This window comes from Triticum aestivum, chromosome 2B (genome assembly GCF_018294505.1).
Source record: "Triticum aestivum cultivar Chinese Spring chromosome 2B, IWGSC CS RefSeq v2.1, whole genome shotgun sequence".
Lineage (NCBI taxonomy): Eukaryota > Viridiplantae > Streptophyta > Magnoliopsida > Poales > Poaceae > Triticum > Triticum aestivum.
The window spans coordinates 555417203-555489291 of record NC_057798.1 but is presented as its reverse complement, the minus strand read 5'-3'; the positions used below and the strand labels follow the sequence as shown (position 1 = coordinate 555489291).

Here is a 72089-nt window from a genome sequence, read left to right as displayed (position 1 = left end):
TAACCCCAACCGCGTAAGGAACGCAAAATCAAGGAACATAACACCGGTATGACGGAAACTAGGGCGGCAAGAGTGGAACAAAACACCATGCATATGGCTGAACCTTCCATCCTTTACCAAGTAAATATTAAAATAAGAGATATTGTGATATCCCAACATAATCATGTTCCAACATGGAGCAATCTTCAATTTCACCTGCAACTAAGAACGCTATAAGAGGGGCTGAGCAAAAGCGGTATCATAACCAAACAATGGTTTGCTAGGAAGGTGGGTTAGAGGCTTGACATGGCAATATGGGAGGCATGATAAACAAGTGGTAGGTAGCGTGACATAGCGATAGAGCAAATAACTAGCAAGCAAAGATAGAAGTGATATCGAGGGTAATGGTCATCTTGCCTGCAATGTTCTCAGAGTGGTCGAAAGCTTGCTCCTCGTTAGCGTACTCAACAGGTTGCTCATTCATGAACTCGTCTCCCGGCTCTACCCAAGGCAAGAACACAAGCAATGGAACAACAATCAATCGCGGTGCAATGCACAAACAACATGATGCAAAACATGGCATGGAATGCGAGATATGATATGCAATGCATATGGGTACTCCGGAAGGGAAAAGATGATCAAGGCATCAACTTGGCAAACCAAGTATGCCGCTAGAAAGAGTGACTGATTTCAGTCGAAATCAATATAAGGATCACCGGAAACGGATGCACGGTTTGCAAATGACGAGCAAAATAAGGATGATGCAAAACTGCGCTTAAGCATCATAACACTTAAGATGCATCATGAAACTGTGTTACAACACTCCAACATAGCAACAAAGCAAATGGAAGCCAAGTACACACGAAGCTCTACTAATCATGAACACTAAGCTCCTACTAGAACTCTCTAGAACAAGCTCAAAACAGCATGGCAAAGATGCAAATGGTAACAACATCACAGACTTGGTGAAAATACTAAACATGGCATAAACTGCATCATGTAGCAATATTTAGAGCTAGCAAACAACATGCTACAGGAACATATCATGGCATACAAAGACATGGAATGCTGGTAATAAAGGCATAGAACAAAACTCCCTTAATGAACTTTAACCAAAATTGCATGGATAAGATGGTAGCATCAATGCAAACATGACAAATGATATGATCAGTTTCAAACATGCAAACATGCAAAAACAGAGCATGGCAGAAACAGATTCATGATAGCAATTTTGCAAGCTCATGCCACTCACCACAAAGCATTTCATGGCATCACAAGGTAAACAACAATAAGTAGACATATTCATGAAGCTAAGCATGGCAAGATCAAGTCCTTAGGGTAAATGGGTCACTAACAAAACACATGGCAAAACTGAACTTCATGTTAACAATCTGCCCGGAACAACATTTAGCAAAAGTAGAGCATGGAAAAGACATTCTAAACTACTCCATAATTGCAACCAGGGGCATGAATGGATATATCAATACCACATATTCAAAACACACTTACTTAACTACCTCAAAATGTGCAAGGATCTATTGGTAGCAACAAGACAACATAGCCTCATAATGTAACATACTAAGTGTGAAAACAGCAACATCATGTGGCCTACTTTGCATGCTTGTGCTAGTCCCCACATGGCTCGTGAAAATACAAGGCTTACACCACCGTAAAGATGGCATGATGGAGCTCATAAAACATGTAGACAACATGTTCATAGGATGCATACAGAAAATGCAACGAAAATGACAAATAAGCAAGTTATGACAAGTTCTAGCAGATAACATCATATAGCACTTCCGTAACGAGAATAATGGCACCAATATGGAAAGTAAAAATAATGCAAATGACTATAGCTCGAAGAACATAATGAAACGAACATTTCGATATATCATATGCGCGAAACGGAGTTTTGAGCATGGAGATGTGGGATGATGAAAAGGGGCACATGAGATGAAAGTATCAGGACTTCGACAAAAATATCACCTCCGGATCTAGGGTTGACCCTGTGCGGATTTCGAGGCGAGGCGGATCTCGCCAGAGACGAGCGGCGCGGCGGCCGGAGTTGGATGAGGGAGAAGCCGGCGAGGGCCGGGGAATGTTGTCGGCGGGTCGGGGTCGCCAGATCTGGGGCGGCGCCAGCGTGCTCCAGCGACGGGGCGGGGAGGGGACGGTGACGGCGAGGCGCGACGCGGCAGCGGTGAGCTCGAGGCGGCGCGTGCTACCTCTTGCGCATGCGTTGGTTTTTCCTTGAAGAGGAAAGGGTGATGCAGCAAAGTAGCGTAAGTATTTCCCTCAGTTTTTGAGAACCAAGGTATCAATCCACTAGGAGGCTACACGCAAATCCCTCGTACCTGCACAAACAAATAAGAACCTTGCAACCAACGCGATAAAGGGGTTGTCAATCCCTTCATGGCCACTTGCAAAAGTGAGATCTGATAAAGATAATTAGATAAATATTTTTGGTATTTTTGTGTTATAGATTGGAAAGTAAAGGTTGCAAAATAAAATAGATCGGAAACTTATATGATGGAAAATAGACCCGGGGGCCATAGGTTTCATTAGTGGCTTCTCTCAAGATAGCGTAAGTATTATAGTGTGTGAACAAATTACTGTCGAGCAATTGATAGAAAAGTGCATAGTTATGAGAATATCTAGGCATGATCATGTATATAGGCATGACGTCCGCGACAAGTAGATCGAAACGATTCTGCATCTACTACTATTACTCCACACATCGACCGCTATCCAGCATGCATCTAGAGTATTAAGTTCATAAGAACAGAGTAACGCATTAGGCAAGATGACATGATGTAGAGGGATAAACTCAAGCAATATGATATAAACCCCATCTTTTTATCCTCGATGGCAACAATACAATACGTGCCTTGCTGCCCCTGCTGTCACTGGGAAAGGACACTGCAAGATTGAACCCAAAGCTAAGCACTTCTCCCATTGCAAGAAAGATTGATCTAGTAGGCCAAACCAAACTGATAATTCGAAGAGACTTGCAAAGATAACCAATCATACATAAAAGAATTCAGAGGAGCTTCAAATATTGTTCATATATAATCTTGATCGTAAACCCACAATTCATGGGATCTCGACAAACACACAGCAAAAAGATTTACATCGAATAGATCTCCAAGAAGATCGAGGAGAACTTTGTATTGAGATCCAAAGAGAGAGAAGAAGCCATCTAGCTAATAACTATGGACCCGAAGGTCTGTGGTAAACTACTCACACTTCATCGGAGAGGCTATGGTGTTGATGTAGAATCCCTCCATGATCGATTCCCCCTCCGACGGAGCGCCGGAAAAGGCCCCAAGATGGGATCTCACGGGTACAGAAGGTTGTGGCGGTGGAAATAGGGTTTTGTCGTGCTCCTTGATGATTTCAGGGTATATGAGTATATATAGGCGAAGGAAGTCGGTCAGGGGAGCCACGAGGGGCCCACGAGGGTGGGGGGGGGGGCGCGCCTACCCCCCTGGGTGCGCCCTCCTGCCTCGTGGCCGCGTCGTTTCTTTCTTGACGTCCACTCCAAGTCTCCTGGATTGCGTTTGTTCCAAAAATAATTCCCCCGAAGGTTTTATTCCGTTTGGACTCCGTTTGATATTCCTTTTCTGCGAAATACCGAAATAGGCAAAAAAACAGCATTTTGGGTTGGGCCTCCGGTTAATAGGTTAGTCCCAAAAATAATATAAAAGTGTACAGTAAAGCCCATTAAACATCCAAAACAGATAATATAATAGCATGGAATAATAAAAAACTATAGATACGTTGGAGACGTATCAAGCATCCCCAAGCTTAATTCTTGCTCGTCCTCAAGTAAGTAAAAGATAGAAATAGAATTTTTGACGTGGAATGCTACCTAACATATTTCTCAATGTAATTTTCTTTATTGTGGCATGAATGTTCAGATCCAAAAGATTCAAGATAAAAGTTTAATATTGATATAAAAATAGTAATACTTCAAGCCTACTAACAAAGTAATCATGTCTTATCAAAATAATATAGCCAAAGAAAGCTTATCCCTACAAAATCATATAGTTAGGCCATGCTACCTCTTGAGAATGCGTCGGTTTTCCCTTGAAGAGGAAAGGGTGATGCAGCAAAGTAGCATAAGTATTTCCCTTAGTTTTTGAGAACCAAGGTATCACGCAAATCCCTCATACTTGCACAAACAAATAAGAACCTTGCAACCAACGCGATAATGGGGTTGTCAATCCCTTCACAACCACTTGCAAAAGTGAGATCTGATAGAGATAATAAGATAAATATTTTTTGTATTTTTATGATATAGATCGAAAAGTAAAGATTGCAAAATAAAATAGATCGGAAACTTATATGATGGAAAATAGACCAGGGGGCCATAGGTTTCTGTAAGTGCATCGAGTGCCCCTTCGTGGTTTTTGTGTATTGAAGACTTATAGGTTAAGGGACTAATATGTTTGTGAGTGTACGCATGCTCTATAAGTCAATGAGGAGTTTGATATTTACAGTGAAAGTAGACCCCTAAAAATGAGTGTCTTTGACTGAAGACTTTGGTTCTCCTGAAGACTTTGAATGTGAAGAAACTGGTGTGACCTTGAAGACTTGGATATTCATGCGAGGAATCTGAAGCGTGAAGACTTTTGTTTTCGTAGTTTCATTTTCTCTTTCTTGAGTCATAGGAAACACCGTACTGTTAAAGGGGGTCGAGGTAATACTAAGGAAACTGATTTCCAAGTGATGATCATCTCAAAATCCTACACCTACCCAATCCTTCGAGTGAAGCCATTGGAAATCTCATATCAATTCAGTCAATTTCTTCAGTGACAAAGACGAAGATCTTATGGTCTCTGAGGAATTTTTTCTGACTGAGGAGTTAGGAATTCGCCAGTGTGAATTGCCTACACAGTGAGGAACATGATAGCCCCGAGGAATTCGAACCTCAAATACGACCGTTGTTGTGCCGCGCGCCAGCTGTCCCAAAATATCCTACCACCTAACGGTCATATCAGCCAAGGGCATTTATGTCTTATCATGTCGGGCTGCTCCCTAGGATATAAATAGCCACTCCCTACAACCACTAGCTGGTTGGCTGCTCTGTGAGAAACTGACACTTGTCATTTGAGAGCATCCCATCCTCCGAGGACTTTGAGTGAAAATCATGAAGTGAGGAAAACCCAAATCCCAAACCCAAACCTACAAACCCCAAAGTGATTGAGCATCACTGAAAAGATTGTTCCTGTGTGGAACCGACGCTTGTTACCTTTGAGGACTGTGTATCCTCCAGACGGTTAGGTGTCATGGTCTGAGCATCCAAGAGGAATTGTGGATTGCCGAGTGACCAAGTCTGTGAAGGTTTGGAAGTCACCCGTGAAGACTTACCACTACTGTTGGGCGAGGTCTGTGTGATCTTAGCTCAAGGAGAATATGGTGAGGACTGTGTGTCCGGGACTGTGTGTCCTTGAGTTTAAATACTCAGCTGCTCCAACCAGACATACAACTGTCACAGCAGTTGGAACTGGTCTACCAAATCATTGTCTTCACCAAGCCTACTGGTTCTATTTCCTCAACCCTTTCATTTCCTCAGTTATGTGTTGATGAACCTGATCATTACTGTTTGAAGACTTTGACTGAAGACTTTCTCTATTTCCTCAGTCCTATTTCTTCAGTCAACTTGTCTTCATCCTGCTTATCCTGTGTTTACGCTTTCTGTACTCTGTGTTTGTCTTTCATTTCATCATGATGACTATGTTGTTGCTCTGTTATCATTATACCTGAGTACTTATTCCGCTGCAAGTATTTCTTCTGTCTAGGAATTTCCTCCCCTGAAATTCCTCAATGGAGAATTCTTAAAAATCGCCTATTCACCCCCCTCTAGTCGACGTAACGCACTTTTAATTGGTATCAAAGCAAGGTACTCCCTTGTTCTGTGTGATTTTGGTTTAACCGCCTGGAGTTTTAGTTATGTCGACTGCAGGTATGATCAAGGTCTCGGCTGGGTGTCCTACCTTTGATTGGACGGACTACCCCTACTAGAAGAACAAGATGCATATGCATCTTGAGACAATTGATAACAATCTATGGTACGTTATGGAAAATGGCGTTCCCTCAGTCACTCCGTCTGTGAATGCTGCTGATGTGAAGAGATTGAAGCAACTCGATTCTCAAGCGATGAATATCATATGTGGCCACCTGAGCAAAGGACAGTACGACAGAGTGAGTGCCCTGGAAACTGCCAAGCTGATTTGGGACATGCTTTCAAAGGTCAATGAAGGAGTCTCAACTCAACGTGACTCCCGAGTTGATGTTCTTCGCAATCTCTTCAACCGCTTCAAGAGACTCAACAACAAAAATGTTCAGCAAACCTTCGCTCGCCTCACTGACATCTCAAATGAGCTTCAAGCACTTGGTGCCACTGACATCACCGACCATGAGGTGGTGGAGAAATTGCTGAGATCACTTGATTCTTCATTCGACACCCTTGCACTGATGATTCAAGAGTGAGCTGATTATAAGTTACTTGATCCCACTGATATCCTTGAGAGGCTAAATACTCATGAGTTCCAGCTTGCTGAGAAGAGAGATCTCTATGGACCGAGCTATGGAAGATCACGTGCACTGAAGGCCAGTCAGTATCTGAGTCCGAGGCTGAAGATTCTGGTAGCAGCCTTGGTGATCCTGAAGAATTGAGCCAGGAGCTAGCAATGCTCGTGAGGAAATTCCAGAAGTTCTCTTGCAGCGGTCGTTTAGAAAGTCTTCAAGAAATGATGATTCCTCGTCTCATGACTACAAAAAGAGAACTTGCCACAAATGCAAGAAACCTGGTAACTATATGTCTGATTGTCCTCTGTGGGAAAAGGAATCAAAGAAGAAGAAGTACAAAGATGACTATTCTGATGACTCGAAGAAGAAGAAGAAATCTTCAAAGTCTTCATCATCAAAATCTTCAAAGTCTTCATCTCACAAGAAGAGTAGTTCCAAGAAGGCCCGGGCATTCATTAGCAAGGAAATGGACTCTGAAGCGGAATCTGAGGATAATGTGGAAGAGGAGGAATCAGACTCGGGTGTGGCTAGCCTAGCTCTCGCTACTGCTTACTTCAGCAAGTCCATCTTCAACACTGAAGAAAATGACCTCCCCAACTCCGCTGACAAGAGCACCGATGACTATGCTCCCACCTACTTCTTTATGGGAAAAGGTTCCAAGGTACTCAAACATTCCCCCTCTGACTCTAGTGAGGATGAATCTAATGAAAATCTCAAGCCTAGCTACTTGAAACTTGCTAAAATTGTTGTTAAACAACAGAAGGCTTTAGAAAAGATTCAAAATCAACTAGATAGAAGGGGTGACCTGTTGGGTGAGGAATTGAATCGAACCAAGACTCTAACAGATAATCTTCAGAGACTTCAAACAAAGTTTGACGACCTTCAAAATCATCATAACACTCTTTTAACTGATCATGAGAAGCTTTCTTATGAATTTCTTTAGAGAAAGCAATATCTTGAGAAGTTAAAAGCGAGTTATGAAGATCTTCAGAAGGAAAATGATTCATTGCTTGCTCAACAGACCAGTTCCGCTCAGGAAGAATTTATTCCACCATGTCTGAAATGCATTGAGCGTGAATCTGCTAATTCATCACCTGAATGTTCAAATGCTTCTACTGCTGCAAATTCTTCAACTGTCTCTGTGGTCACAAATTCCTCATCTGAGGATACCACATGTATCATTGACGATAATGCAGGGCTGAAGGAATTGTATGTGACAGGCATTTGCAAAAGCCTCAAAGGGCATCAGACTCTATGTGATGTGCTCAAAAAGCAGATCTTGAACAGGAACCCTAGGAAAGAGGGTATTGCCTTTGAGAGGAAACTCAATGCTGATGGGACCTACTGGAAACCTGAGAAGTATCCCAAAACCTCATGGGTTGTTGCGAAAGGACCTCCAGTAGATCCATGCACTTTATCTGGCTTTACCTCTGATTCTTCATATTCCTCTGATGAGTCATTTGGCTCCAACTATAAACTGTTCAAGAATCAAAATGGTGAAGTATTTGCTCGATATGTTGGAACTAACTGCAGGAACGGTCCCCCTATGAAGAAAATCCGGGTTCCTAAAAGGTGCCTTGAAAATCTTCAGGTGAATGTCATCATGACACCACCAGTGAAGAATAGGAACCCCAGATCAAAGTCCTCATATGGACCAAATTCTTCATATGGATCAAATTCCTCACATGGATCAATATCCTCATATGAACATCATCATGCTAACACTTCTGCTTCGCAGGGAAAGTCTAAAGGCTGTGAATATGTGCATTATTCTTCAAACCATTATGTTCATAAGTCCTCGAAGAATTTCTCTGCTTATTCATATGCTTATCCTAACCACTCTTCTGTGAAACGAAGTGCACTGGCTTCTATGCCATCTTTTTCTTATGGAGCTCGCAGAATGATGAACTCTTTGCCACCCCTCCAGATGTGGGTGGTTAAGAAAAAGAACTAATCTCTTATGCAGGGTCAGGTCTCCATACGAACTTGATCGTCTAAAGAATTTGCTGGAGACTTGAATGTGCTTGAAAGGACACAAGCTAATCATGAAGAAATGAATCATTCATTTCTCACGTCCTCATACTACTATATGTGTTACTGTTGATGAAATTTATATCATATTCTTCACTGATGAAGCATATGGGTTCGTAAGTTGCACTAATTCATCGGCAGGATGAACAACCTAAAGCTATTAAGTGGTTCCTCGATAGTGTATGTACAAATCACATGACTGGTGACAGGAACTTGTTGATGGACACAAATTTGTCACCATCTCATCTGAAGCATATCACCTACACTGACAAAGGCAAAAGCAAGATATTGGGTCTAGGTAAGGTTGCAATCTCAAAGGATAGACACATGGACAGAGTCATGCTTGTCGAGTCCTTAGGATTCAACCTCATGTCTGTCTCAATGCTTTGTGATCTTGATATGGTTGTTGTCTTTAGCAAATATCGTTGCCTTGTGCTAATGGAATCTGACAACTCCAAAGTGTTCAAAGGTTTTAGGAAAGGAGACTGGTATATTGTTGATTTCTCTACAGGACCACAACCTGCCACATGTCTACTTGCAAAAGCTTCAGAATGTTGGCTATGGCATCGACGACTTGGTCATGCTGGGATGAGGAACTTGCATACACTCGCGAAGAAGAAACATGTCATTGGCATCGAGGGTGTGAAATTCCTCAAAGATCATCTTTGTGGGGCATGTGAGGCTGGAAAGATCACCAGAGCCAAGCATCCCTCGAAGACTATCATGACCACTTCTCGTCCCTTTGAATTACTTCATATGGATCTCTTTGGCCCTACTCATTATGCCACGTTCTCTAGTTCTGCATCATTATATGGCTTTGTCATAGTTGATGACTATTCTCGTTACACATGGGCGCATATCATCACTTACAAAAATGAAGTGCAGGAAGTCTTCAGACGATTTTCCTCAAGGGCTTCCACTAACTTCGGTGTGAAGATCAAGCATATCAGGAGTGGTAATGGAACCGGGTTCAAGAACATTGGACTTGATGAATATCTTGATATATATGCTTGGTATTACTCACGAATTATCTGCTCCTTATACTTCTCAGTAGAATGGCGGCGTGGAGCGCAAGAACAGAACTCTTGTTGAGATGGCTCGCACCATGCTTGATGAATACAAGAAACCTCAGTGCTTCTGGCCTGAAGCAATTGATACTACATGCCACATCATCAACAGGGTATATCTTCACAAATTCTTCAAAAAGACCTCATATGAACTCCTCACTGACAAGAAACCCAATGTAGCTTATTTCAAAGTCTTCGGTGCTAAATGCTGGATTAGAGATCCTCACCATCACTCTAAATTTGCACCGAAAGCACATGAGAATTCTATGCTTGGTTACGGAAAGGACTCGCACACCTATACAGTCTTCAACATCAATCATCACAAGATTGTTGAAACTTTATATGTGCGGTTCGATGAAACTAATGGCTGGCAAAGAGAGCACCTACCTCCTGTGCTAGATGAAATGTCACCTGAGGAATCCATCAAGTTCAAAGCTACTGAGGACATCATCCCTACCGAAGAATCTGCTGAAGAAGTCATTCCGGATTGTGAAGAAAATCCCACTGGTGCTGCTGAAGAAACTGGTCCTGAAGAAACTGTTGGGCCTAAGCAAAGTCGTCAACCCGCACATCCTCGTTTTGCAAACGAAGTGCAGATCGAGAAGATCATCGATGACATCAACGCACTAGGTCCGCTCACGTGATCAAAAGCTTCACATTTATCTAACTTTTATGGGCATTTTGCATTTGTCTCTATCAGAGAGCCCACTAAAGTTGATGAAGCATTCATGGAATCTGAGTGGGTTCAAGCCATGCAAGATGAATTGCATCAATTCGAGCTCAACAATGTGTGGGAGCTTCTCAAGCGACCAGACCCACGCAAGCACAATATCATCGGTACCAAATGGATCTACCGCAATAAACAAGATGAAAATGGCCTTGTGGTGAGGAATAAGGCTCGTCTTGTAGCTCAAGGCTACACACAGGTTGAAGGAATTGATTTCGATGAAACTTTTGCACCTGTTGCTAGACTTGAGGCTATTCGCATATTGCTTGCTGACGCTAACCATCATAATATCATCTTACATCAAATGGATGTGAAAAGTGCATTCCTCAATGGTAAGCTTGAGGAAGAAGTATATGTTGCTCAACCACCAGGTTTTGAGGATCCAAAATTTCCAGATCACGTCTACAGACTCATCAAGCCCTCTATGGCCTCAAGCAAGCACCTCAGGCATGGTATGACACACTGAAGGAATTCCTCATGAAGAAAGGCTTCAAACCCGATTCACTTGACCCAACTCTTTTCACCAAAACATATGATGATGAATTATTCATGTGCCAAATATATGTTGATGATATTATCTTTGGCTGTACTAACCAACGTTATAGTGATGAATTTGCCTATATGGTGAGTGAAGAATATCAAATGTCTATGATGGGAGAATTGAAATTCTTCTTAGGTCTTCAAATTCGCCAACAATACAATGGCATATTCATATCTCAGGAGAAATACCTCAAGGATGTGCTGAGTAAATTCGGCATGCAAGATTGCAAAGGCGTAAAAATCCCTATGCCCACAAATGTCCATCTATGCACTGATGAAAATGGTAAAGACTTCGATCAAAAGGTATACCACTCCATGATTGGATCTTTATTGTGCCTATGTGCATCTAGGCCGGATATTATTCTTAGTGTCTGCATGTGTGCCCGATTTCAGGCTACACCGAAGGAATCACACCATAAGGCTGTGAAGCATATTCTTCGATATCTAGCTCACACACCAACACTTGGATTATGGTATCCCAAAGGCTCTTCCTTTGATCTCATTGGATATTCAGACTCTGACTATGCTGGTGATCGGGTGGACCACAAGTCAACGTCCGGCACATGTCATTTCCTCACACGATCCTTGGTATGTTGGTCTTCGAAGAAGCAGAACTGCGTATCACTCTCCACTGCAGAAGTTGAGTACATTACTGCTGGATCTTGCTGTGCTCAATTGCTATGGATGAAGCAAACCCTCAAGGACTATGGCATCAATGTGAAGAATGTGCCACTCTACTGCGATAGTGAGAGTGCTATCAAGATTGCTCACAACCCAGTTCAGCACTCGAAGACAAAGCATATCCAGATTCGTCATCATTTTCTTCATGACCATGTGTTGAAGGGCGACAGCTCCACCGACCATGCAAATACTGAAGACCAGTTGGCTGATATCTTCACAAAGCCCTTGGATGAGAAGAGATTTAGCAAGTTGCGGTGTGAGCTAAATATCCTAGAATCTTCGAATGTTCTTTAAACAGGACACACATCCTAACACTTATGCTGACTTGATGACTTAGATGTGCAACACATGAAGTAACGTTTTTCTTCAATCAATGAAGACTAACCCTCTAAGTGTGAAGAAATTAATGAAGAAATTGATTCTTAGAACCCTACGACAGTTGTACGCGGTGTCTGAAATCATCATTCTTATGCGGTGGGTTACGCCACCAACCAAAGTTGAAAATCTTCAATTTGAGTTTTTCTTCATTTTTTTGAAATTCCTCAGTTTTTCAAATTCTTCAACTTTGCATTGTCTTCACTTCCGTCGTTGTTCTTCATTGACTATATATATTCATGAGTTTTTATGTCCTATACAACATTCACTTATTTGCTAATTCTTCAAGTTGACTTTTCTGCTAAGTGAATGTGATCGGACCCTTTCCCCCTCTATGCTAAACTCAACCCAGTCTATTCACAAATTCTTCTTGTGCGTTCTATTTGAAACTCGTTCAAATTCTTCACTGTGTCTTTGTCAGCTGAAGAAATTGCGAAAGAAACTTTAAAATATTCTTATCTGAATTTTCGGCTTTTGCGGCTCAAACCGTTACACGTCCCACGATAAACTTATCTATTCACGCACGATCTCACACGATCGCCACCTCTCAGTACATGGGTGACACATGTCACGTGAATGAGAAGGGTCAGGGGCACGTTCGTCCAATTTCCTCGGACGAGCGGTTTTTCACCTCAGCTATAAGTACCCCCTCCCCTCCTCACTTTGGTTTTACTCCGCTCGAGCTCTCAAAACCTAGCGCCGCCGCTACTTCCATCGTCACCGGTGAGGAGAGCTTCACTGCCTCAACCTCGTCACCGTCGTACTCGCGCCGACCGCGGATATCTTCTCTCCGCCACTGCCGTCGATGTCTTCCGCCGCCAAGTTAGGGCGTGGAAGATCTGAGCTGACGAACTTCTCAATCTACACTTCCAGTTCGTCGTGTTCTTCGTCAAGGGTAATTAAAAGTTACTTTTACTACCTTTATTACTACTGATGATTTTCATCAAATCTTCAAAAGGTGTTTATTTCTCAACTTCCACACTCTAAACACCTAGCACAAATCTTCTCCTCTTGATCTGTTTCTCTAAGTGACGTTTTTCTTCATGATTCCTCAATTGTGTGAATCTCACAATCCACGCAACTCTGGAACCTAAGACAAAGAACGCTCAGTGAAATTCTTCAAGACAAAACTGGTCAATTTCCTCAAACTTGTTATGTTTTGCAAAAACTTCTGAGAACGCATATGACCTCTCCAAATTCTTCGCACCTATACTCTGTTCACAGGTACACATGTTAGCTGCTGAATCACTAGGTTCTCATCAACTAAATTCATTTGCAGCGTTCCTCAAAGAAAAGCTGCATACTTCCTTAGAGAACTCTATTGTTCAAATTCCCCAGCTGAAGAAAATGGCAGATGGTAAAAGGCCTCAGAAAGGAGGAAAGAAATTGGAAGTCAACACTGCGTTTGAGATCCCTGATGACATTTAGTCACGGTACTGCACGCCTGATGAGGCAACCCATGGCAAAGAAACCAAGAATGAGCGCAAAGTGCGCATACAGAGGATTGAACGAAGATGGGCATGGGAATGGAGGGAGTACAGATATGTCACTCCCAAATACATGAAGAAATTCGCTCTTCACCCTCCATGCTCAAGACCTCCTTTGGCACCTGGCCAAAGAGCTGATCCAACAAGCCTTAAAGGTGGTGAGGATTATGCGGATGAATGGGCCAGGCGGCAAGCTAAGTTGGCCAAGCAGGCCAAAGAAGCACTGAAGAAATTCAACGAAGATTCTGCCGCTGCCATTGCTGAGGCCACCACGAGCAAGAAGGCTATGCCCAAAAAGCCTGATCGAAAACCGACTTCCTTAGAAATGCCCTCACGGCCAAGTTCCTCAGCAATGCCCTCACGGCCAGGCTCTTCTGTGCCATCAAGGAAAATTCCTCAGGTTGCACCAGTTCCTCAGGTTCCAAACCCTCAGCTCCTTCGACAAAGTCCTCAGCACCTGTGCAATCTCGCCTCGTGCCAAAGGACCACAAGCATCTCAATTGCCTCAGGAGTTTCAGCAAGTTCTTTAGTTCCTCATCTGTCTTCAGAGAGCCCAACTCTGTTGAAGACTAAGGCCACTGCAGGACGAGGCACTAGACCAAGTCCTCACAAGAAACAAGTTGCTTTTCAAGTGCCTTCTGATGATGATAAGGCTGATGATGATGAATTGGCTGATATCGTCCAAGATAGACTGCAAAGGGCCGCTAGAGCCAAAGGAAGTACTGTGCCTCTTCTATTGGATCCAAAGAAGATCATGGATTTCATTGACCTCTGGCACAAAGATCCAAATACTCCTCTGCCAGAGCTAAACCTCACACCTGGACAAAGTCACATGTTGACGGCGTTCATTACTGAAGAAAAGTGGAAATTTGATCAAGCCAGAGCTGCCAAGAAAGCCCAGTACAAGAAGCAGCGCTATCTGAAGGATAACGGTCTGAGGTTATTGCCTGAGCAACTCATTGCTATGCAATCTGACATCAAAAAGCTCAGTGATGAATTTGATGCCTATAAGGCTGAATGGCTAGGAGCCAAGGTCAGATTCGTCAAAATGGCAAAGAAATTCACTTCAAATGTTGTTGATCCTGCACACATTAAAGTCACTCCGGCTGAAGCATCTGCCCAGCCGACTGAAGGACATGCCAGCACCGCTGATGAAAATCAGGCTGCTGATGAAACTGCTAGCACCAGGGCTGAAGAAATACCAGTCGCTGAAGAAACTGCCAGGGCAACCACTAGTATTGCGCCTGAAGAACAAGTTAGGACAGCTGAAGAATCTGAAGCTATGCCTGAAGAAACTGCACAAGACAGGCCAACTGCATCAGTTGTGCTTGAAGAAATTGATCCAATTCCCTCTGCTCTACCTGCACCAACACCAAGTCCAATTCTTCCTTCTGCTCTGGAAGTGAAGAAAACAAAAGTTGCAGATAGAGCCAATCCAATTTCCTCAGAATCTTCTGCACCCAAGAAGGCGAAGATTTTGATGAGCTCTATTGAGAACCCTATCGATGTTGTTCCTCTCTCAAGCATGCCATCAAAGGAACTTGTTCCTTGTGGTGAAGATTATGAGATTCCTGATGAATCTGCTAAAGAAGATCCCTCTGCTGCTTCCACAGAGCAGATGGATGAAGAAATTGAAGTGGGTGTTATCACTTCAACTCCCCAGGTATCATCGCCAACGCCTTAGTTCACAGCTGAAGAGGCCGGTGTTGAAGAAATGGAATAGGATGAGGATGTGGACATTGGGAGCACCACACCTATGATGAACGATGATTTTTGGGACAGTCAGCACCCCAACTCTCCTTTGTTCACAACACTCCAACAAATTCCTCAGTCCCCAGCACCAACTGAAGTTCTGATGGGCTCTGAAGAAATTCATACTACCCTTCCATTCATGAAGAGATTCCAGCCACTAGTGTTGATGACCAAGCTGATGAAGAAATGGAGGCCCGGGATGCTACTGAAGCAGAAGCTGATATTCCTCAGCCTGCGGCTCCGGAGATTGAGATTCCTGAGGGTATTCTTGAACTGACTGATACTCCTCAGCCAACGTCGAAGAATCCCTTCTCCAAGACTCCAAAATTCAAGGTTGATGCTTTCTTCAATGAGCATGTGTTCTTCACTGACTATAATCCATATGACTCTGCTTGTTTGAGAAGGAAGCGCTTCTGGACTGCCAGCCAAGCCAACTTCTATTCTTTAGTACTCTTCAACAAAGACAAAGTCTTCGACCATGAGCATATTCCTCATCTTGATATGGAATCACTGCCTTGCTTCACACCAGTCCTCACTGCTATTCATGAAGCTGGACTGCTTAACTTCTGCATGGACATCCATGATTGGAATGAAGAACTCATTCTTTAGTTCTATGCGATGCTGCACATCACTGGCAATGCAGAAGATGTGAACTCATGGGTGTTGGACTGGATGACAGAAAATACTCACTATAAGGCACCGGCAACTGAATTGCTTTGTTCCATGCCTGTCAGTCCTCCCCCACAAGGTGCGCGTCTCATCTATTCTGAAACTGAACTGTCTGATCATTTTATGCAAGTTTTGATGAAGCCATTGAAGCCTGATCAAGCCTCAAGGACAAAGTTCCATGTGAAGGAATTGCAATATGTGCCAAGGATAGTATACCGCATTCTAACTAAGACTCTGAGTCCTATCAAAGGCCATGACTCGAATGATGAATAAGTTGTTGGCATCATGAAGAATCTGCTTTTCAATATCATGCACGGTATTCCAGTGAACTACCATGACTTCATGAGGACTTTGGCAAATGTTGCAATGTCTCCATTTCAGTTGAAGCCTTATGATCCTTGGATTATGAGATTCCTCAGATAAAGGTCTTCACTCAACTACAAAGCTGATACACTCAACCATGGCAGTTACTTGCCCCCAATCGAAGTCCTCAAGCGAACTTTTTCCTTAGCTGATGAAAAGGGCAAGGCCACTGCAATTATTGATGAGGACAGTCGACCATTGGATGGACAGTTCCAGAAAGATACCTCATATTCCACCAATGATGACTCTGCTACTCATGACTCTGCCGCCAATGCCTCAAAGCAAAGTCCTCAGGCCACAACTCCAAGGGCGATGACTGATCATGAGCTTCTCCTCAGTCTTCATTAGAAGGTGGATCACAATCATAAATGGGTCAAACATCAATTTGGTTCAATTCTTCACAACATGACTGCCACATATAATTCAGTGAAGAAGAACCACTACTACCTCAATGAAGTTTTTGATCGCACTTGGGTTGTCTTGACTCATCTCTATAGTGATGAAGATCTCAAGCAGATGGGCTTCAAGCAGGAATTCGGCTGGTCTAAGCCTCCTTCGAAGAAATTCAAGAAGGTCGAAGTTCCTCCTTTGGTGCCCAGCTCATATTCCTCATCCCGTGAGACTGATGAAAATGAAGACTTGGACGACACTGCGGCAGGCCCTACTCCAACAACCAATCCCAACAATGCTGGCGCTCCTCCATCAACCTTGTGATGATATTCTTCAGGGGCGTTAGTCCTCACTTTTTATCCCTTTTGGTCATTTGATAACAAAGGGGGAGAAATTTGAGTTAGTCTTTAAGCGGGTCTATCATTATGGGCGTTTTTTTGTTAAGTTGCAACTCTCGCTCTTTTGAAGTGTTTGTTGAATGAGTTGTAAACTTAATTCCGATGGTGACCTGATACTTTTGCTCTGTTTTTTCTACATGCTATTTCCTCATATATGATATGCACGCATGCTGAATTACATCGGTCACCATATTTCATCATGCATTTCAAATTCTTCATTCCATATGTTAAATGCGTGTATGAATTACAAGATATAGGGGGAGTTCTCCATGATTCTACTCTTCAAATGTGCATTGCTTCAAAAGCAAATTCCTCAGTATGCACATCCTCAGGGGGAGTTCTTCTATATCTTGCAATAAAATTCCTCAATATTGAGTACTTTAAATTCATATGTTTATCCCCATTGAAAACTTAACCTATATTATCATCAATCACCAAAAAGGGGGAAATTGTAAGTGCATCTAGTGTCCCTTACTGGTTTTGGTGTATTGAAGACTTATAGGTTAAGGGACTAATGTGTTTGTGAGTGTACACATGCTCTATAAGTCAATGAGGAGTTTGATATTTACAGTGAAAGTCAACCCCTAAAAATGAATGTCTTCGACTGAAGACTTTGGTTCTCCTGAGGACTTTGAAAGTGAAGAAATTGGTGTGACCTTGAAGACTTGGATATTCATGCGAGGAATCAGAAGTGTGAAGACTTTTGTTTTCGTAGTTTCATTTTCTCTTTCTTGAGTCATAGGAAACACTGTACTGTTAAAGGGGGTCGAGGTAATACTAAGGAAACTGATTTCCAAGTGATGCTCATCTCAAAATCCTACACCTACCCAATCCTTCGAGTGAAGCCATTGGAAATATCATATCAGTTCAGTCAATTTCTTCAGTGATAGAGACGAAGATCTTCTGGTTTCTGAGGAATTTGTTTTGACTGAGGAGTTAGGAATTCGCCAATGTGAATTGCCTACACAGTGAGGAACACGATAGCCCTGAGGAATTCGAACCTCAAATACGACCGTTGTTGTGCCGCGCGCCAGCTGTCCCAAAATATCCTACCACCTAACGGTCATATCAGCCAAGGGCATTTATGTCTTATCATGTCGGGCTGCTCCCTAGGCTATAAATAACCGCCCCCGACAACCACTAGCTGGTTGGCTGCTCCGAGAGAAATAGACACTTGTCATTTGAGAGCACCCCATCCTCCGAGGACTTTGAGCGAAAATCATCAAGTGAGGAAAACCCAAATCCCAAACCCAAACCTAAAAACCGCAAAGTGATTGAGCATCACTGAAAAGATTGTTCCTGTGTGGAACCGACTCTTGTTACCTTTGAGGACTGTGTATCCTCCAGACGGTTAGGCGTCATGGTCTGAGCATCCAAGAAGAATTGTGAATTGTTAAGTGACCAAGTCTGTGAAGGTTTGGAAGTCACCTGTGAAGACTTACCACTACTATTTGGCGAGGTTTGTGTGATCTTAGCTCAAGGAGAATATGGTGAGGACTGTGTGTCCGGGACTGTGTGTCCTCGAGTTTAAATACTCAGCTGCTCCAACCAGACGTACAACTGTCACAGCAGTTGGAACTGGTCTACCAAATCATTGTCTTCACCAAGCCTACTGGTTCTATTTCCTCAACCCTTTAATTTCCTCAGTTATGTGTTGATGAACCTGATCATTACTGTTTGAAGACTTTGACTGAAGACTTTCTCTATTTCCTCAGTCCTATTTCTTCAGTCAACTTGTCTTCATCCTGCTTATCCTGTGTTTACGCTTTGTGTACTCTGTGTTTGTCTTTCATTTCATCATGATGACTATGTTGTTGCTCTGTTATCATTATACCTGAGTACTTATTCCGCTGCAAGTAGTTCTTCGCCTAGGAATTTCCTCAACCTGAAATTCCTAAGTGAAGAATTCTTAAAAATCACCTATTTATCCCCCCCCCTAGTCGACGTAACGCACTTTTAGTTTCACTAGTGGCTTCTCTCAAGATAGCATAAGTATCACGGTTGGTGAACAAGTTACTGTCGAGCAATTGATAGAAAAGTGCATAGTAATGAGAATATCTAGGCACGATCATGTATATAGGCATCACGTCCTCGCCAAGTAGATCGAAACGATTCTGCATCTACTACTATTACTCCACACATTGACCGCTATCCAACATGCATCTAGAGTATTAAGTTCATAGGAACCGAGTAACACATTAGGCAAGATGACATGATGTAGAGGGATAAACTTGTCACGCCCAATATGCGATACTATCCTAAAGAGACTCGAAGGTCCCACCAAGGATAGAATAGCATATTGATACGCTTTTGCAAGGTGGATATCATTACATCAACATTACATAATAGATGGGGATACATACAAGAGGCATACAATGCCACACGAATACAACATCATCATACGTAAGAGCACCATCCGACTATGGATGAAACACAAACAGAAACTCGAACGACATCCACCCTCCTAGCCCAGGCTGCCGACCTGGAACCTATCCCCTGATCGAAGAAGAAGCAGAAGAAGAACTCCAAAACAAGCAAACATCGCTCTCGCGTCATGATCATCGCATAAACCTGTACCTACAACTGTTGTTGTAGTAATCTGTGAGCCACGAGGACTCAGCAATCCCTTTACCAAGGGTATCAAGACTAGCAAAGCTTAAAGGGTAAAGAAGGGGTAAAGTGGTGAGGTTACAGCAGCGGCTAAGCATGATATGGTGGCTAACATACGCAAATGAGAGTGAGAAGAGGAGCAAAGGAACGGTCGTCAACTAGTAATGATCAAGAAGTGATCCTGAACTCCTGCTTACGTCAAACATAACCCAAAACCGTGTTCACTTCCCGGACTCCGCCGAAAAGAGACCATCACGACTACACACGTGGTTAATGCGTTTTAATTCGGATCTGGTGTCAAGTTATCTACAACCGGACATTAACAGATTCCCATCTACCACATAACCGCGGGCACGGCTTTCGAAAGATAATACCCTACAAGGGTGTCCCAACTTAGCACATGATAAGCTCTCGCGATCAATGAAGGATATACCTTCTCCCATGAAGACTCGATCAGTCTCGGAATCCCGGTTTACAAGACATTTCGACAATGGTAAAACAAGACCAGCAAAGCCGCCCGAATGTGCCGACAAATCCTGATAGGAGCTGCACATATCTCGTTCTCAGGGCACACCGGATTGTCCAAACTTCCGGTAGGCAATCCCAAAGTTGCCCCTGGTGGCCACCGGCGGCTGACAGGTTGGACCAACACTCACGACGAGCACTGGCCCAGGGGGTAAATAAAGATGACCCTCAGGCTCCGGAAACCCAAGGGAAAAAGGGCTAGGAGAGGCAAATGGTAAAACCAAGGTTGGGCCTTGCTGGAGGAGTTTTATTCAAAACGAACTGTCAAGGGGGTCCCATAAATCACCCAACCGCGTAAGGAACACAAAATCCAGGAACATAACACCGGTATGACGGAAACTAGGGCGGCAAGAGTGGAAAAAAACACCAGGCATAAGGCCGAGCCTTCCACCCTTTACCAAGTATATAGATGCATTAATAATATAAGAGATATTGTGATATCCCAACATAATCCTGTCCACCATGGAGCAATCTTCAACTTCACCTGCAACTAACAACGCTATAAGAGGGGCTGAGCAAAGCGGTAACATAGCCAAGCAATGCTTTCCTAGGAGGGGTGACAAGGTTAGAGGCTGACATGGCAATTTGGGAGGCTTGATAAGCAAGAGATAGGTAGCGCAGCATAGCGATAGAACGAAGCAACTAGCATAAAAATGATAGTAATGAGATCCAAGGTGACGGTCATCTTGCCTGAAATCCCGTTAGGAAGAAGAACGAGTCCATGAAGAAGACGAACGGGTGAAGCCGAACCAAGCGTAGATGAACGAATCCTCACGATCGCAACGAAACGGGAACTATCGAGAAGAAGCACACAACATGGTAAACACACCACACATAGACAAGACATGATGCACAACCAAGCATGATGCATGAAAAAGCTAGATGAGGCTACTCATGGCAAGAGATGATGCAAACAAGAACAACACATCAAGGCAAGTTTAAATGAGGCCGGAAACAACATATAACAATTCCGGTAGGTCCTCATATGCAAGTTTCATAGTTGGTCCAGATCTGAACAAACATTAAGTTGTAGTTGTTCAACAACAAGTTAAAGAGCACCAAGAGGGTCTACACGAAATTCTAGTCAAGTTACATATAAAGTTCATTTAGTTCGGAGCTACGACCTAGAAGATATGAGCAAAACAAGTTAAACATGGCATTGATGCAAAATGCATACAAACATCAAGCAAACACCTCAATTCAAGGATGCAACATGATAATATAGAACTACATGCAAAATCAAGCAAGTTTCATATAGAGCACACTCGAAACGGAGCAACGGTTCAACACATACACTCTATACAAGTTTAAAGGACAAGCTGTCCAAAACAGCAACTAGGCATCTAGCAAGCATCAAAACAGTATGCTACAGCACCTCAACATAAAAATAAAAGGCATGGGCATGAATTACAGGTAAAGCATGACAAAACATGAACACTGAGCTATCTCCAGAAATCACTAGAACATGCTCAAACGGGCATGGCAAGATTGCAAATAATAACAGTTTCAGACTTTGCAGAAATAACATCAGGTTGCAATGTTTAGAGCTATCAAACAACATTTTACAGAAACTTAACATGGCAACCAAAGGCATGGAATGCTAATACTAAAGACAAATAACAAAACTCCCTTACTGAACTAATTCTAAATATCAATAGAAAAGATGGAATCATCCATGCAAACATGGCAAATGATATGACAGATTCATACATGGCAGGAACAACAATGAGAAGGTATGTTGGTGAGCTTGTACCACTCACCACAGAGCAATTAATGGCATGACAAGGCAACCAACATTAAGAATACATGTTCATGAAGCTAAGCATGGCAAGAACAAGTTCATAGGGTACATGGATCACTAGCAACACACATGGCAAAACTGAACTTAATGTTAACAGGCTGACAACAACATTATTTAGCAACTTGAGAGCAAGATTACAAGAAGCTACATCGGGCTATAAATGCTACCAGGGGCATGGATGGATAGAGCATGACATGTGTAACAAATCATCCTTAGTGAACATCTCCATATTATGTATATAATGACTTGTAGCAGCAGTTTTACATAGCAACATGATATAGCAGAAACAGTCTAGCAAAACAGCAATAGCAAGTACCCTACTTCACGAGCTCGATGCTCTCACTACAAGACTCACAAAATACATGGATTGCACCACTTTGAAGATGGCATGATGTAGCACAAAGCACATGTAGATCTCATGCACAAAGGATGCACACGCAAAATGCAACGAAAAAGACAAAACAACAAGTTATAACAGTTTCAGCAGGTTAACATCATATAGCACTGTTGCAATGATGATTGGGCATCAATATGGACTCAAACAAGCATGGTACAATGGAACAAAATGTAGAGCACATCATGATGAACATTTTGATATATTACACGCACAAAACGGAGCAGTGTGCCAAGAGATATGGCATGTCAAACAAGGAATGAAAATGTTACAGATCTAGGGACTTAGTGGATTTTTACCTCCGCGAAAGTCAACACGGGACGGAGGGATCCGGGATGGAGCGGAGGCGCGTTTGGTTGCCGGGTTGGGTGGATCTGGTCCATCTTCTCCGGATCCGACCGGAGAAGAGCTCCGGCGAGCTCTCCAGCGAGGGGGAGGCCGACGAGGGGCACGGGACGGCGGAGGAGGTTGGGGACGGCACGGGGCGGAGGACGCAAGCGGCGGCGGCGGCGGTCGTGGCCGGCGCGGGAGACGCGCGGCGCGGGCTCCGGCATGGACGCCGGCAGCGAGGCGAGGAGACGGCGGCCGGAGCAAGCGGGACACCGGCGGCGGGGCGAAGCCAGGCGGCGGGCGACACCGGGTCGGGCGGCGCCGGATCTGGGGCGGCCGGCGGCGGGGCAGAGGTCGAGGCGGCGGCGAGCGCAAGCGGCGGCGGGCGGAGGCGCACGGGGCGCGGGCGGAGGCGCGCCGGGCGCGGGGCGCGGGAGGCGGCGGACAGCGGCGGGGTCCGGCGAAGGAGGCGGCGGACCGGCGGCGGACGGCGGCGGGGTCTGGCGAAGGACGCGGCGGCGCGGGAGACGCGGGCCCGCACGGGCGGCGGCGGGCGGCGGCTCGGTCCCCGCGGGCCCTAGCGGCGGCGGAGGAGAGAGAGGGCCGGCACGGATAAGGTGGCGCCCTCTGATTCGCCGAGGGACGGCGGCGGACGTGTCCGGCGCCGGGCGGACGTGTCCGGCGCGCGGAGAAAGAAGGAGGCTAGGGTTTCATCCGGAATTATTGGGGGAGAAGGCATATATATAGGTAGAGGGAGCTAGGAGACTCCATCTGAGGTGCGGTTTTCGCCCACACGATCGTGATCGAACGACTGAGAGAATGGAGGGGGTTTGGATGGGTTATTGGGCTGTTTTGGAGGGGTGTTGGGCTGCAACCCAAAAGAGGCCTTGCGGTTATCCAGTTAACCGTTGGAGCATCAAATGACCTCCAAATGGAATGAAACTTGACAGGCGGTCTACCGGTGGTGTACCAAGGCCACTTGGTAAGACTCGGTCCATTCCAAGAACGTTAAACACCCGCTCACAACAAGAGACAAAAGGGGGACGCAGGAGGACACAGGAGTGCCAGATTGCAAAACGGACAACGGGGAAAATGCTCGGATGCAAGAAACGAACACATATGCAAAATGAGATGCACATGATGACATGATAAAATGCAACACGCAAGCAAATGACATGGCAACGACGGCGAATACCTGGCAGACACCTGGCGCATCGAATCCGGGGCGTTACAACACTCCTCCACTAACAAGAGATCTCGTCCCGAGATCTTAGGAACGAGACGGAAGAAAAAGAGGATGAGGTGAAGCAAGTGCTCAGGAGAGAAGATGAACAAGGACGAGAGCACTCGGTAGAAAAGAGGAATGACGAATATGATGAGAATCAAAAGCTCAATGAATAGATAGACTCTAAAACACCTCGGTTAGAATAAGATAGGAAAGGAATAAGAACAAAAGAATTCTGGCAGCACTCCGACTGGGAAATGGTAGGAATAGAACATGAACTTCACCAGATGGTATGACACTTCACGAGATGAACAACGCAATGCCTCTGGTAGAATTGAAATAGAATGAAAAGAATAGACGAGAGAACAACAACTTCCACCACGAATTTGATAGCTTCCTTAGAATGAAGAATTGAATGGAGTTGTTGAGAAAAACAACAACAAAAAAATCATATTGTTGAGGGCTTATGGAAAAACATCTCAAAACTTGAGGTGAAACTGTGCCACAACCAAATACTTGAATATCAGAGAAAAAGAATAAATGCAAGACTCCAATGCGAAAGAATACGTAGAATTATTTGCACTTCGAGATGCAAGAAGAAAAGATAGTTGAACTCTCCACAAGAATCTTGATGAAAACTTGAAAACATGAATTAAATCCTTAACGAACCACCGTGAGGAACTCCGGTAACAAAAGGGTGATGAAATAGAATTGAAGGATGAAAAGAATAAGATTAAAGCCTTGCGATGATTTAGATGGAGGTTCCGACGTGATGGACGAGGAAATTTGAACTCCCGAAAAGAAAAGATGAAAACACTTGGAACTAGAATTTATTCCTCACGAACAAACTCCGAAGAAAAGGGATTACTTGACGATGATGAAATAAGAATAAGAATTACGTTATGCTTATCCTCATAAAATTTAATTGATGACAAACGGATTTTGCATACTACTTATTCTTGTTGAAAAGGATTAAGGGGGGTATAGCACAAACTTGAGAAAGTCTTCATGAACCACCGGTAGGATTCGAAAGAACGAATGAATTGATATGATAACAAAGGAAAAATAATATGAAGGAACCACCGTAAGAATTAGAAAATGACTGATGAAAGAAAATGAATCACCAGGAAGAATTAGAAGAAGCAATATGCTAGAGGGGATTTAGATGCAAAAGAACAAAGAGATCATGAGTTGATTAAAGAACACTTGACCGAAGCACCGGGATAATTGGATAACGGTAGCTGAAATGTGAGGACGAAGATTTCTTCTGGAACGATGGCCTCTAGTGAAGCGAAACAGAAATCAAATCCTGGAATACTCCGGACAGGTGGGAAAAGGAATATCTGACAAATGGAATAAATCGAGAGGATAATATGAAGCTACAACCACGAATCTTTGGGAGAACGGGCAAGATTTAGAGGAAAAACTCTTATTCGATCTTCAAATGACGACGAGAAACACCACAAAAATTACTGAGATACTCTGGGAGAATGAAAAACCAAAAAGGTTGAGCCAACAATGAAAAGAGTTTGAATGAGATCTTGGAGAAGGCATCTGACTGATGAAATCCATTCTTACGTCACACTCCGAAAAGAATTTGAGAATAGCTACGGGAAATTAGAAGAGTCAGGTAAGATCCTGGGAAAAGACCTGTGGGTTAGGGCCCACTGAAGAGAAAAACACCGTCGGAAAGGGATGTTGAACAGATAGATGATACACTGGAACAATTGAAATATTTGAATGAGGTGACAACCTCGAACTAATTGGAACACCGACGAATCTCCTGAGATGTCTTGAGCACTCCGGAAAGATAAACTGGCAAGAGGCGAACGAGTAGGGAAAACACTTGAGATACGGAAAAGAATATGATCAACCCGAAAAAAACTTGAATTGAATCCACCGGGAAGAAAAGAGATGAAAAATGTCAAACAAAAGAGAATTCACCGGTTGAAATGATTGAGGGAAGACTGAAGAGGCTCCGTACGAATGAAATTGCTGCTCGAAAGAGATTCAAGCTCCGGGAAGAAAAAGGGTGGGAGGGAGGGGAAACAAAGGTAACTTGGAAGGGAAACTGACGAATATCTTGAAGAGAAAACACCGGTTGAAATCATTGAGGAAAGAAAGCAAATACTTCACGCGAGTAGGATGGATACTCGATTACGGACTCCGGCTCCGAGAAGAAAAAGGGGTGGGCGGGTGGGAAAGAAAACAACTGAGGATTGAACTTGGCAAAGATGAAGAGGCTCGAGTCAACTTGACGAGAAATGCACCGGATCAAAAGAGCTGAGAAACGACGATCAAAAAACCAACTGCATGATCCTAAAGAAAAAATTGAAGGGGAAGAGGAGTAAGTCAAAACACCTACGTCAAGATTCCTCACCAGAGCGACGAAGAGGCTGAGGAGTAAAAAGAATTCCTACTCTCCGATATAACTAGACTCCAAAAACAGTTTTCTTCTAGACTCGACAACGGCCAAACTACACGATCAAACAAGGGGGCTCCTAGGGTCGGTCGAGGCTCTGATACCAACTTGTCACGCCCAATATGCGATACTATCCTAAAGAGACTCGAAGGTCCCACCAAGGATAGAACCGCATATTGATACGCTTTTGCAAGGTGGATATCATTACATCAACATTACATAATAGATGGGGATACATACAAGAGGCATACAATGCCACACGAATACAACATCATCATACATAAGAGCACCATCCGACTATGGATGAAACACAAACAGAAACTCGAATGACATCCACCCTGCTAGCCCATGCTGCCGACCTGGAACCTATCCCTTGATCAAAGAAGAAGCAGAAGAAGAACTCCAAAACAAGCAAACATCGCTCTCACATCATGATCATCACATAAACCTGTACCTGCAACTGTTGTTGTAGTAATCTGAGAGCCACGAGGACTCAACAATCCCATTACCATGGGTATCAAGACTAGCAAAGCTTAAAGGGTAAGGAAGGGGTAAAGTGGTGAGGTTGCAGAAGCGGCTAAGCATGATATGGTGGCTAACATATGCAAATGAGAGCGAGAAGAGGAGCAAAGGAACAGTCGTCAACTAGTAATGATCAAGAAGTGATCCTGAACTCCTGCTTACGTCAAACATAACCCAAAATCGTGTTCACTTCCCGGACTTCGTCGAAAAGAGACCATCACGGCTACACACGCTGTTAATGCGTTTTCATTCGGATCTGGTGTCAAGTTATCTACAACCGGACATTAACAGATTCCCATCTGCCACATAACCGTGGGCACGGCTTTCGAAAGATAATACCCTGCAGGGGTATCCCAACTTAGCCCATGATAAGCTCTCGCGATCAATGAAGGATATACCTTCTCCCAGGAAGACCCGATCAGTCTCGGAATCCCAGTTTACAAGACATTTCGACAATGGTAAAACAAGACCAGCAAAGCCGCCCGAATGTGCCAACAAATCCTGATAGGAGCTGCACATATCTCGTTCTTAGGGCACACCGGATTGTCCAAACTTCCGGTAGGCCATCCCAGAGTTGCCCCTGGTGGCCACCGGCGGCTGACAGGTTGGACCAACACTCACGACGAGCACTGGCCCGGGGAGGGGTAAATAAAGATGACCCTCGGGCTCCAGAAACCCAAGGGAAAAAGGGCTAGGAGAGGCAAATGGTAAAACCAAGGTTGGGCCTTGTTGGAGGAGTTTTATTCAAAGTGAACTATCAAGGGGGTCCCTTAAATCACCCAACCGCGTAAGGAACACAAAATCCGGTAACATAACACTGGTATGACAGAAACTAGGGCGGCAAGAGTGGAACAAAACACCAGGCATAAGGCCGAGCCTTCCACCCTTTACCAAGTATATAGATGCATTAATAATATAAGAGATATTGTGATATCCCAACATAATCTTGTCCACCATGGAGGAATCTTCTACTTCACCTGCAACTAACAATGCTATAAGAGGGGCTGAGCAAAGCGGTAACATAGCCAAGCAATGGTTTGCTAGGAGGGGTGACAAGGTTAGAGGCTGACATGGCAATTTGGGAGGCTTGATAAGCAAGAGATAGGTAGCGCAGCATAACGATAGAACGAAGCAACTAGCATAGCAATGATAGTAATCCAAGGTGACGGTCATCTTGCCTGAAATCCCGCTAGGAAGAAGAATGAGTCCATGAAGAAGACGAACGGGTGAAGCCGAACCAAGCGTAGACGAACGAATCCTCACGATCGCAACGAAACGGGAACTATCGAAAAAAAGCACACAACATGGTAAACACACCACACATAGACAAGACATGATGCACAACCAAGCATGATGCATGACAAAGCTATATGAGGCTACTCATGGAAAGAGATGATGCAAACAAGAACAACACATCAAGGCAAGTTTAAATGAGGCCGGAAACAACATATAACAATTCCGGTAGGTCCTCATATGCAAGTTTCAAAGTTGGTCCAGATCTGAACAAACATTAAGTTGTAGTTGTTAAACAACAAGTTAAAGAGCACCAAGAGGATATGAGCATATAAAGTTACATATAAAGTTCATTTAGTTCGGAGCTACGGCCTAGAAGATATGAGCAAAACAAGTTAAACATGGCATTAATGCAAAATGCATACAAACATCAAGCAAACACCTCAATTCAAGGATGCAACATGATAATATAAAACTACATGCAAAATCAAGCAAGTTTCATATAGAGCACACTCGAAACGGAGCAACGGTTCAACACATACACTCTATACAAGTTTAAAGGACAAGCTGTCCAAAACAGCAACTAGGCATCTAGCAAGCATCAAAACAGTATGCTACAGCACCTCAACATAAGAATAAAAGGCATGGGTATGAAGTACAGGTAAAGCATGACAAAACATGAACACTGAGCTATCTCCAGAAATCACTAGAACATGCTCAAAAGGGCATGACAAGATTGCAAATAATAATAGTTTCAGACTTAGCAGAAATAACATCAGGTTCCAATGTTTAGAGCTATCAAACAACATGCTACAGGAACTTAACATGGCAACCAAAGGCATGGCATGCTAATACTAAAGACAAATAACAAAACGCCCTTACTGAACTAATTCTAAATATCAACAGAAAAGATGGAATCATCCATGCAAACATGGCAAATGATATGACAGATTCATACATGGCAGGAACAATAATAAGAAGGCATGTTGGTGAGATTGTACCACTCACCGCAGAGCAATTAATGGCATGACAAGGCAACCAACATTAATAATACATGTTCATGAAGCTAAGCATGGCAAGAACAAGTTCATAGGGTACATGGATCACTAGCAACACACATGGCAAAACTGAACTTAATGTTAACAGGCTGACAGCAATATTATTTAGCAAATTGAGAGCAAGATTACAAGAATCTACATCAGGATATAAATGCAACCAGGGGCATGGATGGATATAGCATGACATGTGTGACAAATCATCCTTAGTGATCATCTCCAGATTATGCATAGAATGACTTGTAGTAGCAGGTTTACATAGCAACATGATATAGCAGAAACAGTCTAGCAAAACAGCAACAACAAGTACCCTACTTCACGAGCTCGATGCACTCACTACAAGACTCGCAAAAATACATGGATTGCACCAATATGAATATGGCATGATGTATCACAAAACACATGTAGAGCTCATGCTCAAAGGATGCACACACAAAATGCAACGAAAAAGACAAAACAGCAAGTTATAATAGTTTCAGCAGGTTAACATCATATAGCACTTTTGCAACGATGATTTGGGCATCAAGATGGACTCAAACAAGAATGTCATAATGGAATGAAATGTAGAGCACATCATGATGACCATTTTGATATATTACACGCATAAAACGGAGCAGTATGCAAATAGATATGGCATATCGAACAGGGCATGAAAATGTTACAGATCTGGGGAGTTGGTGGATTTTTACCTCCGCCGAAGTCAACGCGGGACGGAGGGATCCGGGACGGCGGAGGCGCGTTTGGGTGCCGGGTTGGGTGGATCTGGTCCATCTTCTCCGGATCCAACCGGAGAAGAGCTCCGGTGAGCTCTCCAGCGAGGGGGAGGCCGGCGAGGGGCACGGGACGGCGGAGGAGGTCAGGGATGGCGCGGGGCGGAGGACACAGGCGGCGCCGGCGAGGCGCGGCAGCGGCGGTCGTGGCCGGCGCGGGAGACGCGCGGCGCGGGCTCCGGCATGGACGCCGGCGGCGAGGCGAGGAGACGGCAGCCGGCGCGGGCGGGACACCGGCGGCGGGGCGAAGCCAGGCGGCAGGCGACGCGGGCCGGGCGGCACCGGATCCGGGGCGGCCGGCGGCGGGGCAGAGGTCGAGGCGGCGGCGAGTGCAGGCGGCGACGGGAGGAGGCGCACGGGGCGCGGGCAGAGGCGCGCTGGGCGCGGGGCGCGGGAGGCGGTGGACCGGCGGCAGACGGCGGCGGGGTCCAACGAAGGACGCGAAGGCGCGGGAGACGCGGGCCCGCACGAGCGGCGGCGGAGGAGAGAGAGGGCCGGCGCCGATGAGGTGGCGCCCTCTGATTCACCGAGGGATGGCGGCGGACGTGTCCGGCGCCGGGCGGACCTGTCCGGCGCGCGGAGGAAGAAGGATGCTAGGGTTTCATCCGGAATTTTTGGGGGAGAAGGCATATATATAGGTAGAGGGAGCTAGGAGACTCCAAATGAGGTGCGGTTTTCGCCCACTCGATCGTGATCGAACGGCCGAGAGCATGGAGGGGGTTTGGATGGGTTATTGGGCTGTTTTGGAGGGGTGTTGGGCTGCAACCCAAAAGAGGCCTTGCGGTTATCCAGTTAACCGTTGGAGCATCAAACGACCTCCAAATGGAATAAAACTTGACAGGCGGTCTACCGGTGGTGTACCAAGGCCACTTGGCAAGACTCGGTCCATTCCAAGAACGTTAAACACCCGCTCACAACGAGAGACAAAAGGAGGACGCCGGAGGACATAGTAGTGCCGGATTGCAAAACGGACAACGGAGAAAATGCTCGGATGCAAGAGATGAACACGTATGCAAAATGAGATGCAAATGATGACATGATAAAATGCAACACGCAAGAAAATGACATGGCAACGACGGCGAATACCTGGAAGACACTTGGCGCATCGAATCCGGGGCGTTACAAAACTCAAGCAATATGATATAAACCCCATCTTTTTATCCTCGATGGCAACAATACAATACGTGCCTTGCTGCCCCTGCTGTCACTGGGAAAGGACACCGCAAGATTGAACCCAAAGCTAAGCACTTCTCCCAATGCAAGAAATATCAATCTAGTAGGCCAAACCAAACTGATAATTCAAAGAGACTTGCAAAGATAACCAATCATACATAAAAGAATTCAGAGGAGATTCAAATATTGTTCATAGATAATCTTGATCATAAACCCACAATTCATCGGACCTTGACAAACACACAGCAAAAAGAATTACATCGAATAGATCTCCAAGAAGATCGAGGAGAACTTTGTATTGAGATCCAAAGAGAGAGAAGAAGCCATCTAGCTAATAACTATGGACCCGAAGGTTTGTGGTAAACTACTCACACTTCATCGGAGAGGCTATGGTGTTGATGTAGAAGCCCTCCGTGATCGATTCCCCCTCCGACGGAGTGCCGGAAAAGGCCCCAAGATGGGATCTCATGGGTACAGAAAGTTGCGGCGGTGGAAATAGGGTTTCGTCGTGCTCCTTGATGTTTTCAGGGTATATGAGTACATATAGGCGAAGGAAGTCGGTCAGGGGAGCCACGAGGGGCCCATGAGGGTGGGGGCGCACCTACCCCCCTGGGCGCGCCCTCCTGCCTCGTGGCTGCCTCGTTTCTTTCTTGACGTCCACTCCAAGTCACCTGGATTGCGTTAGTTCCAAAAATAACTCTCCCGAAGGTTTCATTCCGTTTGGACTCTGTTTGATATTCCTTTTCTGCGAAACACTGAAATAGGCGAAAAAACAGCAATTTGTGCTGGGCCTCCGGTTAATAGGTAGGTCCCAAAAATAATATAAAGTGTATAGTAAAGCCCATTAAACATACAAAACAAATAATATAATAGCATGGAACAATAAAAAATTATAGATACGTTGGAGATGTATCAGCGTGGCACGAGGTCGGCAGCGAGGCAGGTTGCGGCGGCGCGGGAGGTCCGGCGGTGGCGCGCCAATGCCGGGCGTGCGGGTGGCATCGGGCGGTGATGCGGGTGCGGGGCGGCGGCGTATGGGCATCGGGGGCCCGTCCCAGGCTCGGGCGAGCCGCGATAGCGGTGGTGATGTGGGCGCAGGCGCGGGCTGACATGGCGAGCTGTGAGTGGTCGGGGCGGCGGCGGAGGATTTGTCCGGCGCCGTCCGGATATGTCCGGTGCGCGGAGGAAGAGGGAGGTTAGGGTTTGCCCGGGATTTTTGGAGGGGGGGTGCATATTTATAGGTAGAGGGAGTTAGGAGTGTCCAAATGAGGTGCGGTTTTGCCCACACGATTGTGATCCAACGACGGAGAGCATAGAGGGGGGTTAGATGGGCTAGTGGGCTGTTTTGGAGGGGTGCTGGGCTGCAAAGAGGGAGAGGCTTTTGCGGTTACCCGGTTAACCATTGGGGCATCAAACGACCTCCAAATGGAATGAAATTTTACAGGCGGTCTACCGGTGATGTACCAAAGCCACTTGACAAATCTCGGTCCGTTCTGAGAACATTTTCCTCCCGCTCACGAAACGAGATTAGAGGGGTGCAATAGGTGCATGTGGGAGTGTCGGATTGCAAGACGGACAACGGGGAAATGACCGGATGCATGAGACAAACACGAACGCAAAGGAGATGCACATGATGGCTGGTACGTCTCCAACGTATCTATAATTTATGAAGTATTCATGCTATTATATTATCCATCTAGGATGTTTTATATGCATTTTTATGTCATTTTATATGATTTTTGGGACTAACTTATTAACCTAGAGCCCAGTGCCAGTTTCCGTTTTCTTCTTGTTTTAGTGTTTTACAGAAAAGGGATACCAAACGGAGTCTAATTGACGAGCCAATTTTTGAGGATTTTTTCTAGACCAAAAGAAGGCCACGGAGCATCGGAGTTGGACCAAGGGAGTCCCGGACTGCCCACGAGACAGGGGGGCGTGCCCCCTCGGGGGGGGGGGCGCCCCCTATCTCGTGGACAGCCCGGAGGCCCCCTTGACGTGAAACCAACGCCAAAAATTCCTATAAATACTGAAACTTTCGGGAATTAACCGAGATCAGAAGTTCCGCCGCCGCAAGCCTCTGTAGCCACGAGAAATCAATCTAGGCCCTCTCCGGCACCCTGCCGGAGGGGGCCATCATCACCGGAGGCCATGGAGGAGGATCTTGGAGGGGCCATCATCTCCATGAAGGCCAAGGACCAAAGGGGGAAAGCCATGGAGGAGGAAGCATAAGGGGGAGAACCTCTCCTCCTCTCTCTTGGTGGCACCGGAGTGCCATCGGGAGGGGAATCATCGCCGCGGTGATCGTCTTCATCAACATCACCATCATCATCACCATCCTCACCTCTTTTACGCGGTCCACTCTCCCGCACCCCGTTGTAATCCCTACTTGAACATGGTGCTTTATGCCACATATTATAATCCAATGATGTGTTGCCATCCTATGATGTTTTGAGTAGATATCTTTTGTCCTTGGGTTGATTGATGATCTAGATTGGTATGAGTTGTATGTTTTACTTTGATGCTGTCCTATGGTGCCCTCCGTGTCGCGCAAGCGTGAGGGATTCCCGCTGTAGGGTGTTGCAATACGTTCATGATTCGCTTATAGTGGGTTGGTGAGTGACCGAAACACAAACCCGAGTAAGAGGGATTGTTGCGTATGGGAATAAAGAGGACTTGATGCTTTAATGATATGGTTGGGTTTTACCTTAATGATCTTTAGTATTTGCGGACGCTTGCTAGAGTTCCAATCATAAGTGCATATGATCCAAGTAGAGAAAGTATGTTAGCTTTTGCCTCTCCCTCATATGAAATTGCAATACTGATTACCGGTCTTGTTAACAATTGCCTAGGATAATTCCGCACACCGATCCACCATTATTCCACACTCGCTATTTATATTATTAGTAATATATTCTAACTTTATGATAACAGCACCTACTTTTATATTTTAGCTCTCCGATATCATACAAAGTTATCCTCTTTATACCCACAACACAATTTTATTTCTTATTTCTAGTTGGAAGCAAACGTTCGGTGCACGTAGAGTCGTATCAGTGGCAGATAGGGCTTGAGAGAATATTGATCTTACCCTTAGCTCCTTGTGGGTTCGACACTCCATACTTATCACTTCCACCTTTGGGAATTGCTATGATGATTCCCTACACTTGGGGATTATCAATGGCATGAGATAAAATGCATGACATGAACAAAATGCAAAACGAAAGACAAGACCCAACCACGATGGAAATATCATATCACATAGCCGGAAATGGCAAGAGTTGGAGTTACAAATATGGAAAGTTACATCTAGGGCGTTATAACCAGCAAGCTTGTGCATGTGTGCTCACTTTCTTGGCTGCAACATTTCTCTTTATTTTCTCACATGCGCTCTCCGTCACTTGTGCTTATAGTTTCCCCAAGAGAAAACACCTAAGAAAGAAGGGCATCTCTCTTAAAAAAACTAGAAGAAGCAGATGTTCCTGTCTGGAACTGTCAAAACTAAACTTGGAAGTGATAATACGACTTTACAAAGGACCGATGTCTCACCTTCGTTGAACCGTCAAAACAATACTTGGACCTGGAATAGAATTTGCAAAGGGACGACATCCCACCTTCGTGGAACTGTCAAAATTATACTTGGAACTTGAATACAATTTGTGCAGGGCCGACGTCGCACCTCTACGGAACCGTCAAAATTATACTTGCAACTGGAATAGAATTTGCGAAGGACTGGTGTCTCACCTCCGTCGAACCGTCAAAACTATACTTGGAACTGGAATAGAATTTGCGAAGGGACAACGTCCCACCTCTGCGGAACCGGCAAAATTATACTTGGAACTGGAATGCAATTTGCGAAGGGCCGACATCCCACCTCCGCAAAACCGTCAAAATTATACTTGGAACTGGAATGCAAATTTGCGAAGGGCCGACATCCCACCTCCGCGGAACCGTCAAAATTATACTTGGAACTGGAATAGAATTTGCGAAGGACTGATGTCTCACCTCCGTCGAACCGTCAAACTATATTTGAAACTGGAATAGAATTTGCGAAGGGATGATGTCCCACCTCCACGGAACCGTCAAAACTATACTTGGAACCGGATGTTGAAAACCTGAAGCCCCGATCGATAGGACGACCGAACCGGACGCCCATCATACCACCCTGCGAACCGTTTTTATGTGAAAAGGGGCTGACGCGAAGACCAATAAAAGGTTGAACCGCTTGATCACTACACCTGGCGGACAACATCTCTATACTAGAAGCACATCTGGGAGAACAAAGAAGAATTATGAAGAAGCCATGCAAGTCTAGTAGCTCGGTAAAATATGTGTCTGCTAATACCCTTCGGATTGAATATGAATTAACAAGGAAAAGTACACCGTAGAATGCATTAGTAGCACAATAATGAAGCTAGTACGGAGCTTGAGTGTACTGACTTAGAAAACTCAAGAGTGACATACAACATGTTCAAAAAATATGAGAACCTTAGGAACCACGAGGGTAGTGGTTCATATACATAACAACGCTCTAGACAGTGATATATAGAAAGAAAAATAGAAGGATGGTTGACATGCCACAAACCTTCTGCAACTAAGAAATACACTAAGGCCATGTACAACGGCAGATGCTTAGACAACTGCCTGAGAAAAAAAACCCGTTTTTTTCCTTGAGACTGGATTACACGGGTGCTTACAAAGGAGGCGGAAGCAAACTTTTGCTTCGGTGCCATCCCAGTGCTTTGACAATAACTGCTCCCTTCAAGCCAGTGCATCCATCGACAGAGGAACAAAAAGAGCACACTTAGCACCCCACGCCAAGCACTCTATGTTGCAGAGCAACAGAATTACTGAGAAGCAGCACAACTAGCACCGACGGAGTGGCACCTACGTTGTACAAGGCCTAAGGGTACATAAGGACATCCACAATGTATTCCAAATAGTGTCAAATTGTCTTTTGGCTTTTGGAACCGCTTTACACTATTGTGCAACCTAGTGCCAAATTAAAGATTTTGGGAACCGAAGCTTGTAGGAGCGCGGGTGTCGGCTGAATGTTAGGAGAGAAATCACGCGCAGACGTTGCCGGCTGAATTTTTAATTTCCTTGTTAACAAAAGCAGGGCTACTCTCGAGCGTCGGATTTGAAATAGGTCAGCGACATTCGACTAGCCTGACGCTGGAGTCTTAGCAGACTATAAATACAAAATGTTTCATTTTAACTAGTGTTCATGTACATGGCATTGGCCAAAAGTGGAAGATCATTGATGACCCTAACTAACAAATTCAAAGTTGGTGTCTTCATCAAACTCTTAGCATGTACTCTTACTTTTTAGGTCTTTTAGTGAATCCAAGATTCACACTGGGTACACAAAAAACGTATTATGAAGAGGGATACTACTTCCTAATATTCTCAAAAAATTGTTATGCATGTTCGGTGAATATCACGCTGGGCGCTAAAATGCAAGGGTTTGTAGTACTATGAACTACTCCTTCCATTCTAAATATAAAATATAAGTCTTTTTAGAGATTTCACTATGGCCTACATACAGAGGAAAATGAGTGAATCTACAGCCTAAAGTATGTTAGTCCGTATTAAAGTCTCTAAAAAGACTTATATTTAGGAACGGAGGATGAAATAAGTTTTTCCCGAAATTGAGAACCCACACTAGTAGAAAACGGGCCTTTAGTCCCGGTTCCAGAGGGCCTTTAGTCCCGGTTCTGGCCCGAAACCTTATGAACCGGTACTAAAGGGGTTCCACGTGGCCGCTGTCTAGAGCTCGACCTTTAGTCCCGGTTGGTAACAACACCAACCAGGATTAAAGGAATATTTTTGAATTTTTTTTGATTTTTTCCTGATTTTTTTGGAATTTTTTTCCTGATTTTCAAAATTTTGAATTATTTCAATTTAATCTCTAATCTCTAATCACCCATCATCATTCCAAATCGTCTAACATCCCGGTCAGTCACCCATCCTCTCACTACTCCAGCCTAAGCACGCTTAACTTCCGAGTTCTATTCCCCCTTGTTCCCAAGTCTGCATTTGAGCTGTCAATCCTATTAACCCTTAGGAGTTGAACTTGAGCATGAAGTCACACATTACACCGTTTGAGTTTGAAACTATTATCATAAAACTAATAATTATTTAGTAACACTAATATTTCTTGAATAAGTAGTTTTACCAGATTTGACCAAAATTGAAAAAACCCGAAATGATTATTTAGTAACACTAATATTCTTGAATAATTATTTAGTAACACTAATATTCTTGAATGATTATTTAGTAACACTAATATTTCTTTAATAAGTAGTTTGACCACAGTTTGACCAGATTTAACCAAAATTCAAAAAAATGAAATTTGAGCATAACTTTTTTTCTTTTAGAATTTGAGGATTCTAAAACTTTGCAAAATGGCCTACGGCCATCAAAATCAGATGCGGATTTTCATGCTGAATATTTTGATATATTATACTTTTTTTTGACATCGTATGCAAAAGATATAGTCGATTTACTTTTTCATCACATTTTTTTGCAAAACATGTCCAAATTTATGTTTTTTTTTAATTTTCCTAACTAGTAGATGTAGTAACATAAGTATATCTCAAAGGATTTTAATTTTTGAAGTTTTTACCATTTTCTTTTGTTTTTTCCAAAACTGAAATGGCGATACGGCCGGGGGGGGGGGGGTGTGGTAGTGTTTGAACCCCTTTAGTCCGGGATGGTGTCCATCCAATCCTACTGTCGACTACATCTGCTAGCACCGTCCCAGCAAGAGTCACAACTAAGGTTAACCAATCCAGTGTCACGTTCTATTAAAATGGCAAAAAGAATTACTTTTTAATAGAGCAAAACTAATTCTATCAACTATTATTATAGGCTAAACAACTATTAATACAAAACAGTAGCAAAATTAATATTTATTAACTATAAAAATAACAAAATAAATCTTACTGTGACAACCGACTGACATGTGACTAGGAGCAAAAAGAATTAAATTAAAAAATATTTTTGAACTCAAATTATTCACAATCTAGTGTTTGAAGCAAATTTAAACAAATTCATATAATTTGAAAACTAATGGGACAAACAGAATCTAGACAAAATTTGAATCTAATGCAAAAAGAATCACTCAAAAACATTAAATATCCTAAAAGATATAATCAATTTGAAACAGAAACTAAAAACAAAAAACAAAAAACAAATTTCAGAACCCCACCTTTAGTCCCGGTTCGTGTCTCAAACCGGGACTAAAGGTCTAATCTATATTCCTGGTTTGAGATACGAACCGGGACTAAAGGGCACCGCACCCTTTAGTCCCGGTTTGTGTCTCGAATCGGGACTAAAGGTTCCATTTGAACTGGGACTAATGCCTTCCCGACGTCCTAGGCGCTCGAACTGGGACTAATGTTCAAATTAGTCTCGGTTCATAATGCAATCGGGACTAACGTGTACATTAAGAGTGGACCAAAACCCTGTTGTCTACCAGTGTCATGTATCAATGCATAGAGTTCTTCTATGTTTTTTTTCTCCTACCCTAGTTTTGGATTTGTTTTTTCAAATCAAATAATAACTCACGACGGGGGTTTTGTGCTAGCAATTCTGGAGCCCTCGTCTCCGGCGCTAGCCCAAACCCTCGTCTTCCGGTCGGATCGCGCCGCCGCCCGCCTACCTTCTTCCACCTCTCGTCGCTGCGCTCCACGCCCAAATCGCATCGGCCTTTTCCCCTCCTCAACGCCTCAGCCTCCCCCATCGCGGGCTCCCATATCCTTTCCCCACCCCCACCGAAACTCCCACGATGGCAGCATCACAGAGGCCAACAGAAAGGAGGGCGTCGAGGTGCACCCCAGTGACGGCGCGGGCCACGCTCGTATTCGAGATCGTCGGGTACAGCCTGCATAAGGGCATGGGCGTCGGCAAATTCATCCGGTCCACCACCGTCTCCGTTGGCGGGCACCAATGGTGCATCCGCTACTACCCAGACGGGGCAGACACACACGCCAACAGCCAGGGCCACGTCTCAGTCTACCTGGAGCTCCTGAACAAGGGCGCTAAGGTAAGGGTGCTCTTTGACTTGAAGTTGATCAACCACGTCAGTGGGCTGGCGTCATCGGTTTTCGCAATCTTGAAATCCCCGGAAGTGTTCGATCCCCACAACACCAGTGGGATTGGGACCGGTTATACTTGGGGTACTCCAAGTTTTAAGAAGAAGAGTGAGCTGGAGGAGTTTCCTTATCTGCGGGATGACCGTCTTGTAATTGAGTGCGATCTAACTGTCATCAAGGAGCCACTTGTTGCGACCACCGCAATAACAGCTGAGGTCCAGATTCCACCCTCAGACTTGGCAGAAAATTTCGAAAAATTGCTAGAGGTGGCCGAGGAAGCAGATGTGACATTCGAGGTTGAAGGTGAGATTTTTCCTGCACATAAGATTGTGCTCGCAGCACGGTCTCCAGTCTTCAAGGCAGAGCTGTATGGACCGATGAGAGGCAAGTGTGGACAGAACATAACCATCGAAGACATGCAGCCTACTGTTTTTAAGGCATTACTTCACTTTATCTACACAGATCTATTGCCTTCCACGGGCAAACTTGATGATGAAGAGAAAAAGGAAATGGTCAGGCACTTACTAGTGGCTGCAGATCGGTATGCAATGGAAAGGATGAAGATGATGTGTGAAGACATTCTTTGCAAAACTCTTGATGTTCAGACTGTGGCAACCACGTCTGCTCTAGCTGATCAGCATCACTGTAGCAGGCTAAAAGATGCTTGTGCTGAATTTATCATGTCTTCAAATAGATTGGATGATGTGTTGGCAAGCCAAGGGTATGTGCACCTGAAGAAATCATGCCCTGCTGTCTCAGTAAATATCTTGGAGAGTATTATGAAGCTTCTCAAATTTTAGTGTACCCATCGTCCCATCCTGGGTTAGAATAGTTAGTTTAGTTAACATGTAACCACCTGGGATGAAGTAGTCTTATGCTTCAACTTTCACTTTCCAGAGAGGTAGAGATCATATCGAGGAGACAAACTTAGTAGATATGTTGGAAAAGGCAAGTAAGTCTTGGAAGTTTTGGAAGTTTAGTATACACTTATCTTGGATTCTCGTGTTAGCTTCCGCTAGTTACTGAATACATAGCCACCTGAATTCAGCTTGTCCTGTCCTTTTAGTTTTCAGAGATGTTTGGAGTCTTTGTAAGATATAAATTGTTTTTCATGTCCTTTAGTTTCTAGAGATATTTTGGTGCCTTTTGGAGAAGAATGAGTATATCTCCTGCATGTACTGGTTGGATGCTCATCCTATGTCTGAATTTATGAACCTTCACTAGTTTTTCTGAATGCTCTGTAATCATCTACTTTTCTCTAATTTATCTGCTCTCGTTAATTTCTCCTTTTTAAGGTGCCAAGTTGTTTAATTCCTATCAATTAGTACCTTTGGGAATATATGTGTCACTTTATTGATACAATTGCAGATGAAGGATGAGTATAATTTGACAGGCACTTACGACATGTATACAGCTAAAATCATAATATATGCAGGTTAAAGCAATTCTTAATTTGCTAGATCATATTGCTTGCCTCGAAGTTATTTTCATGATTGGTTTACTGTTTTAATGTGAAGATGGTCTGAATATGTTTAGTAGTAAGAGTCAAATGCGAAATTTGAGGTTGACACATGAGTCCTTACACGTTCGCACAAAATGTTCTAAAGCAAGCATGTTTATTAATTACTTCAAACTGTAATCCTTTGTTCAACGAGTTTTTTTGGTTTTAGCAAGAACATATCCTTGCAGTTTCTGCATTCCAAACATGGCATCGAACCAGAGTACACACAAAACAAGTGACAGTTGCATGGCGCCCAGTTAACTTGCATTCAACGGTTCAGCCTCTGCGTTAAGGATGTTTTTCTTTTTCTGCCTAAGGATGTAAGCCGTGATTTGCTACTATCAAATTATTGCTAATGTAAAATTACAGTGTACAGCCATTATTTTACTTTCAGTATTATTATTATGTTCAGAAAAAAAAACAGGCCTACCTTTCCTGAATTGAAGAATAGCTAATGTGAACAGTCCTCTTGTCTGATATGATGTTGATTTGCAGTGGCCTTACTGCTGCAGAAAGGTTTTTACAAATGTCCTTCTTGTTCAAACCTGTATGAGATTCCTTGGGACCTGCTGATCTTGTTTGCTGGTGTCATTGGCTTTCTTTGCTACTTGAAGATATATCATGTCCAGACCAAACACATCTTCACTTCTCATCCATTCCTTTACAGTGCGCGGCAAATCGGCCATCTTATTTCTTATCCTTGTGGCATCTAATTCGAAACTGCTCTGTGGACGACAGTAGCCGCCCGAACTCCGCATGATGGAGTATTGAACGGCGCTGTTCACTTTTGCTCAACGTCGTGCGACAATCGTCCAGAATCTGTCATGTGTCACTAGTTGGGAGTGCTCATTTGCGAAAACGGCCAAGATATGATGCCATATGACTAGACGATGTGGCATTCTAGGGCGCAACCGCTCTCGAGCTATCGGTGCATACAAAACATGGTCATATGGATGAATACGTGTGGCTAATGCAGGCCAGTGAACCAATGCTACCTCTGCATATTGACTGTACATGCTAGACCATGAAATGGCACTGCATCACGCTTATGGCGAGGGGAGTCGTGTGATGGGGAAGAACATTGAGTGGAATGGGAATCTAGAGATCTGTGGAAATCTTATACTTACCATGTACAAGAGGCTGTAGTTTCCTTTTGAGGTGGTATAGATTGCATTTCCTTCTCTTTGTTGTATGCTTCTATGGCACTGTTACGAGAATTTATTTGGCCGGTTGGCAAATTGACTGGTATTTTGGTTCTACTCGTACTTGTTTCATGGACCATGGTTCAGTTGCAACTTGCAAGCCTCGGTCAGCTTAGTGCATTGTAATTTGAAAAGGAGCTTAGGTTATGAAGTTTTGTGTGTTTGGCTCACCCCCCACCCCCCAAAAATGCTACACCTATGTAGCAGGTTGCGTAAAGCTATGTAACATTCCTTCCTAACTCCAATCATCTCCCCCCTGATTTTGCCGGGTGGGCCTGGGCCTTGTTTTGTTCCAATCAAATCAAACCAGGTGAGCTTGTACGCAAGATTCTACGCAAGATTCGTAAGAGATTTTACGTAGATGTAGCAAAGCTCCCCCCCTCCCCCCCAAGGAACTTGATCAAGCTTCGCCACTGTCTACAACGCTTGCAATTGCAACAGGAGCGTTGAAACTTTTAATGCAGAGACAAAGTGAAGGGTGAAATCACATCGATGCTTTTAATTTGCTGCTTCAACAACTGACACTCGTGATAATATCTCCAGAATAATTCATGCGGTAAATACTTGAAAAAGACTAAGCAGCCTTTTCTCTAATGTGTGCCTGGGATGCACGCACGCTTATCAACTTCTTGCCCATGAGTATTGGGATGCCGACTCACGGGAAGACGAAACCACCATGTTATTAGGCCTATCAGAGCTAGCTAAGGTGGAATCTTTGGATGTTCAAGCTCAAACAAAAAGGAAACTGAAGCCGCCTGATGATGCAAATAATGATTATAAGATATATGCACTAAACTATAAACAATTACTCCCTCCGTCCGAAAATACTTGTCATCAAAATGGACAAAAATGGATGTATCTAGAACTAAAATACATCTAGATACATCCAATTTTATGCATTTTGATGACAAGTATTTACGGGCGGAGGGAGTATTAAATAAATACGTGATGAAGTGTGTGTGTGTGTGTGTCCACCTCATAATAGTGTTGACGTTATGTTCTACAAATCACATTTTTTGAACATTATTTAGATATGGCAAGAAGAAATAATAAAATGCTTACACATAACTTGTTCGTGCCACTCCTTCTCCACCTTGGACCTTGTCACGGGAACATTGATGGCGTTGCTACATGTGTAGCCAGGCACACCGATGCTAAGTCAATCGGCATCTTGGAGGTCGCTATGCTCGTCGAGGGAGAAATTGCTGATATACATCTTGAACTGCAAGGTGGTCGTCCTAATGTTCTGCGTGACGGACGGCCAGTCACGACAGAGATGAACTCATGCCGGGCCCACACCTAGAAGACCGCACAGGTACCCCCCCCCCCCCAGCCCCTGCTGCATATAACTTGGCAGGCCCAGGTACATCATGTCCGACTTTCTAGAACCTTCCCAAACCGAGTTTTCCTTTTCCCTTTTTTTCTCCTTTCTCAGTTTTGTTTTTTTCCTTTTTCATTTCGTTTTTTCGTTTTAGTTTCTTTTCTTTTTGATTTTTGTTTCTTCTTCACTTCCTTTTTTCTTCTTTGTTTTTTTTCTTTTTCTCGTTTTCGTGAACATTTTTTGTTCACTTAATTCAAGAAATGTTCATGAAATTCAAAAAAAATTCACCATAATTTTCAAAATGTTTACCAAATTAAAAAAAAATCATCTGAGTATTAAAAAGTTCATCCGATTTTCAAAACGTGTCTTGAATTGAGAATTTGTTCATCAAGTTTAAAAAATAAAAAAAATCATTTAATTCAAAAATTGTTCATTGTATTCAAAATTTGTTAACCATAATTTTCAAAAAGTTCATCCGGGCAGTGTTCGATCGCCACAACACCAGTGGGATTGGGACCGGTTATTGTTGGGGTGCTCCAAGTTTTAAGAAGAAGAGTGAGCTGGAGGAGTCGGCTTATCTGCAGGATGACCGTCTTGTAATTGAGTGTGATCTAACTGTCATCAAGGAATCATTTATTGTGAACGCCGCATAACAGCTGAGGTCCAGATTCCACCCTTAGACTTGGCAGAAAATTTCAGAAAATTGCTAGAGGCGACCGAGGAAGCAGATGTGACATTCAAGGTTGAAGGTGAGATTTTTCCTGCACATAAGATTGTGCTTGCAACGCGGTCTTCAGTCTTCAAGGCAGAGTTGTATGGACCGATGAGAGGCTAGTGTGGACAGAACATAACAGTCGAAGACATGCAGCCTGCTGTTTTTAAGGCATTACTTCATGTTATCTACACGAATTTATTGCCTTCCATGGACAAACTTTTTTCTCGAATACGCACGAGTGTGCATACTATATATTAAAGAAGAGGATGGAGATTAAAAGACCCCTCCACGTTGGAGCTACATAGCGTTACATAGCCCAACTCCACCCGCATGCCTAGGCTAACTACTCGCATCATGGCCCACCTCAATGACCGCAATGACGCTATCCAAGTTAGATCTAAACAGGCCTGCCACCTTCCATGCCCTACACTCTACGGCTATCTGTTTAATTACAAAAGAGCTCGAAGGAGCATCTCCATAAAAAAAACCTGTTTCTATGCTTCCAAAGCTCCCATATGACCAACAACAACATGGCCCTTGCATCCTTGCCTCCCACAGCCTTGTCTGTGTTGCTCATGCACCATGCTCCCAAGTTCGACATAGAGGTTGGTTCCCAATCTGGTCTATCCCAAGCAGCGCAGACGCGCGCCCACACTTCCCTCGCAAAGACGCATTGGAGTAGGATATGATTTATGCTCTCTTCCTCTTGATCACAGAACGGGCACTTTTCCTGGTGGTCCAACCCTCGTCTTGCCAACCTGTCAGAAGTCCAGCAGCGGTTTTGTAGTGCAAGCCAAGCAAAGAAACGACATCTAAGTGGTGCTTTGGACTTCCATGTGAACTTCGCTGTTGGCATTGTTTCCTTTGCCCAAAACTTCGCCTCATATGCTGATCTTGTGGAGTAGGATCCACTTTCCTCCCAAGTCCACCGAATCGTGTCCACCACCTCTGGGTGTAGTTGCACCCTTGCAAGTCTATCCCAGAGCCGCAAGTATTCATGGAGCATTTGCGTATTAACCTCCGGCCCGACGTTCAGTGCCCAAGCTCCGTTCGCTACCCCTTGGCTGACCGTGCGATTGTCACGAATCCTTTTCCTCACTGAACCGTATATTGATGGCGCCAATCCTCCACCCTGAAGCCGTCCAGCCAACGATCTTCCCAAAATAAGGTACTTTCACCATTTCCTACCATTACACGGGTGACCGCCTGAAACAGTTGCAATGATCTTTTCAGCACTGCTATATCGAACTCCGCCCAGGGCCTAGTCTGGTCCACACATTTGAGCCAAGGCCATCTTGCCTGCATGGCAACGTTAAGCCACTTTAAGTTGGTGATGCCCAAACCTCCCGCCCATCTTGGCGAGCACACGATCTCCCGCGCCACACGGCACTGCCCTCCATTCGCCTGATCTTTGGCGCACCACAGGAAGTCTCTGCAGATTTTATTCATGGCTACGACCGTCTTCTTGGGTATGTCGAGGGCCATCATCGCATGTATAGGTATCACACATAGAACGGACTGCACCAAAACCATTCACCCATCTTCGGCATATTTGCCTCTTTCCACCTTGGGAGACACCGCGCTAGCTGATCAACTAGGCCTGTGAGCTGTGCGGCCGTCGGCTTCCGTAGGGAGTCCCAGGTATTTGCAAGGAAAATAGCCTGCTGGGCATCCTAGGATTTGGGTCACCTCTGCCATCACATCTGAGTTGCACCGCTGCACACTTCCGGAGGTTGGCTTGAGGCCCGAAGCCTCCCCAAAGAGTCTTAGAATTGATGCACATGCATTGAGATCTCTCTCCTCTGGCTCCATGGACAAACTTGATGATGAAGAGAAAAAGGAAATGGTCAGGCACTTACTAGTGGCTGCAGATCGGTATGCAACGGAAAGGATGAAGATGATGTGTGAACACATTCTTTGCAAAACTCTTGATGTTCAGACTGTGGCGACCACGTTAGCTTTAGCTGATCAGCATCACTGCAGCAGGCTAAAAGATGCGTGTGCTGAATTTATCCTGGAGTGTGTGTTTTTTAGGCCGAGCTCCCTGATACCCACTATCGTCACGGTCCAGATTTTGGGTAGATGCATGCGGATATGTGCAGAGCTTTGAAAATGTGCAGCTGGTCAGGGCCATCTTATGCTTAATACACTGACATGAGACCTACAAAAATCTGACATCCATAGCAGGTCATGCTGCAGTGCTACTGTAGCCATGTTCTCTCTTCCTCGTAAACTTTGCTTGTTCTTTCTTATTTCTCTCTCATCAGTCACCATCACATGCGAAGAGAAGAAGAGCAGAGAGAACGGAAAGAACAACGTGTCGTCTCTCTGAATGTGCATGCAGCTTATTTATGAAATAGACTCAGAAAAATATTCCAGAAAACATTTTGCACCTGGCAACTCTCTCTCACTTCAGTTTGACTTTTTGAGCCAATTTCTGAAAACTTCTGGATCTTGCATACTCTCTCTCCTCTTCTGTTGTTCTCTCTAATTGTTGACTGTTGCGCGCTATGGAGGAAGAGAGAGACGAGACTCTGAATATGCATGAGGTGGATGAAAGGTGAACAGTGAACAATGAGCTGCATGTGACAGGATGCATGCAACTTTGCTATGGGCGGCTGAATAGACGTGTGCGTGGACCCCGGGACAACCCACTTTCCAGGCTGAGGCTGTGACATGAGGCGGACAAGAGCGTGGTGGTAGAGCATGCAGGACCTACGATGGAATCTTGTCACTATTCACGTAGCCTGGCATCTCTGACTAATGTCTATGGCATACCCTGCGGATGCTCCTTCCAGCACATATCTCCAGGAATTGCCAATGGTACATATAGAGGGTACCGGGTAGGCCGAGCTAGGAAGGAACTTTCCGTTTATCCTGTCTTCAAATAGATTGGATGATGTGTTGGCAAGCCAAGGGTATGCGCACTTGAAGAAATCATGCCCTGCTGTCTCATTAAATATCTTGGAGAGAGTTATGAAGCTTCTCAAATTTTAGTGTACCAATGCTGGGTTAGAATAGTTAGCTTAGTTAACATGTAACCACCTGCGGGATGAAGTAGTCTTATCCTTCACTTTTCACTTTCTTGAGATCATTTGGAGGAGACAAACTTGGTGGTTATGTTGGAAAATTCAAGTAAGTCTTGGAAGTCTTAGTATACTCATCTTGGTTCTTGTGTTAGCTTCTGCAAGTTACTAAATACCACCTGAATTCAGAGATCTTTGGAGATAAATAGACTTTCATGTCCTTTAATTTGTAGAGATATTTTGGTGTCTTCTGGAGAAGAATGAGTATATCTACTGCGTGTACTGATTGGATGCTCATCCTATGTCTGAATTTATGAACCTTCACTAGTTTTTCTGAATGTTCTGTAATTGTCTACTTTTGTCTAATTTATATGCTCTCTTTAATTTCTCCTTTTTAAGGTGCCAAGATGTTTAATTCCTATCAGTTAGTACCTTTTGGGAATATATGTGCCTCCTTATTGATACAATTGCAGATGTAGGATGAGTATGATTTGACAGGCACTTACGACATATATACAACTAAAATCATAATATATGCAGGTTAAAGCAGTTCTTAGTTTGCTAAATCATATTGCTTGTCTCAAAGTCATGATTGGTTTTTGGCCTGAAAATACTATTTTAATGTGAAGATGATCTCCTCAATATGTTTAGTAGAAATACTATTTTTGGCCTGAAAACACAGCTAGCAAATACGAAATTTGAAGTTGACACATGAGTCCCTGCATGCTCGCACAAAAAATTCTAAAGAAAGCCTGTTTATAAATTACAAACTATAATCCTTTGTTTCAACGAGTTTTTCTTTTAGCAAGAGCATATCCTTGTACTCCCTCCGTCCGAAAAAACTTGTCATCAAAATGGACAAAAAGAGGTGTATCTAGAACTAAAATACATCTAGATACATCTCCTTTTATTCATTTTGATGACAAGTATTTCCGGACGGAGGGAGTAATTTCTTCATTCCAAACATGGCATCGAACAAAAACAAGTGACAGAGCTAGCTAGGTGGAATCTTTGGGTATTCAAGCTCGGATAAAAAGTAAATTGAAGGCGCCTGACAGGGTTAGGTGGTATGTTGACTTGGCGAGCAGACTGCCAATTGGTAATCTGATAGCTGAAAGCAGAAAAGCAGATAGGCTATGAGAGGCAGAGTGATTTAGAGCTGCTCGAGTTCAGTCGGTCTTGTGCTGTTCCTGATCGTTCGTTCCTCAATCAGGTGGGCCACCATTGTAGCCACCTTTCCTGAAGCAAAAGAAAGCATCGGAGTAGTACAATTGATGAAAAAACATTTGCTAAAAAAAACGGATGAAAAAACAGGATAAGAAAAATCCAAAGTACAGGTGAGACATGGTGCAATAATTGGAAAAGAGGAAGTTGCACAAGGGCATGGTGCTGTATATTGTCCAATCTGAAACTACAGGGTACAAACCCGGCAGTACGTGCACAGTAGTAGACAGCTCGATCGGGTGGACCTTTTGCTGCCCATGTATAGTCGTCGTCGGGGCTATATATGGATGGCATGCTGTTGGAGCCACTCTTTGCGCATTCGCTTCAGTCTCGTAGGAGTTCACCATCTCTTGTACCCATGTGGGCTGGCACAAGGAGAGTGCAACGACGTCGAGCAGATTGCCCACGCGGGAGAGCGTATGCACCGTCCGTCCTGGCGCGCAGGAGAGCCGGGCGCGGGCTTCGGTGTCCCAAGCGCGAGACCGCGGGACGTAGGCGGCTCCGGCGGTCCGGCCTGCACGTCCACGGAGGGGAGGCCGAGTGAGGCGCACTCCTCCCTGAGCTTGACGCGAGGTTGCCTCCGGCAGCGTGTATGATACCTGCCGCCGCCTATAACGGATGGAACCATCGTCACTGTTTTAAATAGCCCGCTATAGCTCCGTTATAGCACGCTATAGCGTTTATAAAAGGCCTTGCGCTAAAAGACTTTGGTCCAAACAAATGAACAAACATTTTAAATAGCGCGCTATAGCGAATAGCATTTGAAAGAGGTCCGCCGCTAAGATGCTTAGCGCGCTATTTAAAACGTGCTGTAGGGGGCTGGACGCCGGCGACGGGGAACTCGTCCCAACCGGCGTGCGCGAGAGGATGCTCTACAATATGTTTACCGCGAGGGGAAAGGGGAGTGGAGGTGAGAGGCCGGCGCCGTAGCCGATCTCGTCTCGTCTAGGTGGGAAGGATCGTATCGCCGATCCGCAGATCGTGGATACCTGTGTATTTTTCCGCTCCATGACCTCCGTATGAGATCGATCGGGAGCCACCGGTCGCTAGGACACTTTCCTTGTTCACGTGGGCAACATGAGATCGATCGGGCGGACAGTTTCGTCGAGCCAGCGGAATAGGAGAGATATATACTCGGAAACGGAGGGTTTTTGCTTGAAATTCTGGAGCCCTCGTCCCCGGTTGCTCGCCCAAACCCTCGTCTTCCGGTTCGATCGCGCCGCCCGCCTACCTTCCTCCGTCGTGTCGCTGTCTCCCACGCCCAGGTCGCATCGAGGTTCCCCCCTCCCCCAGCTCTCCCATCGCCACCGCCTTGATCGGTTGATCCCCACCCCACGCCATCGGCCATCCTCAGCCCGCAGGGAAACTCCCACAATGGCGGCATCGAAGAGGCCAACAGAAAGGAGGGCGTCGAGGTGCACCCCTGTGACGGCGCGGGCCACGCTTGTATTCGAGATCGTCGGGTACAGCCTGCATGAGGGCATGGGCATTGGCAAATTCATCCGGTCCACCACCGTCTCTGTTGGCGGGTATGAATGGTGCATCCGCTACTACCCAGACGGAGAGAGCAACGAAAGCCAGGGCCACGTCTCAGTCTACCTGCAGCTCCTGAGCAAGGGTGCAAAGGTAAGGGTGCTCTACGACTTGAGGTTGGTCAATCAGGCCAGCGGGCTATCGTCGCCGGTGATGCCCTGCTCGAAATCACCGACAGTGTTCAATTCTCTCGATGCCAGGGGGACCGATGATTATTATATTTGGGGTGTTATAAGTTTTAAGAAGAGTGAGCTGGAGGAGTCGGCTTATCTGCAGGATGACCGTCTTGTAATTGAGTGCGATCTAACTATCATCAATGAACCACTTGTTGCGGACACCGGGATAACAGTTAAGGTCCAGATGCCACCCTCAGACTTGGCAAAAAATTTCAGAAAATTGCTAGAGGCAGCCGAGGAAGCAGATGTGACATTCGAGGTTGAAGGTGAGATTTTTCCTGCACATGGGATTGTGCTTGCAACGCGGTCCCCAGTCTTCAAGGCAGAGCTGTATGGACCGATGAGAGGCAAGTGTGGACAGAACATCACCGTCAAAGACATGCAGCCTACTGTTTTCAAGGCATTGCTGCACTTTATCTACACGGATGCATTGCCTTCCATCGACAAAATTGATGATGAAGAGAAAAAAAAATGGTCAGGCACTTACTAGTGGCTGCTGATCGATATGCGATGGAAAGGATGAAGATGATATGTGAAGACATTCTTTGCGAAACTCTTGATGTTGAGACTGTGGCGACAACATCAGCTCTAGCTGATCAGCATAACTGCAGCAGGCTAAAAGATGCTTGTGCTCAATTTATCATGTCTTCCAATAGATTGGATGATGTGTTGGCAAGCCAGGGTTATGTGCACCTGAAGAAATCATGCCCTGCTGTCTCAGTAAATATCTTGGAGAGAGTTATGAAGCTTCTCAAATTTTATTGTGTCCATCCTGGGTTAGAAACTTAGAATAGATGGCTTAGTTAACATGTAGCCACCTGAGACGAAGTAGTGTATGCTTCACCTTCCACTTTCTATCTAGAGATAATTTGGGGGAGACTATCGTAGCAGATATGTTGGAGAAGGCATGGAAATTTTAGTAATACTCATCTTGGATTCTTGTGTAAGCTTCCGCAAGTTACTCAATACATAGCCACCTGAACTGGGCTTGTCCTTAGTTTGCAGAGATCATTGGAGTCTTTGGAATATAAATAGCCTTTCATGTCCTATAGTTTTTAGAGATATTTTGGTGTCTTTTGGAGAAGAATGATCATATCTCGTGCATGTATCGATTGGATGCTCATCCGATATCTGAATTTATTTATGAACCTTCACTAGTTTTTCTGGATGTTCTGTGCTCATCTACTTTTTTTCTAATTTATATGCTCTCTTTAATTTCTCTTTTTTCTAAGGTGTCAAGCTGTTTAATCCCCATCAATTAGTACCTTTGAGAATATATGTGCCACAGTATTGATACATTTGCATGTGAAGGTTATGTTTAGAATGGTCTCCATACATATCATAGTTATGTGCAATTTTAAAGGCACTTGTGAGATTTGTACAGCTAAAATCATAACATATGCAATGGTTTCTGTTCATGTTTCGTATTGGGTGTAATGGGCCTTATGGCCTAATGGTAAACTTAAACCTGTTCGTTCAATTTGATAAATCAAATTGCTTGTCTCAAAGTTATTGCAGGGTAGGTTTTTGGCCTCAAAATCTCTACTATTTTAAGGTGAAGTGGTGTGCCTGAATATGTTTTGTTGTGCGAGACAAATGCGAAATTTGAGGTTGACACATGAGTCTCTTCATGAGAGGTTGGTTGGGACCTGCTGATCTTGTTTGTTGGTGGTGCCATTGGGTTTCTTGGCCACTTGAGTCGATGATGTTCCAGACATCTTCACTTATCATCCATTGCTTCACAATACGCGGCAGATCGGCAATCTTATCTTTGAGCAGCAGCAACTAACAAACCAAATACCCTGACATGCTATGTTATCCTTATGGCATCTAATATCTCTCCGTCACTACTCCCTCTGTTCTGAGCTTAGCCGCCTCCTGCATACGAGCGCCTCCCGCGGCGGGAGGGAGCTTCATCGTTCAATTGAGCAAGAATCAAAGATTGAGTTTCGTAATTTGAAAACATTGGGTTTCTATCATGCGAGAGTGTTTATCAAGGTTCTTCACTGCATGACTTAACCCTTCTACCTCTTCAGAAAGGTAGGCTATAACCTTCTCATTATGGTGAATGCATCTTCGGAAGTCTCTATTGAAGTTGTCTTGGTGAAACTTGAATTTATTCATTGTTTCTTGAAGTTTGTCCTCCCGCTGATAGATACTGAATATATCCACTTTTTCATTGATAACTTGTTCAACATGTTTGCTTTTTTCTTGAATAACCTTTTTTAATTCTTCCATGTCTTCAATATGATATTTTTTTTGGTGGGCTTTGGTGGCTCATCAATATTCCACTGCTCTTTAGCAATCATAATCTTTTCTATTAGTGCTCATTCTTTTTTTGCGGGAAACTGTTGATCTATTCATCTTCAATCATGGTAGTACAACGAACACCGGAAATAATCAAAATTGCATCCAGATTCATAGACCACCTAGCGACGACTATAAACACTGAAGCAAGCCGAAGGCGCGCCGCCGTCATTGCCCCTCCCCCACTGGAGCCGGGCACAACTTGTTGTAGTAGACAGTCAGGAAGTCGTCGTGCTAAGGTCCCATAGGACCAACGCCCAAGAACAGCAACAGCCACCGATGAAGAGAATTTTAGATCGGAAGGATCCAACCCGAGGACACATGAACAAACACTAGCAAAGACCGGATCCGAGCAGATCCACCAAGACAACCACCGACCAAATCTCGCGAGATCCGCCGGAGACACACCTCCACACGCCCTCCGACGATGCTAGACACACCATTGGGATGGGGGCTAGGCGGGGAGAACCTTATTCCATCTTCAAGAAGCCGCTGTCATCTCGTCTTCTTGAGCAGGACGCAAACCCTAACAAAACTTGAAGAAGCACCTGAAAACAGAACCCTCCCTCCGGTAAGGGCTGGGATCCACCGCGCACCCATGGCCCTAAGGCCACAGGAGACGTGGGAGATCGGCGGCATCGCCGATGAGAGGCAGAAACCCTAGTCGCCTTTTCTTGGAGGAGGGACAAAGGGAGGAGATGTCGGGTCCTACGCGTTATGAACCTATTAGTGCTTGTCCTTCTTCAAGAGTTAGAGACATGAAACATCCTCCTGCACTTAGATCAAGTATTGATTTGGATTCATCATTAATCCCATGATAAAATATATGAAGTATAACATGTTCAGCATAACCATGGTTAGGGCAAAGGTTCAAAAATTGTTATATCTTTCCCACGCTCCATATAGACTTTCCCCATCTTCTTGAATAGATAAAGTGAGATTTCTACGTAATTTAGTGATCTTTGAGCCTGGAAGGAATTTAGCCATAAATTTATCCGCGCGCATTAGCCAGCTGATTATACCCCAATAAGGTTATTGATTGTACCAATTTTCAGCATCACCCTTAAGAGAAAATCTAAAGAGTCTTGACAAAACAAATTCTCCTGACACATCTTTCAATTTAAAAATACCACATAAAGTATCAAAGAACATAAGATGTGCTTGAGGGTCTTCCTCTTCGATTCCTGCAAAGGCATGCCTTTTAACTTCCATGATAGATCATAATCAATCAAATACTCTTTTGCATAACTTGTAGGATACACTATAGGAGATCTTTGAATCATAACTAGAGTATAATAATCTCTTAAAAATTTCTTTGGTTTCTGAGTAATCGACATCTGTGCAAAGAAAGTGTTAAGTTCAATGGTCTGAGTATTTTTGTATTTTTCTATTAATGAAACTTGTTGCTCCTGAGGAAAACGAGCAATATAATCTGGCAAATACGTTCTTCCAGAACAAGTAGAGCCCCTGTCACTTACAGGAAGCATGTACAGTAACAACACCTACAAAAACAATTACGAAGAAAATACTCTGCACTTAGCTCCCCAACAACGGTGCCAGAAAATGCTTGATGGCCTGCAAGACATACATGGTTATGTAGCACTTCCATGGAAGTATCCCAATTAGTTATCATGATAATGAAGAGCAGATGAGAGTATTTATATTTGCACTTCTGTCACAATTCTTATGTGAAGTAACTGCATGTGGTTCTACAAATACAGTTACTGTCCTCGTGGACGAATTAGCCAGGGTAACAAAGATGAAAATTGTTTATAGTAACAACAGTAAAAACTTTTTAAAGTAAATAACATAAATAAATATGAAATTAGGGTGGTGCTTCTTGTAATGAAGAGATTAGGCACGCGGAGAATGCAGCTCATGGTATACATCAAGTGTGCCTATGCGACGGTAATACTAGTTACCTTGTATCATATTCGTAGTATTTGACATGTTTGTTCCGTAGGCAGATCACCCTAAAGTCATGGAACTCCTCCTCGCGGGATTAAATTCCATTCTATGGTCCTGCTTCACCGTTGCCACAGAGTGGCCGTATCCACAATAAAGGTCCTCAGACCAGAACCAAGCATTAAGTTTCATGGATAACCGTTATCTCATATTGTCTTCGGTCCTCATAGATGTGTCCACCTTTCATGTCAAAGGTTCTAGATTTCCTAAACAATATGTGTTACATGTGTAGTTCTTGAGATCGTGCTTCCCGGGGCCTTAAATTGGACAACACACATAGGTTTCACCACAATATAACAACTTACTAGACGATCATAAGACTACAAACACGAATGCTGACATATTGATCAGGCACAAATGAATCTTACTACTCACTATATCTCCCATGCCTAGGGGGAATTATTCACGCATCATAATAGAGAAACCAATCACACCAGATATTAAACCCATGAAAACCATATTGATAATAATAATACCATGAAGATCCACAATGAGATGAAATGGACAACTCAAATAGTCTTGATCTCCAAATGAGTATGAATAGAGTTAAAACTTTTTTCTCACAACTTGGAATTCCTCTTACAATAGTGAAGGATGGGATGATGATGGAGATGAAAGGAACAAAACTAAGAAGATCTCTGAAGGTTCTTCATCACTTCCTCTTCTATTCTGGATGTGGTGGCGGCAGCTAGGGTTCTCTTCTCCCCTGGGTCCCTTCACGAAAGTGTCTTGTATACATGTGGTGGAGCTATTGGCACCTCATACGACAGCTTATGTGAGCACTGGTGATCACATGGAAGGTTGTCTTTTGCTCCGGTGCACCTGGTGATTTGGCTCTCCACACGAAAGCTGCTCCATTTGACTTGGTTTGTAGCAATCCTCCTCGGTTTCCTTCCGTAAATGATATTTTCTGCCAAACAATGGAAACACGGATTTTCTTCTCTTTTGAAGGATTAGCGTTAGAAATAATTGAGAAGTGGCAAAGATCCGGTGAAAACCAAATAAGGATCACTTGAAAAATATAACACATTCTCAAGCCATCAGCAAGGTACTTCTGAAGGAAATATGCCCTAGAGGCAATATTAAAGTTGTTATTTTATATTTCCTTATTCATGATAAAGTTTTATTATTCATGCTAGAATTATAATTATCGGAAACTTAAATACATGTGTGAATACATAAACAAATACCGTGTCCCTAGTAAGCCTCTACTAGACTAGATCGTGGATCAAAGATGGTTAAGGTTTCCTAACCATGGACATGTGTTGTCATTTCATAACGGGATTACATCATTAGGAGAATGATGTGATGGACAAAGACCTATCGGTTAGCTTAGCATAATGATCGTTGAGTTTATTGCTTTTGCTTTCTTCATGTCAAATACATATTCCTTCGACTATGAGATTATGCAACTCCCGGATACCAAAGGAATACCTTGTGTTCTATCAAACATCACAACATAACTGGGTGATCATAAAGATGCTCTACAGGTATCTCCGGAGGTGTTTATCGAGTTGGCATAGATCAAGATTAGGATTTGTCACTCTGAGTATCAGGGAGGTATCTCTGCGCCCTCTCGGTAATACACATCATAAAGCTTGAAAGCAAATGACTAAGGAGTTATTAGTCATGAGGTGATGTATTATGGACCGAGTAAAGAGACTTGCCGGTAATGAGATTGAACTAGGTATAGAGATACCAATGATCGAATATCGGGCAAGTAACATACCAATGGACAAAGCGAATTACGTATGTTGTCATAACGGTTCGACCGATAAAGATCTTCGTAGAATATGTAGGAGCCAATGTGGGAATCCAAGTTCTTCTATTGGTTATTGAGCAGAGAGGTGTCTCGGTCATGACATAGTTCTCGAATCCGTAGGGTCCGCACGCTTATCGTTCATTGATGATATAATACTATATGAGTTATGTATGTTGGTGACCGAATGTTGTTTGGAGTCCCAGATGTGATCACAGACATGACGAGGAGCTCCGGAGGTAAAGATTGATATATAGGATAATATGGTTCGGCCAAGGGGTAAAGCCCACGGGGCTTTAGGTCAATGCAAAAGGAGTTTTGTGGAGGCCAGGGGGCCAAACGCCGGAGACCTTGGCATCTGGCCCTGGGCCAGACGCTGAGGCCCATAGCTTCTAGGCCATATGCCAAGGATTGTGGTGTTTGGTCCTGGAAGTCCGTGAAGGACTCTTCCTTACGGGCAAAACCGACTTTGAGGAGGCTCTTTCTCGAAGTTACCACCCTAGGTCTCAACATATAAATAGAGGGGCAGGGCTAGCAACTGCAACAACCGTGTTGATAAATGCTTCCGCTTTGCGATTTCCAAGGGTATGAAGATGCTCTCCCCTCTCGTAGCTATGCATCTCCATGGATAGATCTTGCGTGTGCGTAGAATTTTTTTTGTTTTCCATGCAACATTTCCGAATAGTGGCATCTGAGCCAGGTATATGCGTAGATGATATGCATGAGTAGAACACAAAGAGTTGTGGGCAGTGATGGTCATACTGCTTACCACGAACGTCTTATTTTGATTCGACGGTATTGTAAGATGAAGCGGCCTGGACAAACCTTACATGTCCACGTACATGACACCGGTTCTACCAACAGACATGCAACTAGTTTTGCATAAAGGTGGCTAGCGGGTGTCTGTTTCTCCTACTTTAGCTGAATCAAATTTGACTGCAGCCGGTCCTTGAAAAAGGTTAAAACAACAAACTTGATAAATCACCGTTGTTGTTTTTGCCGTAGGTAAGAATGGTTCTTGCTAGAAACCCATAGCAGCCACGTAAAACTTGCAAACAACAAAGTAGAGGACGTCTAACTTGTTTTTGCAGGGTATGTTGTGATGTGATATGGTCAAGACATGATGTGATATACGTTATTGTATGAGATGATCATGTTTTCTAATTTATCGGCAACCGGCAAGAGCCTTATGGTTGTCTCTTTATTGTATGAAATGCAAACGCCATGTAATTGCTTTACTTTATCCCTATGCATTAGCAATAGTTGTAGAATCAATAGTTGGCGAGACGACCACGACACAACGATGGAGATCAAGGTGTCGAGCCAGCGACGATGGAGATCATAACGATGCTTTGGAGACGGAGATCAAAAGCACAAGATGATGATGGCCATATCATGTCACATATTTTGATCGCATGTGATGTTTTCTTTTATGCATCTTATTTTGCTTAGTACAACGGTAGCATTATAAGATGATCCCTTCACTAAATTTCAAGGAAAAAGTGTTCTCCCTGAGTATGCACTGTTGCTACAGTTCGTCATGTTGAGACACCACGTGATGATTGGGTGTGATCGACTCTACGTTCACATACAATGGGTGCAAGACAGTTTTGAACATGCGGAATACTTGGGTTAAATTTGACGAGCCTAGCATGTACAGACATGGCCTCGGAACACCGGAGACTGAAAGGTCGAACATGAATCATATAGTAGATATGATCAACATAGAGATTTTCACCATTGATGACTACCCATCTCACGTGATGATCGGACATGGGTTAGTTGATTTGGATCACGTATAACTTATATGACTTGAGGGATGTCTACTTAAGTGGGAGTTCTTAAGTAATTTGATTAATTGAACTTAATTTATCATGAACTTAGTCTTATAGTTTTGCATATCTATGTTGTAGATCAATGGCCTGTGCTATCATTCCCCTGAATTTTAATGCGTTCCTAGAGAAAGCTAAGTTGAAAGATGATGGTAGCAACTACACGGACTGGGTCTGTAACTTGGGATTATCCTCATTGCTGCACAGAAGAATTATGTCTTTGATGCACCGCTAGGTGAAAGGCCTGCTGCAGGAGCAGAAGCTGATGTTTTGAACGTCTGGCAAGCTCGATCTGATGACTACTTGATAGTTCAGTGTGTCATGCTTTACGGCTTAGAACCGGGACTTAAAAGACGTTTTGAACGTCATGGAGCATATGAGATGTTCCAAGAGTTGAAGTTAATATTTCAGGCAAATGCCCTGCTTGAGAGATATGAAGTCTCCAACAAGTTCTATAGCTGCAAGATGGAGGAGAACAATTCTGTCAGTGAACACATACTCAAAATATCTGGGGTATTATAATCACTTGACTCAGCTAGGAGTTAATCTTCTAGTTGATTGTGTCATTGATAGAGTTCTTCAATCACTGCCACCAAGCTACAAAGGCTTCGTGATGAACTATAATATGCAAGGGATGAACAAAACAATTCCCGAGCTCTTTGCAATGCTTAAGGCCACGGAGGTAGAAATTAAGAAGGAGCATCAAGTGTTGATGGTTAATAAGACCCTAGTTTCAAGAAAAAGGGCAAGGGAAATAAAGGGAACTTCAAGAAGAAAGGCAAGCAAGTTACACTCTCGGGAAGAAGCCCAAAGCTGTACCCAAGCCTAAAACTAAGTGTTTCTACTGCATAGGGACTGGTCACTGGAAGTGGAACTGCCCCAAGTATTTGGTGAATAAGAAGGATGGCAAAGTGAACAAAAAAACAAAGGTATATTTGATATACATGTTATTGATGTGTACCTTACTAATGCTCGTAGTAGCGCCTGGGTATTTTATACTGGTTTGGTTGCTCATATTTGTAACTCGAAATAGGAGCTACGGATTAAACGAAGATTAGCTAAGGACGAGGTGACGATGCACGCTAGCTCTACATCTACCTTCGGGATTAGTTTTAGACCTGAGTAATTGTTATTTCATGACCGCATTGAGCATGAACATTATATCTGGATCTTGTTTATTGCAAGACGACTATTCATTAAAGTCAGAGAATAATGGTTATTCTATTTATATGAATAATATCTTTTATGGTCACGCACCCTTGAGGAGTGGTCTATTCTTGTTGAATCTCGATTGTAGTAATGCACATATTCATAATATTGATGACAAAAGATGCAAAGTTGATAATGATAGTGCAACATATTTGTAGCACTGCCGTTTAGGTTATATTGGTGTAAAGCGCATGAAGAAACTCCATGCAGATGGGCTTTTGGAATCACTCAATTATGAATCATTTGATACTTGTGAACCATGCCTCATGGGCAAGATGACTAAAACTCCGTTCTCCGGAACAATGGAGCGAGCTAATGACTTATTGGAAATAATACATACCGATGTATGCGGTCCGATGAGTGTTGAAGCACGCGGCGGGTATCGTTATTTTCTGCCTTCACAGATGATTTGAGTAGGTATGGGTATATGTACTTAATGGAACACAAGTCTGAAACATTTGAAAAGTTCAAAGAATTTTAGAGTGAAGTGGAGAATCATCGTAACAAGAAAATAAAGTTTTTACGATCTGATCGCGAAGGCGAATATTTGAGTTACGAGTTTGGCCTTCATTCAAAATAGTGTGGAATTATTTCACAACTCACGCCACCTGGAACACCACAACGTAATGGTGTGTCCAAACGTCATAATCATACTTTATTAGATATGGTGTGATCTATGATGTCTCTTACCGATTTACCACCATCATTTTGGGGTTATGCATTAGAGACAACCACATTCAAGTTAAATAGGGCACCGTCTAAATCCATTGAGACGACACCATATGAACTATGGTTTGGTAAGAAACCTAAGCTGTCATTTCTAAAAGTTTGGGGTTGTGACACTTATGTCAAAAGGCTTCGGTCTGATAAGCTCGGACCCAAATCGAAGAACGTCTTCATAGGATACCCTAAGGAAACAATTGGGTACACCTTCAACCACAGATCCAAAGGCAAGATCTTTGTTGCCAAGAATGGAACCTTTCTAGATAAGGAGTTTCTCTCGGAAGAAGTGAGTGGGAGGAAAGTAGAACTTGATGAGGTAATTGTACCTTCTCTCGAATTGAAAAGTAGTACATCAGAGAAAGCTATTCTCGTGATGCCTACACCAACTAGATATGAAGCTAATGATGATGATCATGGAACTTCAGATCAATTATTGCTGAACTTCATAGGTCGACGAGAGCATGATCCGCACCAGAGTGGTATGGTAATACTTTGTTGGAAGTCATGTTACTAGACCAAGGCGAATGCACGAACTATGAAGAAGCTATGATGAGCCCAGATTCTGACAGATGGCTTGAGGCCATGAAATCTGAGATAGGATCCATGTATGAGAACAAAGTGTGGACTTTAGTGGACTTGCCCGAGGATCGACAAGCCATAGAAAATAAATGGATCTTCAAGAAGAAGACGGACGCTGATGGTAATGTTACTATCTATGCTACCTCTTGAGCACTGCGTTGGTTTTCCCTTGAAGAGGAAAGGGTGATGCAGCAAAGTAGCGTAAGTATTTCCCTCAGTTTTGAGAACCAAGGTATCAATCCAGTAGGACGCTCCTCAAAAGTCCCATGCACCTACACAAACAAACAAGAACCTCGTAACCAACGCGATACAGGGATTGTCAATCCCTTCACGGTAACTTGTGAAAGTGAGATCTGATAGAGATAATAAGATAAGATAAATATTTTTGGTATTTTTATGATATAGATTGGAAAGTAAAGATGCAAATAAAAGTAGATAGGAAACTTATATGATAAAAGATAGACCCGGGGGCCATAGGTTTCACTACTGGCTTCTCTCAAGATAGCATAAGTATTACGGTGGGTGAACAAATTACTGTCGAGCAATTGATAGAAAAGTGCATAGTTATGATATTATCTATTCATGATCATGTATATAGGCATCACGTCCGTGACAAGTAGACCGACTCCTACTTGCATCTACTAATATTACTCCACACATCGACCGACTCCTGCCTGCATCTAGAGTATTAAGTTCATGAAGAACAGAGTAACGCATTAAGAAAGATGACATGATGTAGATGGATAAACTCATGCAATATGATATAAACCCCATCTTTTTATCCTCGATGGCAACAATACAATACGTGCCTTGCTGCTCCTGCTGTCACTGGGAAAGGACACCTCAAGATTGAACCCAAAGCTAAGCACTTCTCCTATTGCAAAAAGATCAATCCAGTAGGGCAAACCAAACTGATAATTTGAAGAGACTTGCAAAGATAACCAATCACACATAAAATAATTCAGAGAAGATTCAATTATTTCTCATAGATAAACTTGGTCATAAACCCACAATTCATCAGATCTTGACAAACACACCGCAAAAAGAGTTACATCGAATAGATCTCCAAGAAGATCGAGGAGAACTTTGTATTGAGATTCAAAGAGAGAGAAGCAGCCATCTAGCTAATAACTATGGACCCGAAGGTCTCTGGTAAACTACTCACAACTCATCGGAGAGGCCTTGGAGATGATGTAGATGCCCTCCATGGTCGATTCCCCCTCCGGCGGAGCGCCGGCGAAGGCTCCAAGATGGGATCTCGCGGATACAGAAGGTTACGGCGGTGGAATTAGTTTTTTGTGGTGCTCCTTGATATTTTCGGGGTACATGGATATATATAGGTGAAGGAGGTAGGTCAGGAGAGCCACGAGGGGCCCACGAGGGTGGGAGCGCGCCCACCCCCCTTGGGCGTGCCGGGCACCCTCGTGGCCGCCTCGGTTACTTCTTGACATCCACTCCAAGTCTCCTGGATTGCGTTTGTTCTAAAAAGATCACTCCCGAAGGTTTCATTCCGTTTGGAATCCGTTTGATATTCGTTTCCTTCGAAACACTGAAATAGGCAAAAAAACAGCAATTCAGGCTGGGCCTCCGGTTAGTAGGTTAGTCCCAAAAATGATATATAAGTGTAGAGTAAAGCCCATAAACATCCAAACGGGTAATATAATAGCATGGAACAATCAAAAATTATAGATACGTTGGAGACGTATCGGTCTACAAAGCTCGAGTTGTCGCAAAAGGTTTTCGACAAGTTTAAGGAGTTGACTACAATGAACTTTCTCATCCGTAGCAATGCTTAAGTCTGTCTGAATCATGTTAGAAATTGCTGCATTTTATGATAATGAAATCTGGCAAATGGACGTCAAAACTGCATTCCTTAATGGAATTCTTAAAGAAGAGTTGTATATGATGCAACCAGAAGGTTTTGTCGATCCTAAAGGTGCTAACAAAGTGTGCAATCTCTAGCGATCCATCTATGGACTGGTGCAAGCATCTGGGAGTTGGAATATACGCTTTGATGAGGTGATCAAAGCATATGGTTTTATGCAGACTTATGGTGAAGCCTACATTTACAAGAAAGTGAGTGGGAGCTCTGTAGCATTTCTGATACTATATGTGGATGACATATTGTTGATCGGAAATGATATAGAAATTCTGGATAGCATAAAAGGATACTTGAATAAGAATTTTTCAATGAAAGACCTCGATGAAGCTACTTATATATTGGGCATCAAGATCTATAGGGATAGATCGAGACGCCTAATAGGACTTTCACAAAGCACATACCTTGATAAAGTTTTGAAGAAGTTCAAAATGGATCAGTCAAAGAAAGGGTTCTTGCATGTGTTACAAGGTGTGAAATTGAGTCAGACTCAAAGCCCGACCACTTCAGAAGATAGAGAGAAAATGAAAGTCATTCCCTATGCCTCAGACATAGGTTCTATCATGTATGCTATCTATGCTATGTACCAGACCTGATGTGTGCCTTGCCATAACTTTGGCAGGGAGGTACCAAAGTAATCCAGGAGTGGATCACTGTACAGCCGTCAAGAACATCCTGAAGTACCTGAAAAGGACAAAGGATATGTTTCTCGTTTATGGAGGTGATGAGGAGCTTGTCGTAAATGGTTACGTCGATGCTAGCTTCGACACTGATCCGGATGACTCTAAGTCACAAACCGAGAAATGGATTATATTGAATGGTGGAGCTGTCATTTGGTGCAGTTCCAAGCAGAGCATCATGGCGGGATCTACGTGTGAAGGAAAGTACATATCTGCTTCGGAAGCAGCAAATGAAGGATTTTGGATGAAGGAGTTCATATGCAATCTAGGTGTAATACCTAGTGCATCGGATCCAATGAAAATATTTGGTGACAACACTGGAGCAATTGCCTTGGCGAAGGAATCCAAGTTTCATAAGAGAACCAAACACATCAAGATACGCTTCAACTCCATTCTTGAAAAGGTCAAGGATGGAGACATAGAGATTTGCAAAATGCATACGGATCTGAATGTGGCAGACCCGTTGACTAAGCCTCTTCCACGAGCAAAACATGATCAACACCAAGACTCCATGGGTGTTAGATTAATTACTATGTGTAATCTAAATTACAGACTCTAGTGCAATTTGTAGACTGAAGGAAATATGCCCTAGAGGCAATAACAAAATTGTTATTTTATTTTTCCTTATTCATGATAAAGGTTTATTATTCATGCTAGAATTGTATTGATCGGAAACTTAAGTACATGTGTGAATACATAAACAAATACCGTGTCCCTAGTAAGCCTCTACTAGACTAGCTCATGGATCAAAGATGGTTAAGGTTTCCTAACCAAAGACGTGTTGTCATTTTATAACGGGATCACATCATTAGGAGAATGATGTGATGGACAAAGACCCATACGTTATCTTAGCATAATGATCGTTGAGTTTATTACTTTTGCTTTCTTCATGTCAAATACATATTCCTTCGACTATGAGATTATGCAACTCCCAGATACCGGAGGAATACCTTGTGTTCTATCAAACGTCATAATGTAATTGGGTGATCATAAAGATGCTCTATAGGTATCTCTGAAGGTGTTTGTTGAGTTGGCATAGATCAAGATTAGGATTTGTCACTCCGAGTATCAGAGAGGTATCTCTGGGCCCTCTCGGTAATACACATCTTGCAAGCAAATGACTAAGGAGTTACTCACGGGGTGATGTATTATGGAACGAGTAAAGAGACTTGCTGGTAATGAGATTGAACTAGGTATAAAGATACGGACAATCGAATCTCGGGCAAGTAACATACCGATGGACAAAGGGAATTACGTATGTTGCCATAATGGTTCAACCAATAAAGATCTTCGTAGAATATGTCGGAGCCAATATGGGCATCCAGGTTCTGCTATTGGTTATTTACCGGAGAGGTGTTCTGGTCATGTCTACATAGTTCTCGAACCCGTAGGGTTCGCACGCTTAACTTTCGTTGACGATATAGTACTATATGAGTTATGTATGTTGGTGACCAAATGTTGTTCGGAGTCCCGGATGAGATCACAGACATGACGAGGAGCTCCAGAATGGTCCAGATGTAAAGATTGATATAGGATGATATGGTTCAGCCAAGGGGTAAAGCCCACAGGGCTTTAGGTCGGTGCAAAAGGAGTTTTGTGATGGCAAGGGGCCAATGCTGGAGACCCTAGCGTCTGGCCCTGGACCAGACACCGAGGCCCATGGCGTCTAGGCTAGACGGCAAGGATTGTGGCGTCTGGTCCTGGAAGTCCGTGAAGGACTCTCCCTTAGGGGCAAAACCGACTTTGAAGAGGCTCTTTCTCCAAGTTATGACTCTAGGGCTCAACATATAAGTAGAGGGGCAGGGCTAGCAGCTGGAACACATCAAGAATCACCAAGCCGCGTGCCAGCAACCCCGTCCGCTCTAGTTTATCCTCCGTCATAGTTTCAGTTGTGCTTGGCGAAGCCCTGCGGAGATTGTTCTTCACCAACACCGTCACCACGCTGTCGTGCTGCCCGAACTCATCTATTACTTCGTCCGTCTTGCTAGATCAAGAAGGTGAGGACGTGATCGAGCTGAACGTGTGCTAAACGCGGAGGTGTTGTTTGTTTGGTTCTTGATCGAAACGGATCGTGAAGGTGTACGATTACATCAACCGCGTTGATAAACGCTTCCGATTTGCGATCTTCAAGGGTATGAAGATGCTCTTCCCTCTCGTAGCTATGCATCTCCATGGATAGATCCTGCGTGTGCATAGATTTTTTGTTTTCCATGCAACATTTCCCAACAACTTGATCATAACTTTTACACCATGCCAGTCTTTATGGTTGTGCTAGTGCAAGTGTAAGGGTCCGCCACCGTGACGGATATGTTATCGGCCTTCTCCTTCCCTGAGAGATGTAGCACCCATAGCCTTACCAAGGAGCACCCCTCTATACTGCAGAGGTGGGTAAGGTTGAAGATTTCCCTAAAATCAATATGTCCACAGGGAAATCATCGAGGAAGCCAACACCTGGTGGCACCTTCACTGTGTAGACCAGGCGACTTTCATATGGGGTACCAAATGTGTCCTTGGACGCCTTCTCTTTCCTTGGAATATCATCATGAAGATACCTCACGCCATACAATATGTGGTTGTATGAAGTAGCAGGTGACATGTGTTTAACAGGGTAATGGACCCCTCGAAACACAGTATGACTATCCTCAATCTCATTCTCAGCCGGTTTCTAGGTCTTTTGAACCGTTGGCTGACTACCAGCCCCCCTCCCCCCCATGTTCATGTAATCCTTCTTTTGACAGGGTAAGGACCCCTCGAAACACAGTAGGACTATCCTCAATCTCATTCTCAGCCGGTTTCTAGGTCTTTTGAACCGTTGGCTGACTACCAGCCCCCTCCCCCCATGTTCATGTAATCCTTCTTTTGATCATGTGGCTTCCTCCCTTTTTTTGGTGGAGGAGGTGGGGCACGTATGAGAGCTTCTCAGGCCAATCCTTTCAAGGTGTTTGGAGTGACCTTCAGCTTGCATGGACATTGATCATCTTAAGTGCCGTGTGCTAGTGGTGTGTGATACGTCTCCAATGTATCTATAATTTTTGATTGTTCCATGCTATTATATTTCTATCTTGGATGTTTTATATGCATTTATATGCTATTTTATATTATTTTGGGACTAACCTATTAACCTAGTGCCCAGTGACAGTTGTTGTTTTCCCTTGTTTTTGAATTCTATAGAAAATCAATACCAAAAGAGTCCAAACGGAGCAAAACTTTATGATGATTTTTCTTGGACAACAAGACAACTAGGAAGCTTCAGGACGAGGCCAGAAGACCCACAAGGAGGCCACAAGCCCTAAGGCGTGCCCCATAGGGGCGCACCCCCTAGGCTTGTGGGGCCCTCGTGGCTCTGTGATACGTTTCCAATGTATCTATAATCTTTATTGTTCCATACTATTATATTATCTGTTTTGGATGTTTTATATGCATTAATATGCTATTTTATATTATTTTTTGGACTAACTTATTACCTTGGAGCCTAGTGCTAGTTTCTGTTTTTTCCTTGTTTTTGACTTTTACAAAGAAGGAACATCAAACGGAGTCCAAACGGAATAAAACTTTATGATGATTTTTCTTGGACTAGAAGACACCCAGAAGAATTGCAGAGAGAGCCAGAAGAGTCCCGAGGAGGCCACAAGCCCTCAGGCCCAGGGGGGCGCCCCTGGCTTGTGGGCCCCTCGGGTGTCCCTTAACCCTAACTCCACCTCTATATATTCTCAAATATTCCCCAAACATCATAAGCGTCCACCAAAATACTTTTCCGCCACCGCAAGCCTCTCTTCCCGTGAGATCCCATGTTGGGGCCTTTTTCGTCACTCTGTCAGAGGGAGATTCAATCACAGAGGGCCTCTACATCAACCTTGCTGCCCTTCCGATGAAGTGTCAGTAGTTTACCACAGACTTACGAGTCCATAGCTAGTAGCTAGATGGCTTCTTATCTCTCTTTGGTCTTCAATACAATGTTCTCCTCGATGTTCTTGGAGATCTATTCGATGTAATCTTCTTTCGAGATGCGTTTGTTGAGATCTGATGAATTGTGGATTTATGATCAGATTATCTATGAATATTATTTGAGTCTTCTCTGAACTCTTTTATGCATGATTAAGATATCTTTGTATTTCTCTTCAAACTATCAGTTTGATTTGGCCAACTAGATTGGTTTTTCTTGCAATGGGAGAGGTGCTTAGTTTTGGGTTCAATCTTGTGGTGTCCTCACCCAGTGACAGAAGGGGTAGCAAGGCACATATTGTATTGTTGCCATAAAGTGTAAAAAGATGAGATTTATATCATATTGCTTGAGTTTATCCCTCTACATCATGTCATCTTACTTAAGGCGTTACTCCGTTCTTATGTACTTAATACTCTAGATGCATGCTGAATCACAGTCGATGTGTGGAGTAATAGTAGTAGATGCAGAATCGTTTCGGTCTACTTGTCACGGACGTGATGCCTATATTCATGGTCATTGCTTTAGATATCGTCATAACTATGCGCTTTTCTATCAATTGCTCAACAGTAATTTGTTTACTCACCGCATGTTTTATTTCAAGAGAGAAGCCTCTAGTGAAACCTATGCCCCCCGGGTCTATTTTCCATCATATATTTTCAGATCTATAAACCAAAAACCAAAAAATACCTTGCTGCAATTTATTTATATTACTTTAGTTTTGTCTTTTATTTATCGTTTATACCTACTAGCTGAATGCTTGTGCGTTGCCACGGGACTTAAAAAAATGTATACATCGGTCATTCTTCTAATTCAAAAGGCATGCCAAACATGATGGATATTAATCGATATAACAATAACTACCAATTCTTTCTCCCGTTGCTTTCTCTATCATGTCTCTTTTTTTTAACGTGAAATAGTAAGAGAGACCCCTAATGTATATTTCACAAATTAGAAGTGTGTCCTTAACTTCCTATGCCATCGTCTCTTTCACTACCTTCCTTGCATCTAGAAAAAGCCCATGTATGATCACTTTGTTGAAGAAGCAGGGTGAGTGTTGCCTCTGATATGCATAAACAGGTATGTCCATGAGTGACAGGCCCAGGTGCTTCTCCTGGTTGAGCCTCTATGGGAAAAGAGTGAGCGCAACACTGGATGAATACGTGCACACAGAATATATTCTAAGCTCTCCACCATCATTCTTGTATCTTTTCTTTAATAAAAAAATAGTAAGGATACACAAATATGATAAGAGCACGTTGTTGGTCTACTGAATAGTAAATATGGTGTTCGAGATTGACATAATTCACAACGGGCATCATTTCTTCAGGGAGAAGGCAAGGGTACATATATGCTCCGTTATTCAAATATTCACAAGTAAATGTTTTTTATGGACATCTTAATTAAAAATAGATTTTCTATCTTACTATGTATGATCGATTTCCAAACGTGTAGAGAGAGGAACTGAACATGATTGAAGCTGCAATACACATGATGACCACAAAATTGGAGCATACTACTCAGAAAAAGAGGCATATAGGAGTTTATCAACATCATGATGACCACAAAAATAGACTTATGTTTCTCAACTCTTCATGGAATTCTGTAATGTGTGCATCACTTCAAAATCGTAAATAACACGAAATAACTTTCAAACTATGAAGATAAATAAACATGAAAATTTTCAGTTCTCTTTTGTGTTGATCATTTTGTATACGGGTATTTAGTTATGGGGTAAAAAATTCTAGTCATCCTGGACTATGTTTTATCTACACATCGAATCTAGCTCCCAATACAATCGAAACAAGGGTGAAACCAGACACTAAAAATTCAGCATTCACACCGAGCAAAATGGCCTCTTGAGCCCCTTGAAGTCCACCATCTTGATGCACTACGCTGTCCCTAAAACCATTGAGCAGCTCGTTGGCCCGATCTTTGGTCACGCCGCCGCAACCCACCTGGAGCAGCTTCTCGAAGGTGCCCACACGCAGCGCCTCATCGTAGCACACGCTGGTGCCAGTGTCCGCGGCACGGCAGAGGCGCCAGAGCACAAAGACGGCGAACCACGCGGCCATGTCGGACATGCGCAACATCTTCTTGACTAGCACCGCCACAACCAGCGCATGCGCACGCACGGACTCGAGGCCGGTGTGGGCACAGGACGCCGTCCAGCATGGCCAGTGCCTTCTCGCTAGTCCTCTTGTCAGCGTCCAGGACGATATCCACAACGACGAGCACTGCCCCTAGCTCGGCAAAGCGGGCGGCCGCGCGGTTGCTGCCGGAGACGAGATGTAGGCCGTGACGAGCGCGACCTTGGTGGCCTGCGGGGACATGGGTTTCCTGACAAGGCCAACGAGCGCGCTGCACACGCTGGGTGTCCTCGAGATGACGTTGACGGTGTGCCGGTCGGGGGACAAGGCGAGCTCGCGGAGGATGATGGCGGCGCTGGCCCACGCGGCAAGGTCACCGTGAGAGAGCACCGAGACGAGGGTCTTGAGAGATATCGGGGAGGCAATCTAGCGCGGGCCTCTTCGTCGAGCGGGAAGAACACGGTAAGGGCCGCAAAGATCTTCCCAATGCGCCCAATACTGCGGCACTAGTGCCATACACGGGCTCACCGGTGAGGCTCTGGAAAGCCAAGGCGAGCAGCTTCAAGGAACCGGCGGTTGCGGTCGCGCTCCTACCTGATAGCCCTAGCCCTGGGAGCCACCTACCAGTAGGCCGCCACATTCCTACGCCTCGCGGTGGCGAGCACCTCGACGGCGTCGGCCTCCCGCCAGCTTCCCCACAAGGGGTCAACCTCCTAAGTCGTCGGCGGCGTAGTCCATGGAACCGACGGTTGTTGCGGTGTCAGAGGCAAGTAGATCGTACGAGGGCGGCGTACATTGGCTATGCAGCAACGACCGACATGAGCGTCGGACGGTGATGTAGATGGGCAGTTGCACACGAGTGAGGGGGCGGCGGTGGCGGCGGCGATTTTTCTCACGAGATCGAGAGAGGATGGATCAGGAGCGAGAGGTGGAGAGGATACATGGGACGTGGGACAGTAGTGGGTCTTGGTTGTTTTTTTAATTGCGCGAAGGAAGGCTTGCTTCCAGGGAACGTGGGCTGCTCCTGCGATCATTTTGCGTGTGGAGTCATACCCGTGGGGAGTCGAACCATCACAACGACTGCAGATCCCCCTTTAATAGTAGAGATCCTTGACAACCGTTTTTTCGCGTTGTGTGCAAGTGTTTGTTAGTTTGTGCAGGTGCATATATTGGAGACTTGCTTGTGCCTCCTACTGGATTGATACCTTGGTTCTTAACTGAGAGAATTACTTATCTCTATTTTGCTGGATCACCATTTCCTCTTTAAGGGAAAAATCAACGCAAGCTCAAGAAGTAGAAGGAAGAATTTCTGGCGCTATTGCCAGGGAGGTTCTACATCAAGCCTACCAAGTACCCATCATAAACTCTCATCTCTTGCACTTACATTATTTGCCATTTGCCTCTCGTTTTCCTCTCCCCCACTTCTTAAATATTTTCAAAAAACACAAAAGTATTTGCCTTTTTATTCGCCCTGCTTTTCGTTTGCTTGTGTGCTAGATCGCTTGTTTTGCTTTCATGTCTGAATCTGGTGAGGTTATTGTTGAGAAGGATAGTAATAATCTGGTGGTAAACTTTGATGACTTTGCAAATAATGATCCTCATGAAGAACCTACTATCATGCATACTAAAACACTCCGCGTGGGTAGCGGTAAATATTATTGGAAAATGTGTTATTCAAGATTTCTTTACTTGTGTTGGTATGATACCCATGCTAGGAGGGTCAATTCTTAATAAAACTAATAACCTTGCGGATGTAATGTCTTTGCTTATAATTTAACTTGAAAGACAATTTGTTCACATGCATCAATGTATACAAAGGGTTTTCACCCTTCTATCAAGCGTATTGCCACCATTTTCCTAGCTCATGAATTTAGGTTTATTTTAAAAGAAGCGGGTGAAATGTTTGCTCATTATAATATCAATGGTGGTTATCCTCCCATAGAGGAGATCCTTTTTACTCAAGAACAAATAATGAGATTGCAATCTTCGGATTATGTTGCTTATAATGAAAACTTAAGAAAGAATGTTCCTCCCGATGTTTTGGTTGATAAGATTTCTGAACACAATGTAAATTTTGCTATACAAAAGAACATATTTGGGTTTGTGCTAAGAGATAAACTAAGATAATTCACTCAAAGGAATGTTTATAATGAAGAAATAATTATCAAATACAAAGGGCCGAAGGAGGAACCCATTCCTCCCAAACTTGATCTTATAGATCCTTGCCCTATTAAGTTTAGCCCCTTTTATTATTTTTTCTCGCCACAAAGAAAGCTTGCTGGCGAGAGGAGGGAGTATGAGATGAGCATGGATGATCTCCCTCACTTCTATTACAACAATTAAGATCTATGTTTTATGCCTAGCTAGGGGTGTTAAACAATATCGCTTGTTGGGAGGCAACACAATTTTTTATTTTTATGTTTTTTTGCTTTGGTTCTGTTTTTCAATAAATACACATTATTACCTTTGTAGTAATTGTGTTTTGGTGCTTTAATTAGTGTTTGGCCCAAGTAAGACCATTGGGATGGTCTATGGTGATAGTTGATTTGATCTTGCTAAAAAACAGAAACTTTTGTGCTCATTGCCAGAATTTTAGACATTCTCAGATGCGTGATATAATTCCGAAACTTTTGCAACATATTTATATACAAATTTCCTATATTGTCCTAATTTTTCGGAATTTTTAGAGTTATAGAAGTATACTAATTTTTCATATTACTATAGATTGTTTTGTTTTCTATGTGTTGTTTACCTATTTTGATGAATCTATGGGTAGTATTGGGGGGTATGAACCATAAAGAAGTCGGATTACAATAGATTAACACCAATATGAATTTAGAATTAGTTCACAATAGTACCTAAAGTGGTGATTTATTTTATTATACTAACGGATCTTATGAGTTTTTTGTTGAGTTTTGTGTTGTGAAGTTTTCAAGTTTTGGGTAAAGATTTGATGGACTATGGAATAAGGAGTGGAAAGAGCCTAAACTTGGGATTCCCAAGGCACCCCAAGGTCATGTTCAAGGATAACCAAGCATCTAAGATTGGGGATGCCCCAGATGGCATCCCCTCTTTCATCTTCAATCAATCGGTAAATTTACTTGAGGCTTTATTTTTATTCACCACATGATATGTGTTTTGCTTAGAAGCTCTTGTACGATATGAGTCTTTGCTTTTTAGTTTGCCACAATCATCCTTGCTGAACACACCTTTTGAAGGAAATATGCCCTAGAGGCAATAAGAAAGTTACTATTCATTTCCTTATTTCATGATAAATGT

At 43.7% G+C, this 72089-nt stretch overlaps 1 protein-coding gene, 1 non-coding gene and 3 pseudogenes across 2 annotated transcripts; 4 read left to right on the top strand and 1 right to left on the bottom strand.

Annotated features, from left to right (window-relative positions):
• The first annotated feature begins 38650 nt into the window (after positions 1-38650).
• Positions 38651-40331, top strand: LOC123041628 (BTB/POZ and MATH domain-containing protein 2-like). The gene has a single exon (XM_044464213.1). The coding sequence runs from the start codon at positions 38843-38845 to the stop codon at positions 39947-39949; it is 1107 nt and encodes a 368-aa protein (XP_044320148.1). The 5' UTR covers positions 38651-38842; the 3' UTR covers positions 39950-40331.
• Positions 40332-43035: 2704 nt separating this feature from the next.
• LOC123039297 (BTB/POZ and MATH domain-containing protein 2-like) lies at positions 43036-46885 on the top strand (annotated as a pseudogene).
• Positions 46886-48957: 2072 nt separating this feature from the next.
• LOC123041627 (BTB/POZ and MATH domain-containing protein 2-like) lies at positions 48958-50791 on the top strand (annotated as a pseudogene).
• Positions 50792-53002: 2211 nt separating this feature from the next.
• On the top strand, positions 53003-53105 carry LOC123047780 (small nucleolar RNA R71). The gene has a single exon (XR_006423144.1). It is a non-coding gene; the product is annotated as a small nucleolar RNA R71 (small nucleolar RNA).
• Positions 53106-68557: 15452 nt separating this feature from the next.
• Positions 68558-69606, bottom strand: LOC123039296 (U-box domain-containing protein 21-like; annotated as a pseudogene).
• Positions 69607-72089: the final 2483 nt, after the last annotated feature.

Coding starts and splice junctions, on each gene's coding strand:
- LOC123041628 (XM_044464213.1), top strand. CDS start 38,843: ATGGCAGCATCACAGAGGCCAACAGAAAGGAGGGCGTCGAGGTGCACC.